This window comes from Silene latifolia, chromosome 1 (genome assembly GCF_048544455.1).
Source record: "Silene latifolia isolate original U9 population chromosome 1, ASM4854445v1, whole genome shotgun sequence".
In the NCBI taxonomy this organism is placed as follows: Eukaryota; Viridiplantae; Streptophyta; class Magnoliopsida; order Caryophyllales; family Caryophyllaceae; genus Silene; species Silene latifolia.
Genome location: NC_133526.1, coordinates 50,791,065 through 50,863,153, shown reverse-complemented (window position 1 = coordinate 50,863,153; position 72,089 = coordinate 50,791,065). Strand labels below are relative to the sequence as shown.

General features: G+C 39.8%; 4 protein-coding genes across 4 annotated transcripts; 2 read left to right on the top strand and 2 right to left on the bottom strand.

The window, feature by feature from the left end:
- Positions 1-18,427: 18,427 nt before the first annotated feature.
- LOC141646549 (uncharacterized) lies at positions 18,428-28,078 on the bottom strand. Its single transcript, XM_074454420.1, has 2 exons — positions 27,693-28,078; positions 18,428-19,364 (listed from the first exon to the last, which is right to left on the bottom strand). Exons 1-2 carry the CDS (start codon positions 28,076-28,078, stop codon positions 18,428-18,430), a joined length of 1,323 nt encoding a protein of 440 aa, XP_074310521.1.
- Positions 28,079-37,341: 9,263 nt separating this feature from the next.
- Positions 37,342-39,483, top strand: LOC141646542 (uncharacterized). The gene is made up of 2 exons (XM_074454415.1): positions 37,342-38,419; positions 38,555-39,483. Exons 1-2 carry the CDS (start codon positions 37,342-37,344, stop codon positions 39,481-39,483), a joined length of 2,007 nt encoding a protein of 668 aa, XP_074310516.1.
- Positions 39,484-58,892: 19,409 nt separating this feature from the next.
- Positions 58,893-60,053, top strand: LOC141646531 (uncharacterized). Its single transcript, XM_074454404.1, has 2 exons — positions 58,893-59,260; positions 59,399-60,053. Exons 1-2 carry the CDS (start codon positions 58,893-58,895, stop codon positions 60,051-60,053), a joined length of 1,023 nt encoding a protein of 340 aa, XP_074310505.1.
- A 1,395-nt stretch (positions 60,054-61,448) lies between these two features.
- LOC141646526 (protein FAR-RED IMPAIRED RESPONSE 1-like) lies at positions 61,449-62,246 on the bottom strand. Its single transcript, XM_074454398.1, has 3 exons — positions 61,910-62,246; positions 61,647-61,847; positions 61,449-61,543 (listed from the first exon to the last, which is right to left on the bottom strand). Exons 1-3 carry the CDS (start codon positions 62,244-62,246, stop codon positions 61,449-61,451), a joined length of 633 nt encoding a protein of 210 aa, XP_074310499.1.
- Between the last annotated feature and the right edge of the window lie 9,843 nt (positions 62,247-72,089).

Here is a 72,089-nt window from a genome sequence, read left to right as displayed (position 1 = left end):
GTACTATGCCGCTTCGGAGGCAGCAAAGGAAGCGATATGGATGCGTCAATTCTTACAAGGGCTTTCGGTAGTTCCTAGTTCGAATGACCCGATCACCATCTATTGTGACAATAGAGGTGCCATCTTCCAGGCTAAGGAGCCAAAGTCTAGCAACAAATCTAGACATGTACTACGGAAGGCTCACCTAGTCCGTGATTACGTGGAGCAAGAAGAGATAGTGATTGACAAGATTGCGACGGATGATAACATCGCAGATCCTCTCACGAAACCGTTGAATTATGATAAGCATGTAGGGCATGTTAATTCCATGGGAATTAAACATATTCCTAAGTTGTAGTACTTGATTATGGATTTGATACAATATCTTTTTCATATATTATTTATAACTTCATCGTTTTAGATATATAATATTTTGTTTTTCATGTGGATTGTACTGACAACATTGAACGCCACAAAGTGAACTGAATTACATTATATTTGTTTTTGTCTGTAATCGCTAATGTGAGCTGATAACTCCGGCTATTATATTGTGCAGTCGATTGATGGTGGGTTCAACGAGCCATAAGTTAAACGGTTGACTAATCGATCACAGATACGAGATTATGACGATACCTCGTAGGACAATTTTTATTTTGTGACAACGTAATGGAGACCTAAATGTTCTATAACATTCAGTGCCAGGTCGTGGATAGGACATCTATTGTGTACCTAGAGTCGATTCTTTTGACTATCAACTGTCTCTTGAGATTAAGGCAGTTTTTGGGTGACTGTGGTTTCTTTCTCACGGTCTACCGTGAATCGGGGCTAAGTAGATTTTTTTCGGGTCATTTCATACCGTGCTTACATCGCAAGATTTGAGTTGAGGAAAATATCCATCCCTTATCGGGTATAGTTATTTCTCAGGGCCACTCGAGGAGTTGTAAATGAAATGCATGGCCATGCTCGAATGTTGATTCGTTTATCGGTTAAGTTACTCTCTAGTCGGGAAAACCACTCTTGATATCGATCACTTGTAAAATACGACCTTTGTGAATTCGGATTTGCAAATTGTTTTACATTGAGTGGGAGAAATTTTAAAGGATATGAGAATCGGTTATCGCACATACACTTGTGAGGACAAGTGGGAGTTTGTTGGAGCTGGTGTCCTCCACAAATTTGTGTGATAACATTTGTAAATCTCTTACAGGTTCACAAGGGTATACTTCGTATATTTAATCAGTTGATTAACGTTTACCTAATAATGGTTGGCTTGCTAGAAAGTTTGACGTTATTATCATACAGATGGCGGTGATCAACTGGTCCCTAAAGGTCACACCTATAGGACGTATTTGAGAAATGTGGTTATAGAAATATAATTACATTGATGCCCAAAATGACTAAAAAGTTAGTCAATGTGTTGATGAGATAATTATTTAATGAAAATTAAATAATATTAAGTTGAGACGAATTAACTGTCAATTCGTAAATTAAATATAATAAGTTATATTTAATTATATATATATATATATAAGGTTAGTTTGAAAGAATTAATCTGTTAATTCGTTATTAAATATAATCAGTTGTATTTAATATCAACAAGTTGAATGTGTCATAGTGGTAATAGTGAGGGTACACATACCAAGAGGTCATGGGTTCGATCCTCACTAGATGACAATTTAACACACTTTATATATTTTAGGAAAGACCAAAAATAAGGAAATTTAATTTTTTATTTTCGGTTCAGTTGGCCGAAATTAGGGAGGTTTCCCTTTTCTTAATTAATTTGGTAATTCGGTCTATATAAGAGAAAGGTAGAGAATTATTTCTAACCTAATTCTTTTTCTGACCTAGCCTCCTCTTTCTCATCACAAAAAAACACAAAGACAATAAAATTTTACAGAAAATTTTAGATTGATTTCTAGCATAATCAAAGGTATATCTTAGATCGTTTTGGGTGCAACTAATAGGCGAATATAAATTTTGATATTGTTCTTAGGCCAATTTTGCAAGGAGCCGAGGTTAATTCTAAATCTTTTTACTTATGCTTATGTATTTTATTTTATGACCATAGATCATCTTTATTATATCGTTATAATCCTTCATGTTAGAGGGAAGTCTACAGATTATTTCCCACACTACGACCATTTATCGTAAAACGTACTGAATCTAGAATTGGGGGACCAGTCAGCTTTACGTTGGGTGGATCTTCGTTACGTAGTTCTTCTTCCATACTAAGTTTGGACAGTAACGACTGCACTTCTTCCTTAGCCTTCACACACGGCTTCTCAAAAACAATTCTTGCCTCAACCACATTGTGGCATTTAGTGATAAGGTGGTTTGTAGTAGAGCTGATCGTTTGCGGCCTTGGGCCGGACACGGGCCGAGCTAACCTGAATTAAAAGTGTCCGGTGAGCCTATTTTTCTTGTCTGTGTCCATTATAACATGCTTATTAAAGTTGTCCATACCCGTCCGATATCAGTTAGAGGGCCTGCCCATGGGCCGCCGCGCTTTAAAATATAGAAGACACGGACTAAAAATGATGTATTAACGTGCCAAAAATTGAACAATATACTACGTCTTTGTGCTACATATTACGTCCTCATACCGACATTAGTTGTTTTGAGGCATAATAAATTGCCCAAATTGATGATACAACAATTTGAGCGCTATTTTTCTTTCTTAATTTAATCGAGTGTTGGATTGTTACATGGACCTTGGTTAATTATTTAGTTTGGTAAATCATTTTAAGGAAGTAAAAATACATTATAAGCTATTAGCGGGTCTAACGGGCTGTCCACGAACATTTTTATTTAGTCCATACCCGCCCATTAATTTAGCGGGCCGAGTTTTCCATGCCGATTAACCATTAATTTAAAAAAAATTCGTGACCAAGCCCACTACTAAGTAGCGGGCCGGACGGGCCGAGCTAGGCGGGCCCGTCCGGATATGATCAAGTCTAGTTTGTAGCTATCAACATTGAACGACGCCAGTTGATGGCGTCATTAGCAGCGCTTCTTCGAATGTCGCTTGGGAGGAGCCTCTCCCACACATCTGTTTTTGAAAATTTAGTCCATATGCGTAATATATACCTGGACGGTATCTCCTCCACGCAATGCATGTGGAGGACGCGGATGATGTGACTTGCAAAACATACCCATAACTTGGAACTTTTGGAAAGTATATTCAATTAACTGATTAGAGCAATCATACGTAACATGATGTGGCCCTTCCTCAGAAACAGCAGGTTGGACGCGGTACACCAAGAGAGGATCATCGACTTGTAAGATAGTGGCCTGAGTTCCCATGGCAAGAGTGAATTCTCTATCAAATATGCGAAAGAGCTCGACAGTATACACTTGAGATGCATGCAGCAACAAATCAGCCAGTGGGTACACGGAGGTTGGGGTAGATCTTATACCGTTGAGTTCTTTCCGCTCCTCCTCACTTCTCCATCATTTCACCGTGGTTTCAAATATCCCAAAGAAAGCGGTGACTGAAGTGGTCTTTGAAGCTTGGAAACCCATAGCATGGTTTGTGCTCTCGCTCCTTTGAGACGATAATATCCCGGCTGAAAAGTATTCATTGTTCAATGCAGTGCTCCATTTCACTCTATGTTTATATAATCTCTTAAACCATGAATGGCCCTCAAACCCATAGTCTTTCAACATTTTCCGCCAAGTTTTCTTCAAATTCAGGCTCATTGTAACAACCTTTTAAGACATTTGTTTAATAAGTTCTGGAACGGCCAATCACCATTTAATTTCCCAAAGTGAGATATTGCGTTTTGTTGAATGTGCCACTAGCATAACCTATGTTTTGATGTGGGATACATCTGTGGACATGTCACCATTATTATATGTGATTACCAAAATATACATTAAGATGGTTACATCTGCTTTGTTCATGGTTTAGTGCATAAATGTAACCATTTTAATTGGCAGTTATGTGTCCACTTTCGAGTGTGTACAATATAACAATTGTAAAAATGGTAACATGTTAATTATAAATTTAAATGATGATAGGTTAGACAATATTGTAAAGAGTATACAAAATTATTTATATGAAGTGTCAAGATCTTATACCACAACATTTATAAATGAACAAGGTGACATTTGATAAATTTGTTGCAATGTTAGTGTCAAAGTTGTTAAAATGTAACCACTTTTCAGATTGATAACAGGAGGAACATATATCAGGTCAAATGGCAACATGTTAATAAGAAATAGAAAATGTTGGTAGTTTAGACAGTAATGTAAGGAGTCAAAACAAATATTTTTATGAAGTGTCAAAAACTTATACTAGTAACATTTATAAATGAAAATGGTGTAATTTGTTAAAAGGAGGTACATATACGGCCTCAGATGGTGACATGGTAATTACAATAAGAAATGTTGGTTGCTTAGACAACAATGTAAGCAGTATCAAAAAATTTATATATTGATAACATTTCTAAATGAAAATAGTGTCATCTGATAAATGTGTTACAATGTTACTGTCACAGGGTTTAAACGTCACCACTTTTCATATTGATAGTAGGAGGAACATATATCAGGTCATATAGCAACATGTAAATTAGAAATAGAAATGTTGGTAGCTTAGACAGTAATGTAAGCAGTATAAAAGATTATTTATATAACGTGTTAAAATCTTATACAAGTAACATTTATAAAGCAAAATGGTGTAATTTAATAAAAGAAGGGACATATATCAGCTCAGGTGGTGACATGGTAAATACAATTAGAAATGTTGGTTGCTTAGAAAGTAATGTATGCAGTATCAAAAATTATTTATATGAAGTGGCAAAATCTTATACTTAGAACATTTAGTCTGAAAATAGTGTCATCTGTTAAATGTGTTACAATGTTACAGTCATAGTGGTTTAGATGCTATCACTTTTAAGATTGGTAGCAGGAGGAACATATATCAGCTCAGGTGGTGACATGGTAATTATAATTAGAAATGTTGATAACTTAGACAGTAATGTAAGGTGAACTTGATAACATATATATGCAAAGACGTCTGACATGGTCTGTTTATACGTAATGTTGTCAGCTCTAATGAGATAATGTCAAACCTCTTTGATGGCATTTGTTATTGCTTTGTCTTGGTCTGTCGGATTTCATCGCCCGTGGATTCATTGAAGACTTTGAAAAGCCATTCAAATGATTCTTGATTCTCGTTGGACAAAAAATCACACCCAAACATAACATTCGACCAATGATTGTTGATACCAACAAAGGCGCCACAAATAAGATTGTGCCTATTCGTACGATAGGTAGTATCAAATGTGATAACGTCTCAGTACATCAAATAGTCCTCTCTCATCATCGAGTCCCGCCAAAATATGTTACTTAATCTTCCTTCTTCATTAAATGGAACACGGAAGAAGAAACCCGGCTCCTCCGCTGGCCTACTTGTTAACAGGTTGATCTCTGTTGCTGCATCACCTCCTTCAATTTTTTTCATCCTTAGTCTGTTAACATAGTTAACATGATCTCGCTTTGTGTGCCTAACGAACTCATCACCACCACCAGCAGCCGCAGCAACTTTGAACTGCACAGAAGGGGGCACATGCGCTTCAGTCATTGCCTTTATTAACTCGCCCTCCACTTCTGAAATTTTACGCTCAGACCTATGGTGATGCTGCCACTCGGGGGGGGGGGGGTGTTAATGGGTGACTATGTTCGATCTCATGCTGCAGTACCTCCCATAATCCTTCCTCATTTACTTGCGTCCAGACACAAGCCTTGCACTCACAACGAGTAATTGAAACATTCCTCAAATTGCTGTTGAAAATTTGAGCGCCACTATTTATACCACCTTTACTCTTGTTCCCGTGTATCCCTTTACAAGAGCATCGAAAGTATCGCTCAATGAACGATCGATCTTTTCTTGTTAGCCCTACGAGATGTCGATTTCTTGATACTGAATCCAATCTGTTCCGAATGTTTGATATAGATTGCTTAAATATGCTCCCATTTCGCAGCTTTGATACCAAGAAGAGACCCAGAAAGGTCAGTACATGCGACAAGAAATACCAAATTAAAAACGTCCTTTTAGAACAGTAGCCGAAAACCCTATTCTGCTCAAAACAACAAAACAACATACAGTGGATTATAAATTGTAAAACAAAATTGACAGAAAAATCACAGTAAATTAACGACAACAAGATGAATATATAAACTGTTGTTCTTGTTTGCAAGATTTCGAAAATCATGTTCATTAACAACAACAAAGCGATGAAAAGATTTTGATATAAGATACAGTAAATTACAATCTTAAGAGTATTATCATCATCGTCCCATATTCATCATCCTCCGAAATCCATTAACGACAAAGCTTTATCAGCCACATAAAAAATTAACAAGTTATAATATTATGTAGAACACAAAAAAATGAAGAACACACAAAATCTTGACCTAGATTGAGCTATAATGCCCTAAATATCATAAACAAACACAACAAAAGTATTTACCATCATTAAAAGGGACAAAAACGAACCTTTATTTATCATCATCGTCACAAATTCATCGTTAGTAACGACTTGCACCACACTATCATCGTTATCAATAACACCCATATGATCTTCTAAAACCGTCTCTAAAACCAAGCAAACATCTTCCTCTGCCATTTTTTATAGTGAATAATATTTGTAGAATAAATTGTTATTTTGGGTGATGATTTACATAATTTTACAGAGAAATTATGGATGAAAGAAAGAAGTTCACAGAAGATGAAGATTGCTTAGGATTTTTTTTTTGAAAAGTTGATTTGAGTGTGACTAACGTCAACACAAAGGGTGATGAGTTGGGATTAGTGTATGGTTGGGTTGTTAATAGCATAATATGTGTTGCACAAAAACCAAGAGTCTTTCACAATATAATAATAAGCCCACTAGCAATGCACCCGCCCATTTCAGCCGAATATGCAATTATTTGACTCGTCTTTCTCTTGTGACGGATATAGGCCGTCTTCAATGAGAATTTGTGTTATCTATATTTGCTGATCTCTTCTAATAATACAATCTTCAAATGAAAACTAGTAATATATCTACAATTTAAAGTGTCTGAACTTTATTTGCAATAATCCGAGGCAAAACAATCATTACGGGACCGTCTTATTTAATAAATTATGTTATTTAAATTAATACTTTGTTAACAAGTTTAATATAAATAATCTAATACTCCAGTCTAATCGCTATTTTTTTTTCCATAATTCCTTTTTTCGGATTATTCAAGTTTCTTCCCTATTTTCTTTTCTAGAAGATTTGCTTGGTCAAAATTTAATTGTACGTAGGATAGTGTGTTTGGTTTTCGCGAAAATGGTAATTAGCCTCCATAACTTTAGCCAATTGTGAGATTAAAGCTCATAACTTACAAATGTAATAATTAGGCCTCATAACTTTGACAAAAAGTGAAATCTAACTCAATTTCTCTTTTAAACTTAAATAATATCATCAAATCATTTTATATATAAGTTCATTGTACACTAAATAATTATTAACATCTTAATAGAATTTATTTAATTTATTAACATAATTTTTAGAATATTTTTAATATTTCATACTAGTTTTTTTTATAATTCACATACATATGACGGTACGTTTACAAGTTTTCAATTTTATTTAATTCATTCAAATATTTGTTTCCAATAATGTGTAATAAATTGCATACATAATTTTATATTTTTAATAAGTTTTATTGTGTACTTATAAATTGTATTGATGAATGAAATTGAATTTTTTGGTGTAATTTTGGTTGAAAATAAAAACCCGAGTTGAATATCACTTTTAATCAAAGTTATGGGGTCTAATTACTACATTTGTAAGTTATGGGGCTTAATCTCTGTGGACATGGGCCACCCGCGCGTTGGTTTTTAGGCGGCGACATTTCTCCCACGGAACCTTGGTTTGCCAAAGCACGTCATGGGCCGTTACCGATTTGTGAGACATTGAAACCGGTGAAAGGTTGAATAAGCCTGCATATGTGGAGTCGCCACCAATTTATTGTGGAAAAATTGGAAACCGTTCGAATACCTCGCATCATGTCAAGACACAAAGTAATGACATGAACACTAAGAACTCGTTACTCTTAGCATTCTATGTCTAGAATGATTCTCGAGATGCCAATGGACACGGATGTCCAGAGATAACTGGAGTAAGGAGTGAGGGTACGTATTAGAAAGCTCTTTAATCGAACACCTCGCCCGCCTCGATAGCGGCCTCTACTAATGATTAGGGAAATTGTTCATATTTGATATGTCGTTGATGTAATGCATGCAATGCAACAAACATAGATTAATCCTGGCATGTGAATTTAGACTATGTCGGTTAACACGTGTTTTAGCAAACAATTGGGTCAAAGTTGGAAATTAGATTAAATTACATATGGAAGCCAAGTAAATAAATCATACATAATAAATAAAATTACAATAATTAAAATTAAAATAATTACAAAGGATTACTTGATCTACGTCAAAAGCACGCTCAAAACCGAGATTTTGAAGAAGAAAATAAAAGAAAATAAAATTAGAAATCATAGTATGAAAATACGGCAGATTAGTTGCGGTAATACGGATAGTAGTTGATTTAAACCGTAATTAGAAGTTACGTCAAAGAGATAAAGAGTTCAGGGACAGAAGCCAAACCAGAACAGGCGTCTGCTGCGTCCTCTGGAAGAGGTGCATCACTTCCTGTGTCTGTTCTTGAGTTGGGTTCTGGCTATGAAGTCAGAATCACGGATTGTTTATGTTCATTGGTAGATTTAAGATCGATTGTTGACTTTAGACTCAAGTAAAAGTGTTTTAATTGATTACATGCATCTGGAACCGTCATAAAATTAATAAAAAAGAGAATTTACAGTGATTTACGTATTTATAATAAACTCGTGTCGGAAACACAAAAGAACAAAACTTTGAACTTGAAAGCGAAATTAAATTGGATAAACTGAAATCAAATAAAGAAAACTACGTACAAAAGATGAATTCTAGAGAATTGATATGAGAAAATCGAGCCTTTAAAATCCGGGTTTGAATAGATGACGAAAACCCGCAAATATTGAATTATAAAGGATTTATGTCGATTTATGCGTTATATTTAGAAAGGATTAGTTAAAAGCGTGTTTATATGCTTTAACAAACAAAAAAAACGAAAGAATAAAAGAAAAGGGGGAAATGCAGAAGGTCGAGGAAGAAGAAGAAGAGCAGCAGCAGCAGCAGCCTCTGGAAGAGGCGCAGCATATGCTGCGATTCTTCAAAGAGGCGCAGCTGCTGCTGCGTTTCTTCTCGAGGTCAGTCCTTCGCTGTTTTGTTAAAACGGTTTTAAAAGATGGTTTTTTAATACGGTTTTGAACGTGCTTTTGATATAGATTTTACATTAGACGATACAAAATAAAAGTACAATAAATAAAATGGCATTTTACACTCTCAGGCTTACATGTTTGACGAAACGAGATTGACTAAAGTTAACGTTTAGTGATTGTTCGACTCGAATATGCGTGAAAAGTGCCCTTGTTAAAGGATTTAAAAGATTGATTAGATTGATTAAGTGGAGTTGGTCAAATTGGTCGGTCTATGCAACGTGACTCGGACTCAGAATGATCTGAGCTTACGTGGTCGATTGATCAAGCACGTAGGCGTCAAAAGCAATAGCGTAGTCTAGAATGCAAAGAGAGAAGAGAAGGGCGGACACTCGCGTGCCAAATATGGAGACCGAAGGTCTCTATTTATACTAAACACATGAAGGAGTTTAGGAATGACACGGATACGGAAAAAAATCAAGGAAATATTCTGGAAATCATGGAAAGAGGGCTGGGGAAGAGGCGCAGTAGCCACTGCGACCCTTGGAAGAGGCGCATCACCTGCTGCGTCATTTTCTCCTCAGCAAGAAAGATTTCCGCGTTTTATTATGGAATTTCAGTAGATCTATATTTCCTTATTCCATAAAACACAATATACGGAAGATATTTCCTTAAAAATATTAAATTAATTAGGAATAAATATCCAGAGAATTCTAGAACACTCCGGAATATTCTGACTCGGAATTTAAACGGTGTTTAGAAAATGAAGTGGTTTTTGACCCGGACTCCAAATAAACTCTAATTACTGTCAAAATGACCGTATCGGCGCGTAGATGACGACCATGAGGTTGACTCGAGTATTTGAGCTATCACTTGTCGATGAACTTACGAATTGTCATAAAATCGTTCCGCGTATCAAACATGCAGCTTAATCATCACTGGGTGGTTGGCGGGATGTATAGAAATTAGGTATCTACAGAGCCCCTAGTTTGACTAAGGCTTGGACAAGGCAAAAGTCAGCCATCAGATCAATCGAAGATTACAACCTGACGACGTGAGCGGCTCAATGGGTCTGAATTAAGGACCTGTCGTCGGGAACATTTTAGAGTCTGTCGACTATCGGGGAGGGTCGTTTAAAGTCCATTAGACTATGTACGGAAGCTCGCCAGCCATAAGAAGAAACCATACCTGAGGAAAATAAAGGTCCGACACGCCCATTGTGTCGCTGAGGAAAATAAATAAAGGTTCGACACGCCCTTTGCATGCTGAGGAAAATAAATAAAGGTTCGACACGCCCTTTGACTCGTTGAAGAAGAAAAATATAGGTTTGACACGCCCTTTGCCTTGCTGAGGAGAAAATAAAGGTTCAACACGCCCTTTGCCTTGCAGAGGAGAAAATCCGCTCGGGTAGTCAAAAACAAAATTCCGATAAGGAGGATAAGCTCATGAACGGTATTTGGTGACCATGAACTCTCGCTGGGAAATAAAATGTCCTGGTTATCTGTAGTCTGTTTGAGGAGAAAATGTCGATTCGGACAAAGAGAACGCCCAAAAGGAGCCATATGTTGAGGAAGAGGCGCATGAAGCCTGGGCCCATAAATAACGAACTTATAACGAATTTCAACGAAATTTGAGGAAATTTGTTAAAGAAAAGGCGCAGCAAAAGATGCAACCTTTGGAAGCGACGCAGCAAGTACTGCGTCCTTTCCCGAGCTTATCCCTGTCTAGGTAAAATCCCGACTTAAGTCGTGTTTTGTTTTTATTTAAAAATACAAACATTTCGTTTCTTCATAAAAACTCAACAAAATTCCGCCAAGAACTTAATCAAATCGCGCTGTTAACCATGACTAATCAAGGTATGTGTCTTGTTCTTGCTTTAATTTTCATTTGAGCTAGATTTTTGGGTCGAAAATTAGGGTTTATACACCCATTTTTGTCGAAAATTTGGGGTTTTCGTCCCAAATGAATTTACCTCATGAAATTGACATTAGAAATGAGTAATTGGCCATGTTAGGAGTACAGCCATATATCACTTTCGAACTTTCATCAAGTATGAAAGATTTGGGGCGAATGTGACGATTTCTCTACTAAACCGTAAAACCCTTCGAAAATGGTCCTATGCTAGTCCATTTATGAAACTTGGTGATTTGGAACCCTTGAGTAATGGGTAAACTTGCTATCATGCTGGATTTTTTATTTGTGACAGCTCCTCCGGGACACTTTTATGTGGCATAATTGCTATTATAGCGAAATGTGTTGGAGTAGTGTCCTCCACAATAAGTACGTTTACATATTAAATCTCCTTAAAAGAATATCAGGGGATTATTTATTTATTTGTCAGCTGGTCATCGTTAATCGGTAATGATTGGCTGACTAGAGTTTGACATTACTGTCGTATGACGGCGGTGATCAGCTGATCCCTTTAGGTCACACCTATAGGATGGTGCTCAAATGGAAAAACTAATTATTTGTATGAGATACAAATTAATTAAATCCGTGTATTAATTGACTTTTAATAAGTTAAGTGAATGTATTATTTGATGACGAGTTATGAACTTGGGCCAAGGAGATCTATTATTTAATTATTCGATAATTAATTAATAAATGTTAATTGAAAGTTAATAATTAATAGTTAATTAATTAAATTTATACGTTGTGTATATAAGTTTTGAGGTAAAGGTTATTAGCTGTTTAAATTTACAAGAGGTTGTAAAATTAGCTAATAAGGGTTCATATGATACATTTTATATTGATAAAATGGTCCAATTACTACATAATAGTTAAGTAATCATTAGTTGTTAATTTGTATTATTTAAGTGTTAAATAATCATATTAATATTTAATTATGTCAGATAATTAAATATAAGAGTAATAAGCATTTGTGGGACAAATGTCGAAAATCGAAATGGACCCAAATGGATCCACGTGGACCGATTTTTATAAGGTTCAACATGACCTCCACATGTCATGTGTATTTGACAAAAACACATGTGATGTTCCTCTCAATTGTATACATTTGAGAGATCTATAAATACCCCTCATTACACATTAGCATGGGTTGATTTTGAAGACCAAAAATCCTCTAAAAACTAAGACTTGGCCGGTTCATAGAAGAAGGAAAAGAAGTCCATTTTTCTTCATTTTTTCTCATCAAAGCTTGATCAATTTGTTGATCATAAAACCAAAATATAATTCACAAATAATAATACACATTATATAATTATTATTAGTGTAATAATATTACATATTACAAGGTTATTACTACTATTACCTAGTTAGTAATTTTAGTAGTCATTTGGGTTAATCTTGGGTGCTAATCTAAGGAGGTACTCTACTTTGGGTACTAGTGTTTGGAGGATCATCCTTGACATATTTAGCACAAGAACTACAAAGGATAGGAGACCTTTGTAGTGCCCAAAATTTTCCTTATTCCAATGTAAGGAAATTCTCTCTTAAGATGGTTTTATACCATCTTCTTGTTATTTGTCTATGCATACATGTAGATTTAGACCACTACAAAATTAGTATGTAATTTTTTTTTTGATATCATAAGATGAGTCATATTTGGTATAAATAACTAACAAGTGGTATCAGAGCATTGTTATATACATGCATGTAGTCTTAAGACGATTTTAGTAATTTATGAGATAAATTAATAAAATTTGATATTATGTAGTTAAAATTAGTTTTATCACATAATTTGGTCTTGCATGTAAATAATCTGGTCTTAAAATGATATGGGATGAAAACTTGATTTTTGTAATATTTATTCACTTTTTATGACTTAAATTGGCATAAAATTGATTAAAAATGTAATAAAATTGATTAAGAGTTAACTAAATTATGTTACATATTAATTTTATGAATATTAATTTAGAAATAACTGTATGCATGTTCTATTTATGAGAAAAATAGAAATTTTAAATTACTGTGATTAATTTAGGTAGTTTATTAATTTTTATTTGATAAAAATTGGTAAATAATGGTTATTTTGCAAATAAATATTGATTTAATTTATGGGCTCAAAATTTTTGAATTTTTAGTTCCTGGAAATTTTTCCAAAATGTACAAAATTTTATTTTGAAGTTGTTTCAATTTTTATGGTTTGATTTAGAATTAAATCGTAAAAATTGCCGTTTTACCGAGTAAATTGTGAAATTGTTTTAAATAAATTTCAAAACCAAAAATTTTCACATGCATGTCATTTTTGGTGTAAGACCAGAATATACACAATTTTAAAATTTATTTTTCCATAAATATTTTAATCAAATGGAATTTTACCATAATAATTGTGAATTATTATGTCTTTTTGTCATAATTTATGTTTTAGTCCCATATAAATTCAAGATAATTAGTGAGAATAATTATTTTGATATTAGATCAGATTAGTATGATTAGTTAATCTTAAAATTATTTTAAGAATTGATTATGGAATTTTAATGGTAAGAATTCCGTCGAAACAAGCTCAAAAGATCGTTGTTGGTAAGTTAGACGATTTGGCATGACATATTTACATAATGCATTTTTATTATTCATTTGGATGAATAGTTTTTAGTATATTAATTATGTAATTTTTCCTAATATGACCATAGGTAGAAGTTCGTATTTCCCGTAATGTAAGGGAATATTGACTTGTTTTGTAATTAATTGCGATTTCGTATCGCCCAATTTGTAATTAATTAATAGTGTATTTTAATTTTATTACAAATTGTATAATAGGAAATTGTTATGTAATTTAATTATTAGTAGTTAGATGAAGCATCTAAAGACGGAGTTTTCACGAATCCCTTCTTCATTAGAGGTAGGTTCAGATCACCGAGGTACACTCTTTTTACGTTGGGTATGTAGGGTAATAAAAGTTATTACGAGTGAAAATTGGTTGGACTCAACGGAATAAATATGGGTTTAATCGGTCCACCATGCCTATATTTATTTCTGGGGCTAAAAGATAGATTTTAAGAAAATCCGTCGACCAAGAGTTCTAGTAGTAGAATCAGTCAAAGTTGTAGACTCACCAAATTTATATAAATATGGGTTGAATCGGTTCACCGTGCCCGTGTTTATATAAAATTTTGGATCTTGGAATAATTTATATAATTCAGTGGGAGATCATTTTATAAATGGGAACTTGTTAAATAGTTTCACAAGTTAAAATTTTTAGACGATAAATGTTATCTTTCCTTTCATTTCCTTTGTAGTAATCACGATGGCTTCTACTAGTGAAACCATCACTATAGCTAGAGATTCATGGCTACATTCTTTTATGGACAAATGTGTTTTAAAAGCCGACGGTAGTAATTTTAAAGATTGGGAGGAACAACTTCGATTAGCTGCCGCATGTGATGGCAAATTACGCTACCTTGTCGATCCCTCTCCCCTTCGCCTAGTTCTAGGGCCACTGCCAATGTAAGGGAGGCTTATTCTAATTATCAAAAGGAATCCGCTGGAATTAAAAATGTTTTGATTTTTTCAATGGATCCTGCTTTACAAAGGCAATGTGTCAAGTTTCGCGATGCACATGAAGTATTCTCGAGGCTTTCCACTATGTTTTCTCAAGCCCCAAGGATAATTCACTATAACACCGCAGTTCGTTTCTTTGAGGCTAACCTCAAAGATGGTCAACCTGTAAGTTCACACGTAATTAAAATGATTGAGTACGTGGAAACTTTAGAGGGGTTGGGATGTAAGATCCCCGATGAACTTGTGGTGGACCGAGTGCTCCACTCTCTCTCTCACGTCAAAGGATTTACCCAATTTAGGTTAAATTATAATATGACGAACATGAGAAAAAGTTTACATGAGCTCCATTCTTTGCTTGTGCAAGTAGAGAAGGATATGGGACTGAATGGGAGTAAGAGGATGGATGTACTTGCGATTAAAGTGAAGAAGGAAGAAGCAGTTTAAGAGGAACACAGGTAAGAAGCCCGTTCAGGTGGAGGGCAAAGGTAAAGCAATTGCGAATTGCTCTACCAAGCCTAAACCTATAAAGGGTAATCCTCTTAAAGATACTTGTAATTACTGTAATAACAAGGGACATTGGAGGCGTAATTGCACGAAATACTTGGATGACATCAAAGCTGGCATTGTGAAGCCAACATGTAATTTCTCAACTGAATCTTTTATGATAGACATAAATTATACTTCAAATACAACTTGGGTATTAGATACTGGTTGTGGTTCTTACTTGTGCAAACATTTGCAGGGCCTAAAAAGCATAAGAAAGCTAAACAAGGGTGATGTTGATCTCCGAATGGGTAACGGGTCTAAAGTAATCGCCGTCTCAGTAGGAACTTATATACTTAACTTAGCTTCAGGGTTGCAGTTATTTCTTAATAATTACTATTTTGTACCGACATTTTCTAGGAATATAATTTCAGTATCTGTGTTAGACACAAAAAGTTTTTCTTTTGTAATTAAAGACAAACGTTGTACTTTTTCCCTTAATGGGATTGTATATAGCGAAACTATTTCAATCAATGGTGTTTATATTCTAGATACTTGCAAAGATGTTTATCATTTAGATAATAAAAGATTCAAAACAGGTGATCCCGATCAATCTTTTTTATGGCATTGTCGATTAGGACACATTAACGAGAAACGCATTAAAAGACTAGTGTCGACTTGTATAATTAAACCTTTTGATTTCGAATCATTTGGTACATGTGAATCTTGTCTTCTTGGCAAGATGACTCGTTCACCTTTTCTAGGAAGAGGATCTCGAGCTAGTTAGTTGTTGGGTTTAATACACACCGATGTATGTGGTCCAATAACAGTCACTGCTAGAGGTAATTATGACTATTTCATTACTTTTACCGATGACATGAGTAGATATGGGTATATCTACTTAATGAGGTATAAAAGTGAAGCTTTTGATAAGTTCAAAGTGTTTCAGAATGAAGTAGAAAACCAATTAAATAAGAAGATTAAAGCATTACGATCAGATCGTGGTGGGGAGTATTTAAGCAATGACTTTAGAGATCACCTTAAGGACGGTGGTATTGTATCCCAGTTAACTCCTCCTGGCACACCACAGTTAAATGGTGTGGCTGAAAGGAGGAATCGAACTTTATTAGATATGGTCCGATCAATGATGAGTCAAACTGAGTTACCTAAGTCATTTTGGGATTTTGCCATTTCATCTGCTACACGCTCACTTAATCAAAGTCCCACTAAAACAACTGACAAAACTCCATATGAGATATGGAAAGGTAAAGTCCCGAATTTGCGATACATGAAAGTATGGGGTTGTGATGCTTATGTCAAGAGCAAGTCTGACGATAAGCTTGCACCTCATTCTGAAAAATGTATTTTTGTAAGCTACCCTAAGGAAACTTGTGGATATTACTTCTACAATAGTAGTGAGAACAAAGTATTTGTGGCTCGTGAAGATGTCTTTCTAGAAAAAGAGTTTATTTCTAGAAGACAGAGTGGGAGAAAATTTGAACTTGATGAAGTTCAAGAGCCACAAACTGATGTGACAGTAGAGGAAGATGTTCCTTCTACGTTTGAATCAGTTACTGTTCATTCTGAACCTAGGAGGTCAGAGAGGGTTAGTCGCCAGCCTGATAGATAGCTTGGTGTTATCGAGGAAGATGGTGAGTATGAGGTTTTACCTTTGGAAAGTGATGAACCTAAGACCTACAAAGCAGCTATTACGAGTTCTAACTCTAAGCTATGGCTCGAGGCCCTACAATCTGAGATGGATTCCATGTACGAAAATCAGGTATGGGACCTGGTTGACTTACCTAAAAATGTTCGAGCTCTTCACTGTAAGTGGATATTTAAGATTAAAATCGGCATGGATGGACATAAAGATGTCTACAAAGCTAGATTGGTGGCAAAAGGTTTCACCCAGGTTCATGGTTTACACTATGATGAAACTTTTGCACCAATTGCTATGCTTAGATCTGTTCGGATAATGTTAGCGATTGCTGCATTTCATGATTATGAGATATGGCAAATGGATGTCAAAACCGCTTTCCTGAACGGGTTTCTAGAAGAGGAAGTGTTCATGACACAATCTGAAGGTTTTGTGGATCCTAAAAATCCTAACAAAGTATGCAAACTTAAGAGATCCATTTATGGTCTTAAGCAAGCGTCAAGGAGTTGGATCATCGTTTTGATCATGTTATTAAACAGAATGGTTTTTCACGAAGTGTTGAGGAACCATGTTTATACATGAAGTTTAGTGGGAGTAAAGTTGTTTTCTTACTTCTTTATGTGGACGACATATTACTCATTGGGAATGATGTAGATATGCTTGCTTCTGTCAAGAAGTGGTTAGAAAATCACTTCCAAATGAAAGATTTGGGAGAAGCCCAGTGCATCTTGGGTATTCGGATCTATAGGGATAGATCCAAAAGGATATTAGCTTTGACTCAAGAAGCCTATATCGATAAGATTCTTGACCGATTCGATATGAAAAACTCCAAGAGAGGTTTTCTACCTATAAGCAGTGGGATTACTTTGAGTAAGTCACAGTGTCCTACTGAGCCTAAGGATATTGAACGCATGAAATCGATTCCCTATGCTTCCGTTGTTGGATCGATCATGTATGCTATGATGTGTTCTCGTCCAGACGTCTCGTATGCTTTGGTATGACGAGTCGTTTTCAGAAAACTCCAGGTGAGAGTCACTGGATAGCCGTCAAGAATATTCTGAAGTACTTGAGAAGAACTAAGGATTCATTCTTAGTGTTTGGAGGAGAATCTGAATTACGTATAAGAGGTTATACGGATGCCAGTTTCCAAACCGACAGGAATGATTTGAAATCCCAAGCTGGTTTTGTCTTTTTGTTGAACGGAGGGGCGGTTTGCTGGAGAAATTTTAAGGAGTATGTGACTGCTGATTCTACAACCCAAGCTGAGTACATTACAGCCTCTGAAGCTGCAAAGGAAGCTGTTTGGATTAGGCAATTCTTAGAGGGAATGAAAGTAGATTCGACGGCCAAGGATCCTATCACTTTATATTGTGATAACAGTGTGGCAATTTTTCAAGCAAAAGAGCCCAAGTCTAGTAACAAGTCTAGACACGTACTTAGGAAATTTTATGTAATTAGAGATTTAATTGAAAAGAAGGAAATTACAGTCTGTAAGGTTAGGCCAGCTGACAACATCGCTGATCCTTTAACCAAGCCATTGTCTCAAGCACGTCATGGGCCGTTACCGATTCTGCCTTTGAGTGTCTCTAACATGATCAAGTTGACGGAGCTTCCGGTATCCACCAAGATCTTTCTCAGCTCGCAATTTTCTATGGGGAGCGTGATGATTAGAGCATCGTGGTGCTGTTCTAGAGCGGACCCTGCATCTGTTTCGTCAAAGGTAACTGATGGCAGATTCTGGCGGTTGATCCTGCAGGAATTTTCTGGTATGTCTCGCTTAGTTCTGGTTGCGTGCCTCTTTGCTGCTGAATATGTCAGTCCGCACAGCTCCGATCCACCTGTAATAACATTCACAGTTCTAGTGCATTGAGGAGGAGGAGATGGCAGAACCTGATCTGCTGAGTTCACTCTGGTTATGCCTCTGGGTAGGAGGTGATCCAGGTTTCCTTGATTATAATGGAACTTGACTTCCTTTCTGAGGGAATGGCATTCGTCGGTGTCATGGGTGTTGCTGTCGTGGAACTCACACTTCTTGCCTGTTTCCTTTCTGATGTTGAAGTATCCTTCTGCTGGAGGTTTTGGCCATCTGAATCTGCGTCCCAACTCCTTCAAGGCTTTAAATAACCCTGCAAGATTAGTGGTAAAACAATACTCACTTACTTTCGGAGGCAAATCTGCTTCCCTCTTTCCTTCAGAACTTCCAGAAACTTTGTTTACACTCCTGTTGTAGGGTTTGGGTCTTTCACTCCTCTTCTCTACTGGATCTTTTCTGGATACTGGATCTGAATCATAGACGCCTCTAATGGGTGTAGAGTCTTCCTCTAGCCTTATGACAGCAATTGCCTTTGACTGTACTTCCTCAAAGGTGGTGCAAGGGTGCTTCGTCAGGTCCTTGTAAAGATCTGAATCTTGGTGCAGTCCTCGGCGGAAGGCTTGTATAGCGGTTGCTATATCACATCTCGGGATAGCCACCTTCTCTTTGTTGAACCTGTTCAAGTAATCACGGGTGGACTCTTCAAACCCTTGCACTATCCGGTAGAGGACACTTGTAACACCCCCATACTCCAAGTGCCTTACCAGGACCACTCAGGTATGAAGATATCACCATCTCGGTCGCCCGAGGTATGATAATCAAATAGACAAAACAGAAACAACGTTTATTATAAATAGTTTAATGAATAAATACAATCCTCAAAACCAAACCAAAGTACGATACAATATTCTCAAATGACTGTTCTAACTGAAACGTAAATAAACTAAGGCTACAGCGGAAGACTCCTATCATTTGTCGTGGCATCCCAGCTATCCCAGTACTCATCTCAATACCCGCTCAATATCTGCTCACCATCCCCGAATGGATCACCGCAGTTTACAAAACAACACCGGGGTCAGTACTAATCACACAATCAATATAGATAACAATAATAAGATAAACAGACAGCTGAACTGTCACACACACACACACACCACCAACTCCCATCATCTCAATACTGACTGTCCACTGGACCAGCCCTACCAGTGGGGGACCGCAGCCGTTCCCACCTAAGCCCCGCTCATCGTACGAGCGATAACCCTGTCCCATTAATGTGCACATCCCCTCCCGTGGCGGGTTCCACGGAGGGCGAAACTAGGGCGTGAAGTCACTCCCACAAGTGACCCCACTCAGCCGAGAACGCATCTCGAGAACCATAGACAACCAATCACAATCACAATTCACAATCATCATATCAAACAACTAACTACAGCACATCACCAATATCCCATTATGGGACTAATACTGAGTAGGAAATCCTACCTGGAAAGCACAACAAGCAGACGGTATCTACAGCTGTATCAAAACGCCTCTTCTACGAATCCTCCTCCTAACACATCACACATAAAGACTACACATCAGATACTACTCATAAAAACCCCCAAACCCTAAATTAGGGTTTAACCAAACTTAGCAAAACATTATAAAAATTACGTTAAAAGCTTACCCTCGACGCAAGGAACTCAACGATACGAACTATGACACGAACTGACCGTCTGAACTCCGGGAATTGCTAAGAATGCGATTAGGAAGATGAAGTGGCTGCTTTCTCTCTTAAACAGGGTTTTAGGTTTTGTAAAAGTGATTTAAAACAATGACGATTATGTTTAAATACCTTAATCGCATAATTAACAAAACCCGAGAAAAACTCCCCGTAAACCGGACACTCGATCGAGTACCCAAGGTACTCGATCGAGTACCCCCTTACTCGATCGAGTACCCCAGCTACTCGATCGAGTACCCAACAGGTCAGAAACTATTTTATTTCGCAACTTACCCTTACTCGACAGAGTAAGGGCTACTCGATAGAGTACCCCAAGACTTATAAATACGGAGTATTACAGTCTTCCCTCCTTAAAAGGAACTTCGTCCCCGAAGTTCAAACCACTACCAAACAAAGGTACTTCCACAACATTCCCGACTCAAAAGCCAAACAAAATTTTAACATAACATAAAACATGACACTAACCCAACTCATCCCGACAAACATACCGACACTACATATGAAAGGTGTACAAAACTCTTAAAAGCGCTCGCGATCATCTCCTACCCCCTAAAAGAAACAAGGTTACGTCCCCGTAACCATACATACCTGATCAAAAAGGAAAGGGTAACGCTCTTTCATGATATCCTCTGCCTCCCATGTAGCTTCCTCGGTCTCGTGGTTAGACCAAAGGATCTTAAGCAAAACTGTCTCACCACTCCTGGTCTTTCTAACCTTTCGGTCTAGAATCTGTTTAGGCACCTCCGGATATGATAAGGACTCATCTAGCTCTAAGCTCTCTGCCTCCAACACATGTGACGGGTCACTCACATACTTCGCAAATTGCGATACATGAAACACATTATGCACTCTCTCCAACGCATCTGGTAAAGCCAAACGATAAGCAACTTCCCCAACTCGCTCTAAGATCTCATAAGGCCCTATAAACTTCTGACTTAGCTTGCCTTTCTTCCCAAATCTCATAACTCCACGCATCGGAGACACTTTCAAAAGAACCTTGTCCCCAACTTGAAACTCTATGTCCCGACGATGTAGATCTGCATAACTCTTTTGTCGGTGGCCCCGGGTCGCTCTCATCCGTTCCCCGATCATCTTAACTGTTCCACCATCTCATGCACCATCTCTGGTCCTAAAACCCTTTGCCTCAAAGACTATCGTCCCAACAGATTGGACTCCTACACCTCCTCCCATACAAAGCCTCAAACGGTGCCATACCTATACTTGTGTGATAGCTGTTGTTGTAAGAAAATTCTATCGGTCCAACCTCTCGCTCCCAGCCTACCACCAAAATCCATTACACAAGCTGCGCAACATATCCTCAAGAGTCTTGATTGTTCTCTCGTCGCCCATCTGTCGCAGGATGAAATGTCGTACTCATCTTCAAAGTCGTTCCCAACGATTCCCGCAACTCCTTCCAAAATCTCGATATAAACCTCGCATCTCTCGTCGACATCGTGTCCTTAGGGACTCCATGTAACTTAAGCACGTTCTTTCGATAGGCCATAGCCGATTGTGCCTTAGTCCATGTATCTTTCATTGGAACAAAGTGAGCCGACTTGGTCGACGACGATCCACTATCACTCAAATCATGTTGTTACCTTGTTGACTCTTAGGCAAACCCACAATGAAATCCATGGAAATGGATTCCCACTTCCACTCAGGCACCTCTAAAGACTGAATCTTATCTTGTGGTCTTCTCTGTTCCCCTTTAACTCTTTGGCATGTCAAACAACGGGACACAAACTCAGCTGTGTCTTTCTTCATCCCAGGCCACCAAAACGTTTTCTTCAAGTCCTTGTATAGCTTGTCTCCACCTGGATGAACTGAATATGGTGTGCAATGCGTTTCTGTCATGATCGTCTTTTTCAACTCCTCATCATTAGGAACACACCACCGACCATCAAACCTCAAACTACCATCTGTATGAATAGAAAACCGGGACACTGTCCCTTTCTCTACTCCAGCTCTCCACTCAACTATCTTAGGATCTAAAGCCTGCTTATCCCGAATGTCATCATAAAACTCCAGATGTACTGTCATATCACCCATGGCATCTCCTTTCTGCATCATATGTATTCCAAAGCTCGCTACCTCATCCCTCAGCCTCATCAAAGATAGAGTTGTACACAAGGAATGTACACTCTTTCTACTCAAAGCATCAGCAACAACATTGGCCTTCCCTTCATGGTAAATAATTTCCATGTCGTAGTCGCCAATCAACTCCATCCACCTCCTCTGTATCATGTTCAACTCCTTCTGCGTGAAGATGTACTTAAGACTCTTGTGATCAGAAAATACCTTAAAGATTGCTCCATAAAGGTAATGTCTCCAAATCTTGAGAGCAAACACCACTGCACCCAACTCCAGATCATGAGTAGGGTAGTTCTCCTCATAAGGCTTCAACTGCCTAGAAGCATAGGCAATCACTTTACCATTCTGCATCAACACACATCCCAGCCCATTATTCGAGGCATCTGTATAAACCTCGAAATTCTCGCTCCCTTCAGGCGATGCGAGGACAGGAGCTGTGGTCAAACGCTCCTTTAATGTTTGGAACGCCGTCTCACAACTCTCATCCCAACGAAACCTGTTCTCTTTCCTCATCAACGCTGTCATCGGTCTAGCTACCTTGGAGAAATCTTTCACGAACCGTCTGTAGTATCCAGCTAAACCCAAGAAACTTCTAACCTCAGCAACATTCTTCGATGCTTCCCACTTTGTCACTGCCTCAATCTTCGCCGGATCCACAGCTACCCCATCTTTAGAGATTACATGCCCCAGAAAAGCAACTTTCTCTAACCAGAACTCACACTTGGACAGCTTAGCATACAACTCATGATCCCTCAAAGTCTGCAACACGATCCTCAGATGCTCCTCATGCTCCTCCTTAGTCTTAGAGTAGACTAAGATGTCATCGATAAACACCACCACAAACTGGTCCAAGAACTGTCTGAAGATTCTATTCATCAAATCCATAAACACCGCCGGCGCATTAGACAACCCAAACGGCATCACCACATACTCATATTGGCCATACCTTGACGTGAAAGCTGTCTTTGGTATGTCCACCTCTCTAATCTTCACCTGATGGTACCCCGACCTCAAATCAATCTTAGAAAAGATCATTTGCACCGCTCACCGATCAAACAGGTCATCTATCCTTGGCAAAGGATACTTGTTCTTTATTGTCACACGGTTCAGCTCCCTGTAATCTATGCATAGCCTCAAACTCCCATCTTTCTTCTTCACGAAAAGAACGGGTGCTCCCCAAGGCGATACACTTGGTCTAATGTATCCCTTCTCTATCAAATCATCCAACTGCTTCCTAAGTTCCTCCATCTCCTTAGGACCCATACGGTACGGTGCCTTACAGATTGGCCTCGTCCCTGGCTTCAACTCTACGGTGAAATCTATCTCCCTCTTCGGTGGCAACCCCGGAATCTCCTCTGGAAAAACATCTGCAAACTCTCCCACCACTGGTATCTCATCAACTGTCGGACTCTCTATCCGGTCATCTCTCACATGACACAAGATCAACGGACATCCCTTCCTCAGATAAGACTTCAAGGTGACAGCTGCAATCAACTTAACTTTGGGTTTGACTAGAAACCCACGATAAGACACACTAACACCCTTTGGACCTCTTAAGGACACTTTCTTTTGATGACAGTCTATCTTAGCTTTATACTTTCCTAACCAATCCATCCCAACTATCATCTCAAAACCATTAAAAGGAAACTCTAGCAAGTCTACAGGGAAATCAACTTGCCCAACTATCAAAGATACATCTCTAAACAACCTCCCACACGATACAGACTCACCCGAAGGTATGAAAACTTGCTCACTAACAGACTCATATACTCTCAAACCCAACTGTTTTACATGACTCAAGACACAAAACCGAGAAGCCCCCGAATCAAACAAAACAAACGTAGGAATACCATTAACAAGGAATTTACCGGTGATAACGTGCGCATCTTCCTCAGTTGCCTTCTTCTCCATCATGAACAACTTGCCATCGGTCTTCCGCCCACCTCCTGGGACAAGATCTTGGCCGACGCGGGTCGGCTTAGCACCCGACCCTTGATTGTTGTTGTTGTTCGTCGGTGTCTTCTGATAAGAATTACCGCCGTTGCGGTTGCCTCCACTCGGTAGCTCGACTTCCCGGTTTGGCCATGTTCCAGCCTTGGTCCGTTGCTCGCGAAGCTCGTGCGGAGTCTCTCGAAAAGATCCGGTGCGCTCGTGCACTCATGTCTCTTGTGGCCCACACCACCACAACCAAAGCAGGTCACTCCCCAACTATTACTCACACTCCCACGGCCACGCCCAAAGGAAGCCCCAAACACTAAACCCGGACCAGCAGAAAATCCCTTAGATCGATTGTGGTTGCCTTTCTTGTGATTCGATCGGCCACCACCCTCGCTCTCAGACTTCCTCTTCTCACCACCTGACCTCTCCTGAGCCATCTCCACCAACCTCTCAGCTCTCCCAGCCCTCTCATAAGCTTCCTTAACATCGGTAAGGATCCCCACGGGTAACTTATCCATAATCGTGGTAGTCAACCCTCTCTCAAACCTCAATGCCAGGTTCTCCTCACTCAAACCCATATCCAAAGATACCTGGACTTCTCATTGAACCGTCTCGTAGTACTCGGCTACGGACATCTCGCCGGTCATCTTAAACTTATCAAACTCTTCCCTCAACTTACTCCTCACGTGCTCCGGCACGAACTCCTTCCTCACAACCCTACGAAACTCCTCCCAAGGTATAGCAGGTAAGCCTTGGTTGGTGTATATCTCCTTAGCACTCACCTTCACCGAATCCACCACCACTTGCCCGCCGCCTCCCTCGATAGAACGCACTGTTCCACTCTCATCTCATCGGGCAATGAACCAAGTCTAAGATGTTCTCCATCTCTCTCACCCAACTATCGCTGATTGGGTTCCCCAACCCCTTGTATTCTTTCGGGTTAAACCTCGCAATGTAGAGGCTGATTTTAGAATGATCAACCTCCTTCTCCTTACTCTTATCCTTGTCCTCATTCACTCTCTTCAGGGTCTCAGTAAGAGCATCCTGGTGCTCTAACATCTTAACGATGTCATCCGTGGTCATAAGCTCAGCTCTTGCGTACAAAGCAGTTCTCTTGGGCGGCATCTTGAAGCTATATAAGAAAGGGGTAAACGTAAACACACGTACTAAACCTCAAAACACGGACACACGATGCCCAGAACCCACTCGATCGAGTTCCCAAACACACTCGATCGAGTAACGGGCTACTCGATCGAGTGCCCCCCGTACTCGATCGAGTACCCAAACTCCAGAACCAAACAGACCTTCTGATCTCTTACCTACTCGATCGAGTATCTAGGCTACTCGATCGAGTGACCCCCTACTCGATCGAGTACCCCTAGTTACTCGATCGAGTGCCCCAAAACTCGATTCTGGACTCAAAATCGCCAAAAACCCACCCGATCGAGTCAGTCTCACTCGATCGAGTACCACTAATACGTAAGAGCTACCCGCCTATTACGTCATATACTAACATGCTAAACTTTATAAAACCACATGATATCATAATAAATATGCTACGCATCTATTCTACTATCAACAAGATCAATTCATCATGCTATTAAAGCCACATTGTAAACATCCAACAGGTTATTCCAACATCAAGTCTACACATATATTACTTTTCTTTCACATTCTCAACTTCTCCTTCAACATCCAACAATCACACACTTCATCACATTGTTAACAAGTTAACAAAGCACACATATGACTCGACAAACACTTTCCCATGTGACCGGTTCAAAGTTGTAGGGCGACCCCCGCGACTTTAGGACGTCTCCCAAGCCTTTGCACTAGCTCCTACAACTTTTACCCCGGGTTCATTTTAATTGACTCCCTATGTTCATTAAGTTCATTGGTTACAGGTTTCAGGATCGTCGCTCTGATACCATTTGCAACACCCCCATAATCCAAGTGCCTTACCAGGACCACTCAGGTATGAAGATATCACCATCTCGGTCGCCCGAGGTATGACAATCAAATAGACAAAACAGAAACAACGTTTATTATAAATAGTTTAATGAATAAATACAATCCTCAAAACCAAACCAAAGTACGATACATTTTCTCAAATGACTGTTCTAACTGAAACGTAAATAAACTAAGGCTACAGCGGAAGACTCCTATCATCTGTCGTGGCATCCCAGCTATCCCAGTACTCATCTCAATACCCGCTCAATATCTGCTCACCATCCCCGAATGGATCACCGCAGGTTTACAAAACAACACCGGGGTCAGTACTAATCACACAATCAATATAGATAACAATAATAAGATAAACAGACAATTTGAACTGTCACACACACACACACACCACCAACTCCCATCATCTCAATATCGACTGTCCGGTGGACTGACCCCGCGCAGTGGGGGACCGCAGCCGTTCCCACCTAAGCCCCGCTCATCGTACGAGCGATAACCCTGTCCCATTAATGTGCACATCCCCTCCCGTGGCGGGTTCCACGGAGGGCGAAACTAGGGCGTGAAGTCACTCCCGCAAGTGACCCCACTCAGCCGAGAACGCATCTCGAGAACCATAGACAACCAATCACAATCACAATCACAATCACAATCATCATATCAAACAACTAACTACAGCACATCACCAATATCCCATTATGGGACTAATACTGAGTAGGAAATCCTACCTGGAAAGCACAACAAGCGAGACGGTATCTGGTGTATCAAAACGCCTCTTCTACGAATCCTCCTCCTAACACATCACACATAAAGACTACGCATCACATACTACTCATAAAAACCCCCAAACCCTAAATTAGGGTTTAACCAAACTTAGCAAAACATTATAAAAATTACGTTAAAAGCTTACCCTCGACGCAAGGAACTCAACGATACGAACTATGACACGAACTGACCGTCGAACTCCGGAATTGCTAAGAATGCGATTAGGAAGATGAAGTGGTGCTTTCTCTCTTAAACAGGGTTTTAGGTTTTGTAAAAGTGATTTAAAACAATGACGATTATGTTTAAATACCTTAATCGCATAATTAACAAAAACCGAGAAAAACTCCCCGTAAACCGGACACTCGATCGAGTACCCAAGGTACTCGATCGAGTACCCCCTTACTCGATCGAGTACCCCAGCTACTCGATCGAGTACCCAACAGGTCAGAAACTATTTTATTTCGCAACTTACCCTTACTCGACAGAGTAAGGGCTACTCGATAGAGTACCCCAAGACTTATAAATACGGAGTATTACAGTTGGTCTGCTTCTCCGGCTTTCTGCTGCTGGCAAACTGCTGGTTGAATGCATTGACTAGATCGGCGAAGTTGGCTATGCTCTTGTTGAGCAGGCCGACGAACCACTGCAGAGCTGCTCCAGACAAGGTTGACCCGAATCCTTTACACATACAAGCTTCCTTTAAGGATCCAGTTGCGGTTATCACCATCATTTTCTGCTTGTAGTGGTTGATATGATCGAGCGGGTCCGTGGTTCCGTAGTAGAGCATCATGGCCGGCGACACACATCCCTTAGGAACACCGACTAGGGCTATGTCGTCCACGAAAGGTGAGTCTGCGTAGCTGTCTCGGGCTGCTTTCTTCAACGGACGGGCTACGCCTGGTATCTTGTACATCAACTCCCTCAGCTCCTGGTACTGCTGCTCCAGCGAGTTACCTGCTCCTGCAAGAGGGTTAGAAACAGGCTGGAAGGAACCAGCAGGTGTACCTCCTAGCCAGGGCACTCCAGAAAATTGGCATGATGCTGAGTGACTGGTTACTAGGGTGGCACTGATTATGGATCCAGGCTGCCATCCTGGTGTCTACTGTAGTCCTCCGATCCAGGCTCCACTGGTGAACTGGCCGCAAGATGGGGCTGCTGCATTGATGACAAGTCTTGATTCCCATCCTAATGTCTGGTGTGCGGGGGTACCTGAAAAAGGTGGAAGATCAGATCCTGACGGGGTGTTAAACAAAGCATTACCTGATGTCTGCTGCAGGCTGGATGGGTTGTCAAATGACGGACATCCCAATCCTCTAGGCTCAATTGGTTCATTGGGTGTTACTCCTGCAAGGTCTAGTCCGGTGACTAGTTCTGACGGAATTGATCGACTCGATCCTCCACCGCTGGTTCGGGTCGGAGCCTCTGGCACTGATGTTGGCTTGGTCTGGACTACTGTTACGATCTGAGCAATCAGGTTCTAGTTGTCCTTCCTCAGATCCTCAACGGCCTGACGCAGAGTGTCCATCCCATGAATCATCACCTGCATCGGATCAAGCGTTGGGAGCCCTCTACTTCTGAAAACCTCTGCGCCCGATCCTTCCTGGGTCGGAGCTCTGGACACAGCTTCACCTCTGCTGGGGCTGCTTTGCCTGCTGGATCTGGAGTGACTGTGTGGGCCTGCTGCCTTGGGTATCTGCGGTGGCTTCTGAGGCTGGGGTATGGCTATGGTCGACATGCTAACGGGGATCATCTGACTGGACGCTGGGGATGCACTGACTGATCCTGCGGATGCAGAAGTAGGTCTTGCTCCAGAAGACAGGGCTAACATGCTCTAGGTGTTGGAAGGATTCTGGCTGGTTCCAGACATGGTGACGGCTGGTTCGGTTTTGCGAGATTTGGCTATAGAAAATGATCACTATGCCCCACGGTGGGTGCCAAATTGTTTTGGTAAAAATTTACCGGTTACGAATTAATTATGTGAGTGATAGTGATTAATCTAGTGCCAATTACGGTTTAGATGCAACAATGACAATGAACGAAGAAAAGACGAAATGAAAGAAAATGACACGGAGGATTTTTGGTGACGCGGAAAACCCGGTGTGGGAACAACCGCGGGGGGAATCGGAATCCCACCAACTTTGCACTATAATTGAGGGTCAATATGCAACTAAGAAAATACAATGATTATTTTAGCTAATTAATTATTGCCAAGTATAGACGGGATTTTTGAGGAATGACGAGTTGCTTGAGATGATTTTCGAATGCCCCTGAGTGTTGCTCTTCTCTTGCTTTTATACTGCTCAAGTCAGACTCAGAGTAAGAAAACCTCCATCCTATTTCTGCTCGTATATCCTTGGTCAACCCATAAGAATAGGGGGTTGTTGATGGACTTAGTTGTTAGCTTTCCTTCTGCACGCGTGTTTTCTTATTTGCCAACTTGTGTTTATTTGCTTTTTGATCTTGCGGCTCTCCTTGCGCCACGTCAGTGATCCCTTCCCCTTTCCATCTACCAATGATCCTTTGCCACGTCAACCATACAAATAAGTGATATTTTATCCCTAACACGTATCACCTGATTTTTAATCGCATTTTCTACCATACGCCTGAGTTTATGAGTAAATACCTTTCCCTGCATATATATTAGGCCGTAGATTTCACAAAATCACATGGAACATCTAGTGATACATCGATTTTAGTTGTGCCAATCAATATGGCAAAAACAACAAATATACAAACTACATATACTTAAGACGCGACATGTTAATTGGTATTTTAGGTAGATTACCATATTTGGTTAAAAATTGACCGAGATTGATCCATAATCACTTTAACAATTCGTATCATTTTACTTAAAATGAACATAACTGTTGGGTCAAATACTATTAGATGGTGCTAATAAAGAAAAACTTTTGGCATTTTTTAGGCAACGTGTCATGTGATTTGGTACATATTTGTTTCATTTTAAGCTTAAGACATATAGTACCGGTTTTAAATGAGTAATTGTGAAATTAAAAAGGTGACAACCATTTGCTAACACGATGGAAGTGAAAATAAAAGTTGACATTATAAAGTTGTAAGAAATTATAATAGGTTAAAAGAATAAAGCGTAACTGGAATAGAGGATGAGTTTTGTTTGTAGCTAAACTCTCCTTCACCGTTGTTCATGCGAATTTCCATTGCAAATTACTTCCTTGATGATTTGATAAGTTGATGGGATCCTCCTACTACAAGTTGTAGCCTTCCAGAATATAGGACATAGAACATATCCATTTATACATTTGAAACATACATCTCTTATGTTAATAGTTGACTTTTTATAATATCCAATTTTTCTTATTGCAATTATATTAGTACAAACATCTCAATCGCGTCAAAATAATTGGTCAAAAGCTTTGTTTAAACAATAGGTCTTGGTATAGACGGGTGGGGCGAACAGACGGGTAAAGACCTCTAATAAAATGGGTAGGGGGGCAAGGTGGGGCACCCCCCATGTGCTTCCCACTTTATGGCAAATGGGTATTTTATGAGGGGAAGTGGTATCCGTCTATACATATAGACGGATAGTGTCCGTCTATAATGAGAATTTGTGTTGTTTAAATCAGTCGGAGCTAACAACATATGACAAGTTCATATACTCTCTATTTTTTATATATATGACTTTCTCTTTCTTCAATAGTTCTTAAAATATAAACTAATTAAATATTGTATTATGAATTATGATAGGTATACTTATATGCATGAGCTTTTCGTATGAACCAGTTTTAAACCCGTGCATAATTGCACGTGATTGGATATCCAATAATTTGACAAAATGAATAAATATAAAAAATAAATTGCACATAATTATAATTTAAAATAAGAATAATTATATCTAAGTAATCAATATAAAAATGGACTTATAAATTAATATAGGTATATATGTTTAAAACGATAATCCCAACAATGATTTTCCAATTTTAAAACCAGTTGGAAGGTACAACTATAATAGTCATCCATATTTCAAATAATATATAATTTCGAAAACATAGATAAAGAATATAGCAATCAAAGATAACTAAACCCTATGCACCCTTCGTGTACACCCCACCCCCAAGTCCCGAACCCACATCTGTAAATTTAAATGATCTACCTCCTACTCTCTACAAACTCGAAACTTAACTTCAGCACTTAACACACATGAGAGATTATATTTTGTTTTTCGATTGTTTAAATTTATATAGCTAATGTTCTAAGTTCACCGCTTCCTTAGATTTTATGTTCTTTTTTGTATGGTATATATACAGTCTGAAATAAAACTGTGATGAATAAAACTGAATACTATAACATATCCTTGTGGTATATATACAGTCTGAAATCTGACCACTTTAGTGTAGAGTAAATATCTGAGCATGGTAACATAACAGAGTAGAGATATTGTGACATGAGCTTAACATCATAAAATTTATACTTATACATAGTGACATATTTTGCTTAACACTGTGACATATGTGTTGTTGTTTAAAAAGTGACCACCATAGTTTAAAAATGTATGCATGTGTTGAGTTTTTTAAACATTGTGATGAAATGTGACCACTTTATTATACAATAAATATCTTAACATGGTTACATAATAGAGTGAAGATGTGACATGAACTTAACAACATAATATATCTACATAACACATAGTGACATATTATAAAATGTTTATTATGTGACCACTTTTTGTTAGAAAATGTAGTTTTGTCTGAGTTTTCATAAATCTTAACATGTTGACATATATTGCTTAACAGTGTGACATATGTGTTGTTGTTTAAAAACTGACCACCATAGTTTAAAAATGTACGTATGTGTTGAGTTTTCTAAACATTGTGATCAAATGTGACCACTTTAGTGTACAGTAAATATCTTAACATGGTTATATAATATAGTGAAGATATTGTGACATGAGCTTAATAGCATAACATATCTACATAACACATAGTGACATATTATAAACTCTTTATTATGTGACCAATTTTATTAGAAAATAAACTTTTGTCTGAGATTTCCTTATATGTTAACATGGTCTCATTTATTACTTAACACTGTGACATATGTGTTATTGTTGAAATAGTGGCCACCATAGCTTAGCTTAATCTGGTGACATCTATGAAAAACATAGTGCCATATTTATTAGTAGTGGAAATGTGACCATGTTAATTATGGTGACATATTCGTTAGTGTTAACATGTGACCATCTTGCATTATAGAAGTCATTGTAAAATGGTTACAATGTTATTCTTAGAATGGTAACATCAGTTATATGTCTGTTTAGGGTTATTAGGTGACCATCTTACATCTAATATGTCTGTTTGTTTTAGTGAGATTAAGATTCTAAAATGGTAACATCTGTGACATACTTTGATTCTAACATGGTGACATCTGTGATTGTAACTTGTACACATATTCTTTGACCATCAATCCTTTTTATGTGCAAGCAGGGGCTCTCAAAGTGGCAGCTGTTGGGCAAACCCCGAAGGAGGTGAAGGTTGGCCAAGACTCAAAAAGAAAGTTAACATATGGGCCAGTGCCTGGGAAAAAAACGACAGAGAAAGAAAGGAACGTATGTTTACAATCCTTTAAACTCTGTTACCATTTGATTGAGATTGCTTTGACTATTCCTCTTCATGCAACCATGTTAACTGTTTTCTTTAACGACTAATTGATTGTGTCCGGATATAGGAAATTGAAGGGAGTGGAGGGACATGGGTCACCAGCTTTCCTACACTATGTCATCGAGCACTTATCGACAGCTCAGAGGAAGGACGTTGAAGATATTGGGTTCAGAGGGCTTCTTGAGTTGAAGGAATCTAAGTTTATTCATACCATGGTAGATTTGTTGTTGGAGCGTTATGATACGCATACTAGGCTGATGTTGTTTAATAGGTTTGTCCACTTCGCAATCAGTAAACACGATGTTTATGATGTGTTCATATTGCCGTATGCGGGGGAGGATGTGCTGCTGGTTAAAGACGATAAAGAGTTAGTGCAGTCTTGGAGAGAGAGGTTCAGTGCTTTGCCGAAGAAAGACATACAATTGGACAAGGTTAGAGGTGAGATGCTGCAATTGGTAGAAGGTGGAACAAATTTTAAGAAAATATTTGTGTTGTTTGCAATGGGATCGTTCCTGTCCCCAACCGTTCACAATCGAGTTGACACAAGGTTAATTAGCGTGGTGGAGGATGTAGCTGCCATTCCGAAGATGGACTGTTGCTCTTATGTTCTGGATCGTTTAGACCATTCAGTGGAGTCATGGAAGGACAACGAATCCAAAAGCATTGGCGGATGCATAATGTTCTTTCAGTTACTCTACTTTCACCGACTGACTTGGATGGGTGAACCTGCACTGAGTACACTACCCTTGATACAACATTGGACATATGATGAACTGAAGAAGCGAGTTAAAGAGGAATATAAAACTTACACTGTCCACAAGGGGGTTTGGTATAGGGGTGTGGGATCTGAAGATATACCCAATCTCCATTAATCTAGAAAAGTCATTCTACCAACAGACGGTTAAAAGGGTGGTTCCTGAAGTTAAAGCTACCATGCAGGAAGCAGCTCGTCCGGCCCAGAACAGTGCAACTGCAGATGATAAAGGATGTAGGACTGTGTCTTTACCACTACCAGATAACCTCCCTACCGACGAGGATCTCCGCCGTCTGTATAACGACGTAAGTACCAACACTTGTCTAGCCTTCATAATCAATTTATACTGTATGATATATGAAGACGACCCTTAATCAGCATGTAATGTGTTGAAAACTGAAAATGATGACATTTTTACTAAAGTTAGTTACATTTTGATTGAATCTTTAAATTTGACCATCATAGTATGAAATGTGACGGCATGTTATGTGTCATTTTAAAACTTAAAATGTTGACATTCTGGGTTAGGATGGTTACATTATGATTTATTTTTTAAATGTGACCATAGTTGTTGTGATATGTAGTTGTTTTAGTATGAAATGTGACACCATATTCTGTGTGTTTAAAACTCTAAAGATGGTTAAAATCTTATGAACTGCTAAAATGGTGACACTGGGACTTAAGATGGTTACATTAGGAACACATTACTCTAAAGATGGTTACAGTCTTTTGGGTGTGTGGAACACTTAATATGGTGAAATTGGGACTTCAGATGGTTACATTGTGATTTATAAGGTGACCCTGGTTTAGTATAAAATGTGACCCTGTGTGTTTAAAACTCTCAATGTCACCATTTTGATAAACAATGGATATATTCTCGCGGACTGTTAACATGTGACCATCATAGCTGGGATATGTAGGTGTTGTAGTATTAATTGTAACAGCAAGTGGTGTGTGTGTATAACTTAAAATGGCGACATTCTGAAATAAGATGGTTATATAATGATCTAATGTTAGAATGTGGCAATGGTAGTGGTGATATGTAGATCTTTTAGTATGGAATGTATCAGCATGTTCTCTGTGTATAAAACTAAAAAAGATGGTGACATATTGACTAAAGATGGTTACATTCTTATAGACTATTGACATGTGACCATCGTAGCTGTGATATGTAGGTGCTTGTTGAGAACTTAAAATGGTGACATTCTAACTAAATGTTGTTACATGTCAAAAGGCGAGCTTCATAGCTGTGATATGTAGTTTTGTTTAAATGTGACATTATATGTATGTGTGTTGAACATTATTTTAGTGTATTCAAGTTAGTTAAATATGCTCATAATCAATATTGGTGAATGTGTAGGCGCGTGTACTGAAATGGTACCAGTCCAAAAGGTACCAGCAGTTGGTATCACGCTTACATCGTGAAATGGTAGTGGAAATGACGGTGGATCCTCCCATGTCTCAGCAGGCGCGGCAACAGCAACCCGCAGATGTTGAAGAGATGGGAGAAGTAACAGAGACGTTGAAGCAGAAATTGGATAACGACCCCGTATTCTATGCTGACTTCATTGCCATGTTTGATCAGGTGGACCAGGATTTGGAGAACGTGGTTCTCTCACCCTCGTTTGACTTGGGGATAGATGACATTGGCAGACAACCACCCTCGTACGAGCTCAGGTACACGCGTGCTAGAGACCGTGCACCAGGAGCTCCTGTTTATAATTGCCCTAATGATGTAACCCGTGCCCCGAGCTGTCCAGTAACAAAGCCCGCCGGTAAGAAGAAGTGAAGTAGGGGCACATAACTGTCGTTTTCTGATAATGATGTAGTATTTTGGGACATCACTTTTGGTCCTTCGTGCTGTGAAGCGATTGTTCAATAGTCCTCGTTTTGTTAACAACTTATGATCTACCAATGTGTAGACTAATTTGGTATTAGTATTCCCAGTACTGTAGTAACATTTTGAAGTTGTTTGGCACTCCTCCTCTTGTAACAAATTTATGATGTACGAATATTGTGACATATGTGAACAAACATGGTCACATTGTTGTGTAAAGTATTAACATATTGATGTTGACCATAAATGTCAGCAAGTTATAAACCACGGTTGTTATCATGACCATAAATGCCAGCAGGTTATAAAGCTCGCCTTTTAACATGTAACAACATAGAAACATGTCTCTGCTAGGGTGGTCAAATTTTTAACAATGACATACATGTCACCATGATTAGTCACTGATGTTCCCATGTTAACAGTTAAGTCACAATGTTAACTTTAGTATGCAACCAAATGTTAATAAAAGTTTGTTAAACAATGGTATCATCCACAGCTAAATTTCCCTCATATTGATCAACAAACAACCACTTTTGAAAGGTGGCAAAGGAACTTCAATAAAATTAGTTTATGACAAAAAATGGTAACATTTGAGTATAACTAATAATGTCACCTCGGATTTGCAAAGGGGATGAGAGATAATCTAGAGAGAGAAACTCCTCTCTAATTCTGAGTGTTTTCTTTTACTGCAAGCAATGGCTCGTAACAGAAAAACAACCAAAAATCCTCAGATTAGCGTCGTTTCTAAGCAAAAAAACAACAAAAATAATCAAAATAATGGACAATCTAGTGTTCAAACAAAGAATAAAGACAATTCTCATCATCGTCAGCTGGAATTCTCTTCGCAGGAGTTTGAGGGTGATTTGGAATCAATCCTGGAAGAGGAGGAACCTGACCATGAGGAACCTGAGCAGATAAGGACGGCACCGGTGGTTACCACGCCGACAATTCAGCTTACGCATGAAGATGTGGATGGTGAGCTACAATTCTGGTCCTCTTCTGTCTTTTGTTACGTTCTTGGAGCAAACCCTCCCAGTTCTGTTTTTACTGGTTTTGTCAAAAGTGTGTGGCAGGCTCAGGGGATTGATATGATCTCTTTTATGCCGAATGGGATCTTCTTAGTCCGTTTTAAAACGAAAGAACAACAACAATTTGTCCTTAATAATGGTCATCTACTCTTTGATAATAAGCCTGTAATTGTTAATGAGTGGAAGCCTGATACGGAGTTAGTTAAGCATGATGTGAAGCGTATCCCTATTTGGATGAAATTGTATGATTTGGATGTGAAGTTTTGGGGTCTGACAAGCCTGGAAAAATTGAGTAGTGCAGTGGGCAAATTCATTCGCTGTGAAGAGAATACACTGCATAAAAATTTTTTAGGTTTTGCCAGGATCATGATAGAGGTTGAAATTGGCCAGCAATTTCCTGATCAGATCTTGTTTTTGGATGAGAATGGAAAAACCAGAGAGCAAGAGTGCAGTATGATTGGTTACCTTTGTCATGTTCCAAATGTAAAGGATTGGGTCATTTGGCTGCAAACTGTAGGAAAGATGAGTCAAAACCTGTGACAAAAAAGGTCTGGAAACCTAGGAAGGTGGATAACAAGCCTGTGCAGAAAGTTCAACCTCCACCAAAAGTAGTAGCTGTGAAACCTAGGCAACCAGTTGTCCCTTCCACACCTTTGAATGTTCTGACAATCAAAACTCCTGTGATTGTTCCTAACACTCCAGTGGTGGAGAGCACTATGCCCATAAGATTGCTTACTCGTTTGATCAGGCATGGCACTGGGGAAAAGAGAACTTTTACTCCTGGTGGCTTGTGTTTCATGGAGTCCTTAACTCAATCTATTCAGAAAACTAGGTTGGGAATTATGGAGACTAGAGCTGTGGACAAAGGGGAGACTAGTAAGGGTAGTGCTCAATATGGGTAGTATTGGTCTATGGAATGTAAGGGGCATGAATAAACCTAATAAGGAAAAAGAAATAAAACGCTTGTTAGGAAGGAATAATGTAGGTTTATGTGGTTTGTTTGAAACAAAAATAAAAGCAAATAATGGGAATAATGTAAGGAATGTGTTATGTGATAGTTGGTCAATCTGTACTAACTCTAGCCTTCATCGTGGGGGTAGGATTTGGTTGTTATGGGACCCTATTCTGTATGCTGTTACTGTGCTTGACATCCAAGTCCAGTGTATTCATTCAGAAGTCTTTGATAAAGCAAGAAGGAATAGGTTTTGGTTTACTGTAGTGTATGGGCTGAATAAGCTTGCTGAAAGGGAGCCTTTATGGGATAGTCTTCGTTCTTACTATGCTATAATCACTGGTCCATGGATGGTGGGAGGTGATTTTAATGCTATTATGGCCTCTAATGAACGAGTTGGAGGGGCTCCTATCACTAATGCTGAGATGAGACCTCTTCTTCAGGTTACTCAGGATTGTCAATTGTATGATTTGGGTGCAAAGGGTGCTTTTTACACCTGGACAAACAAACATGAAGTTGGGTCTAAATTTTGCAGCAGGTTGGATAGAGTCCTCATCAATGATGAGTGGCTTGCTGATTTCCCTGATAGTTACACTCATTTCTTGCCTGAAGGTGTCTTTGATCATTGTCCTGCCATCATTAGGCTTGAAATGGAGAGGCAGAGGACTGGATACTCGTTTAAATATTTTAATATGTGGGCTTCTGCACCTGACTATAAGGAGATTGTGAGTAATGGGTGGAACCAACAGGTGTTTGGCTCTCCTATGTATAAGGTGATTTGGAAACTGAAGGCTCTAAAGGGTGGTTTCAGGAAACTGAATAGAGAGCAGTTTGGGGATATTGAAAATCTCACCCATTTAGCTGAGATTGCCTTGGCTCAATGTCAAGAATGTCTTAGTAAGGATCCTCTTAATGTGGAGTTGAATCAGGCTAAGAAAATTTATGCTAAGGAGGTGGAGAATTTGCAAAAGGCTAGAGACCGATTTTTGAGACAGAAAGCAAAGGTAGACTGGATGCAATTGGGTGACCATAATACTGCCTTTTTCCATGCCAGTATAAAGAGTAGGAGGTCTAAAAATAGGGTGTTCCAAGTCAAAGATATGAATGGCTAGATATGTAGTAGTCCTGAGAAGATTCAAGGTGCTTTTGAGGAGTATTATATATCTTTATTGGGTACATCACATGCAGTTAGACCTATAAACAGGAAGATTGTGCAGCATGGTAAATGTCTCACTACTGCTTATTGTACTTTACTGACTGCCCCTGTCACTGGTTTTGAAATTAAGGAGGCCATGTTCTCCATCCCTGGGAACAAGGCTCCTGGCCCAGATGGCTACAGTAGGCAGTTTTTTAAAGACAATTGGGAGATAGTTGGGAGAGATATCATTAATGCTGTCCAAAATGTGTTCGGGGCTGGAAAACTTTTAAAACAATGCAGTAATACTATTCTCACTTTAATTCCAAAAGTTGCTATGCCTGATTCTGTATTGCAATTTAGGCCCATTGCCTGTTGTAATACAGTTTATAAGTGTGTTTCAAAGGTGCTTTGTGGTAGACTTGGAAAAGTGCTGCCTGATATTATTAGTCAATCTCAAGGAGCCTTTCTTAAAAATATAGATATTGTGGGAAACATTCTAATTTGTCAGGATTTGATTAAGTTGTATAAGAGGAAGAGTTGTTCTCCAAGAGCTATGATGATGATTGATCTTCAAAAAGCCTATGATTCAGTGGAGTGGGCTTTTGTTGGGGAAATGTTAAATGCTCTGGGATTCCCTTTACATATTTGTAATATTATGAAAGAATGCATCTCAACTACTTCTTACTCTATTTCCCTAAATGGGGAGATTTTTGGATTTTTCAAAGGCAAGAGGGGGCTTAGGCAAGGGGATCCCCTCTTCCCTTTGCTGTTCACAATTTGCCTTGAGTATCTGAGTAGAGTTCTCATGGTGGTTCAGAAGCATCATTTGTTTAGATTCCACCCTTTATGCAACAGGATTCAGCTTTCTCACCTATGCTTTGCTGATGATCTCATCTTGTTTTGTAAAGGGGATAGTGGTTCCATTGATTTGATGATGAAAGCTTTTAATATGTTCTCTAAAGCTACTGGGCTTGTGTAACACCCCCATACTCCAAGTGCCTTACCAGGACCACTCAGGTATGAAGACATTACCATCTCGGTTGCCCGAGGTATGATAATCAAATAAACAATGGAGAAACAACGTTTAATTATAAATACTTAGCGAAGAAGTACAATCCTCAAAACCAAACTGAAAGTACAATGCATGTTCTCAAACTGACTGTTCTAACAGAAATGTAAATAACTAATAAGCTACAGCGGAAGACTCCTATCATCATGTCGTGGCCATCCCAGCTATCCCAGTACTCATCTCAATACCTGCTCAATATCTGCTCACCATCCCCGAATGGATCACCGCGGGTTTACAAAACAACACCGGGGTCAGTACTAATCACACAATTCAATATATATACTAACAATAAGGTAAACAGACAGCTTAACTGTCACGCACACACAATCACGCCAAATCCAATCATCTCAATCACTGACTGTCCACTGGACCAGCCCTGCCAGTGGGGGACCGCAGCCGTACCCACCAAATCCCCGCTCCACACAGTGAGCGATAACCCTGTCCATTAATGTGCACATCCCTTCTATGGCGGGTTCTACATAAGGCGAAACTAGGGCGTGAAGCCACTCCCGCAAGTGACCCCACTCAGCCGAGGCCACGCCTCGCGAACCATCAACAACGATCACAACCACAATCACAATACAATTACTATATCAAACAACCAAACACAATACATCAACCAATATCCCATTATGGGACTAATACTGAGTAGGAAATCCTACCTGGTAAGCACACAATCAGACGGTCTCTACTGCTGAATCAAAAAGCCTCCTCTATGAACCCTCCTCCCTCGACGCAAGGAACTCAACGGTATGAACAACGATAAGAACTGACCCTCCAAACTCCGGGGATTGCTAATAATGCGATTAAGAAGATGAACTTGCTTGCTTTCTCTCTTAAACAGTAATTTAGGTTTTGCAAAAGTGATTTAGAATAACGACGACAAAGCTTATATACCTTAATCGCATATTTAACAAAACCCGAGAAAATTCCCCGTAAAACCGGCTACTCGATCGAGTACCCAAGATACTCGATCGAGTACCCCCCTACTCGATCGAGTACCCCAGCTACTCGATCGAGTACCCAACAGGTCAGAAACTTTTCCAAAACACAACTTACCCTTACTCGACAGAGTAAGGCCTACTCGATAGAGTACCCCAAGAATTATAAATACGGAGTATTACAGTCTTCCCTCCTTAAAAGGAACTTCGTCCCCGAAGTTCAAACCACTACTAAACAAAGGTACTCCCACAACATTCCCGACTCAACAATCAAACAAAATTCAACATAAAACATGATACTAACCCAACTCATCCCGACAAACATACCGACACAACATATAAAAGGGGTATAAAACTCTTAAAAACTATTCGCGATCATCTCCTACCCCCCTAAAAGAAACAAGGTTACGTCCCCGGAACCATACATACCTGATCAAAAAGGAAAGGGTAACGCTCTTTCATAGCTTCCTCTGGCTCCCATGTAGCTTCCTCGGTCTCGTGGTTAGACCAAAGGATCTTAAGCAAAACTTTCTCACCACTCCTAGTCTTTCTAACCTTACGGTCTAGAATCTGCTTAGGCACCTCAAGATATGATAAGGACTCATCTACCTCTAAGCTCTCTGCCTCTAACACATGTGACGGGTCACTCACATACTTCCGCAGCTGCGATACGTGAAACACATTGTGTACTCTCTCTAACGCAGCAGGTAAAGCCAAACGATAAGCAACCTCTCCCACTCGCTCTAAGATCACATAAGGACCGATGAACTTCTGACTCAGCTTACCTTTCTTCCCAAATCTCATAACCCCACGCATAGGAGACACTTTCAGAAGAACCTTATCCCCAACCTGAAACTCTATATCCCGGCGATGTAGATCTGCATAACTCTTTTGTCGATCCCGAGCCGCTCTCATCCTTTCCCTGATCATTTTAATCTGTTCCACCATCTCATGCACCATCTCTGGTCCCAAAACCACTGCTTCAGCACTATCGTCCCAACAGATTGGACTCCTACATCTTCTCTCATACAAAGCCTCAAACGGTGCCATACCAATACTCGTGTGATAGCTGTTATTGTAAGAAAATTCTATCAAGTCCAACCTCTGCTCCCAGCTACCACCAAAATCCATCACACAAGCTCGCAACATATCCTCAAGAGTCTTGATTGTTCTCTCAGTCTGCCCGTCTGTCGCAGGATGAAATGATGTACTCATCTTCAAAGTTGTTCCCAACGATTCCTGCAACTCCTTCCAAAACCACGATATAAACCTCGCATCTCTGTCAGACACTATGTCCTTAGGGACTCCATGTAACTTAAGCACGTTCTTTCGATAGGCCATAGCCAATTGTGCCTTAGTCCATGTATCTTTCATTGGAACAAAGTGAGCTGACTTGGTCAGTCAATCCACTATTACCCAAATCATGTTGTTACCTTGTTGACTCTTTGGTAAACCCACAATGAAGTCCATGGAAATGGATTCCCACTTCCACTCAGGTACCTCTAAAGACTGAATCTTACCTTGTGGTCGTCGCTGTTCCCCTTTAACTCTCTGGCATGTCAAACAACGGGACACAAACTCCGCTGTCTCTTTCTTCATCCTGTGCCACCAAAACGTTTTCTTCAAATCCTTGTATAGCTTGTCTCCACCTGGATGAACTGAATATGGTGTGCAATGCGCCTCTGTCATGATAGTCTTTTTCAACTCCTCATCATTAGGAACACACCACCTACCATCAAACCGCAAACTACCATCTGTATGAATAGAAAAGCGGGACACTGTCCATTTCTCTACTCCAGCTCTCCACTCAACTATCTTAGGATCCAAAGCCTGCTTACCTCGAATATCATCATAAAACTCAAGTTGTACTGTCATATCACCCATGGCATCTCCTTTCTGCATCATATGTATCCCAAAGCTCGCTACCTCATCCTCGGCCTCATCAAGGATAGAGGCGTACACGAGAGAATGTACACTCTTCCGACTCAAAGCATCAGCAACAACATTGGCCTTCCCTTCATGGTAGATGATTTCCATGTCGTAATCGCCAATCAGCTCCATCCACCTCCTCTGTCTCATGTTCAACTCCTTATGTGTGAAGATGTACTTGAGACTCTTGTGATCAGAAAATACCTTAAAGATTGCTCCATAAAGGTAATGTCTCCAAATCTTGAGAGCAAACACCACTGCACCCAACTCCAGATCATGAGTAGGGTAGTTCTCCTCATAAGGCTTCAATTGCCTAGAAGCATAGGCAATCACTTTACCATTCTGCATCAACACACATCCCAGCCCATTCTTTGAGGCATCTGTATAAACCTCAAAGTTCTCGGTCCCTTCAGGCAATGCTAAGACAGGAGCTGTGGTCAAACGCTCCTTTAATGTTTGAAACACCGTCTCACAACTCTCATCCCAACGAAACCTGTTCTCTTTCCTCATCAACGCTGTCATAGGTCTAGCTATCTTGGAGAAATCCTTCACGAACCGTCTGTAGTATCCAGCTAAACCTAAGAAACTCCTAACCTCAGCAACATTCTTCGGTGCTTCCCACTTTGTCACTGCCTCAATCTTCGCCGGATCCACAGCTACCCCATCTTTAGAGATTACATGCCCCAGAAAAGCAACTTTCTCTAACCAAAACTCACACTTGGATAGCTTAGCATACAACTCATGATCCCTCAAAGTTTGCAACACGATCCTCAGATACTCCTCATGCTCCTCCTTAGTCTTAGAGTAGACTAAGATGTCATCGATAAATACCACTACAAACTGGTCCAAGAACTGTCTGAAGATTCTATTCATCAAATCCATAAACACTGCTGGCGCATTAGAAAACCCAAACGGCATCACCACATACTCATAATGGCCATACCTCGACGTGAAAGCTGTCTTTGGTATGTCCAACTCTCTAATCTTCACCTGATGGTACCCGACCTCAAATCAATCTTAGAAAAGACTGATGCACCACTCAACTGATCAAACAGGTCATCTATCCTTGGCAAAGGATACTTGTTCTTTATCGTCACTCGGTTCAGCTCCCTGTAATCTATGCATAACCTCAAACTCCCATCTTTCTTCTTCACGAAAAGAACTGGTGCTCCCCACGGCGATACACTTGGTCTAATGTATCCCTTCTCTATCAAATCATCCAGCTGCTTCCTAAGCTCCTCCATCTCCTTAGGACCCATACGGTACGGTGCCTTAGAGATCGGCCCCGTCCCTGGCTTCAACTCAACGGTGAAATCTATCTCCCTCTTCGGTGGCAACCTCGGAATCTCCTCTGGAAAAACATCTGCAAACTCTCCCACCACTGGTATCTCATCAACTGTCGGACTCTCTACTCGTTCATCTCTCACATGGCACAAGATCAAAGGACATCCCTTCCTCAGATAAGACTTCAAGGTGACAGCTGCAATCAACTTAACTTTGGGTTTGACTAGAAACCCACGATAAGACACACTAACACCCTTAGGACCTCTTAAAGACACTTTCTGTAACACTACGGATTTCCTTTGGAGCCTACTCGACCGAGTAGAGCCTACTCGGCCGAGTAGTGCTCTTTGCGTGAGTTATTTCGGTTCTGCCGAGGAACACTCGGCCGAGTGTAGTGAACACTCGACCGAGTGTAGGCCACTCGGCCGAGTGCCGTCACACTCGACCGAGTGTCCGGTTTGGCGAGGTTATATTTCGACGGTTTGATTAGGGAATGATTAGGTTATTTTATATTTTCGCGTCGTTTTCTAATATCGTTTTCAAGCGTTATCACTTCTACGTTACCCTAATCACATCCAAATCATTCCCTAATCCTTCCCTTGAGCATTTCATAGCATCTTTGTGTGGATTCTAGCGGTGATTATTCCGTATAACTCTTGTTGCACTGTTGGTAAGTTTTATCTTTGTAATTATTGTATATTTTGGGTTACTGTACATTTATATGGGAAGGGAATGTCGGGAATGGTACAAAGTGTAATTGTATTGTGTGATCATTGTATAGGAGAAGACTTCGTAGAGGAGCCTTTTTGATTGACCGTGCTTGCATACTGCTGTGATTGCTAAGGTAGGGTTTCCTACTCGGTTGATGTGCTTTACATGACATATTGTTGTATTTATCGTTGTCTATTGATCATCGTTATATGGAGATTGTTGTGACAGTGTTGGTGTGAGGGGATTGAGATGACGGTAATGTCATGTGTTTGGAATTGTGGTGGAGTCACTTGCGGGAGTGGCTTCACACCCTAGTTCGCCCTCCGTGGAACCCGCCACGGGAGGGGATGTGCACATTAAGGGACAGGGATTTTTGTCGCTCGTTGAGGAGCTGGACTAGGTGGGATCGGCTGCGGTCACCCACTGGCGGCGAGGATTACCTGTTGCGATGGGTAATCTGGCAGGGCTACACGCTTTAGTGTGTAGTCAGTTACTGTGTGAGGCAGGGTGATTGGGAGTTGCCGATGATCGGACGTGTATTGCATTTGTTTGTCTTGTTGTTGCATAATACTGACCCCGTTGTTGTTTGTGTAATCTGCGGTGATCCATTCGGGGATGGTGAGCAGGCTTGACAGGTTGTTGCTAGTGAGAGCTTGGGGATTTCACTGGGAGCATTATCACCACGAGTCATAGCATCACCGTCTAAGTCTTAGCGAGTTTCCTTTTATTGTTAAGACTTTGAAGTTGTACTCGTTAGGCAATATTTGGATTTGGATATTGTAAACTTTACATTCTACATTACTTTAATAAATGTGCTCAGTTCAGACGCTTGTGATATGTACTAACCTCGGGCAACCGAGATGGTAACAGTCTTTCATACTTGGGTGGTCCTGGTAAGGTACCTTGGTATGAGGGGGTGTTACAAAGTGGTATCAGAGCCGAAGATTCCGGCACCTAAACAAAATGAATTAATGAACCTAGGGAGTCTAAATAAAATGAACCCGGGGAGAGTTGTCTGGAGCCACCGCAAAGACTCGGGAGACGTCCCGGAGTCGCAACTTGGCCCTCACGAACTCAAACCGGTAACATGGGGAAAAGTGGTGAGAGTAGGTTTTGTATGTACATGTATGTGATGATGAAAGCTAGTAAAAGTTGATAGTTGAATGTGTATATGTGTTAAAGTTGTGAAGGTGATGAAGGGAGAAATGATAGAAGAGATGGATGGTAGATAAGCACGAATAGTATGCTGATATGTTTACAATGTGGCATTAAAGATTTTGATATGTGCATTGCATGTTGATATGTTTATAACATGGCTTTTGAGTTTTACGCAATTGTTATGAGAATACTGACATGTTAGAGGATCGTACAGTGTAAACCTGCAAATGGTGTTACTCGGCCGAGCATGATAGGCACTCGACCGAGTATTGATTACTCGGCCGAGTATACGGGAACTCGACCGAGTGTTGGTTGGGGGAAAGTAGCAATCGCTACTGTTTATAGTAACTCGACCGAGCATGGGGGTACACTCGACCGAGTATGGTCCACTCGGCCGAGTGTTGCTCCACTCGACCGAGTGCTGCTGTTTGTGTTTTTATGTTTGTCTCTGGAGTCGATACTCGACCGAGTATCTGGGAGGATACTCGACCGAGTGTTCTATACTCGACCGAGTATGATGTATACTCGGCCGAGTGTTCTTATGGCGGAAGAGTATTACATTTTGAGCATGTGTTTACGTTTCTTTCATTCTTATCAGCTCAAAATGCCGCCCAAAAGAACTCCCGCGCAGATCCAAGCTTCGGAGATGTCTGTTGACGAGGTTGCTCGCATGATTGAGCAACAAGAGGCTCTCCTTGAAGCTCTCAAAAATGTGGGAAAAGGAAACGAGAAGAGGATGGATGCAACCCAGCTTAGCATCAACATTGCTCGTTTCCACCCTCCCACATATGACGGGGTAGGTGAACCAAAGCTGCTCGAGAAGTGGCACCGTGAGATTGAAGCTCTCATGGAAATGGTTAAGTGCCCCGAGGATATGATTGTTGAACAGGTTGTCTACTACCTAAGAGGAGAAGCTGCAGTTTGGTGGCAGAACGTCAAGGATGATGCTAGAGCTTACTACCAGGAGGAAGGGGCTATTCCGTGGTCTGGGTTGAAGAGTGCTATGAGAGAGCAGTTCGTGCCAGAGCATATCCGACACAAGATGAGATCCGACTTTGAATCTTTCACTATGTCCGAGGAGATGACGATCATGATTACTATCATCGATTTGTGGAGCTATCTCGTTATGTGGAAGATTTGCAGCTCGGACAGAAAGGTTTGGCCCTCCGATTTGAGAGGGGCTTGTCTGCTAAGATTGTGAGTCGTATGCGGTCGGGGTTGCTACGACCTCAAGGAAGTGTATCGAGAGCGGGTCAAGTGAGAGGATGGTGGATCTCTCAAGGGAGATTGAGGAGAGGATCGCTGCTACGAAAAAGAGGAAGGGCGATAGTGGGAACAACAATCACCAACCAAAGAAGAAAGGGAATTTCAATCATGCCAAAGCTTTCTCTAGTGGAGCTGGTTTCTCGGGAGGTTCTCGTGGTTGGGGAAAGAACGGAGGTCGGGCTGTGAGTGACAACACCAATCTTACGTGTTTCAACTGTGGTGGTATAGGTCACAAAAGGCGGGAATGCACGAGCTACAAGCCCGGCAATGGTTCGGGGAGCTCGATCGGAAATTTCTCTCGGGGCCGACTCGAGTTTTGCTAGTAGCCGACCGGGAGGTGCATGGGGCAACAGGGGTGGACGGGGGTAACCGGGCGGTTACAACCGCGGTAGTGGTGGATCTTATCGGCGCTGAATAACGGTGTCACCCAGGATTCGGCAGCTAAGCCAAGTACCTCCAATGCTTGATTCGGGGTGGAGGACGGAAGAATAGTGGGAAGCTCTTCATGATGGATAAGCGGGAAGCACAGGATGATGCTCATGTAGTTACCGGGTACCTTTCTTGTTAATAATGTACCGTCTTTTGTTTTGTTTGATTCCGGGGCTACACATTCGTTTGTGTCTAAGAGTCATGCAGTGTCTATGGGCTTGGGCAAGTTTGAGGTTGTAAAAGATGATGTGTTCATACCTTCAGGGGAGTCCGTGTCGTGTCTCAAGTTATATAAGGGTATATCCATGGTGATTGGAGGGGTAGATTTACCAGTTAACCTGTTAGAGTTTCCTAAGGATGGGTTTGAGGTGATTGTCGGGATGGATTGGCTGGGTAGGTATGATGCCAGGATAGATTGTAGACAGAAAAGAGTGTCTTTAAAGAGTCCCAAGGGTGTTAAAGTGTCCTATAGAGGGTTCGTGGTAAAGCCTAAGTGTAGGTTTATAGCAGTTATGACTTTAAAGTCATGTTTAAGGAAGAAGTGTCCCTTAATCCTTTGTCATGTGAGAGATCATCGAGTGGAGCCACCGACCACTTCTGAGATTTCCGTGGTGAAGGAATTTGAAGATGTATTTCCCGAGGAGATACCGAGTTTGCCTCCCAAGAGGGATGTCGATTTCAGCGTGGAGCTTAAGCCGGGAACGGGTCCTATATCTAAAGCACCATATCGGATGGCACCTAAAGAGTTGGCTGAGTTGAAGAAGCAGTTACATGAGTTGCTAGACAAGGGTTATATCAGGCCTAGCGTGTCACCGTGGGGAGCTCCAGTCCTTTTTGTAAAGAAGAAAGATGGGAGTATGAGATTGTGCATTGACTACAGAGAGCTCAATCGGGTTACAGTAAAGAACAAGTATCCGTTGCCAAGGATTGATGATTTGTTCGATCAGCTTAGTGGAGCTGGTGTGTTCTCCAAGATCGATTTGAGGTCGGGGTATCATCAGCTGAGGATAGCAGACGAAGATATTCCTAAAACAGCGTTCCGATCTCGCTATGGTCACTACGAGTATGTAGTGATGCCTTTTGGGTTGACCAATGCGCCAGCAGCTTTTATGGATTTGATGAACCGGATCTTCACACCGTTTTTGGACAAGTTTGTGGTTGTTTTCATCGATGATATCCTGGTTTATTCCAAGACTAAAGAAGAGCACGAAGAGCACTTGAGGATAGTTTTGCAGACCTTGAGAGTAAATCAGCTCTATGCCAAGTTATCCAAGTGTGAGTTCTGGTTAGAGGAAGTGGCTTTTCTAGGCCATGTAATATCCAAGAAAGGGGTATCTGTGGATCCTAGTAAGATTGAGGCCGTTACCAAGTGGGAATCGCCGAAGAATGTTGCTGAGATTCGGAGTTTCTTAGGCCTTGCCGGTTACTACAGGAGATTTGTGAAAGATTTCTCTACTATAGCACGGCCTATGACATCCTTGATGAGGAAAGAAGTCAGATTTGTTTGGGATGAGAGTTGTGAAAAGGCGTTTCAGACCCTAAAAGAACGCTTGACCACAGCTCCTATCCTAGCCTTGCCAGAGGGTTGTGAGAACTTTGAGGTGTATACCGACGCTTCAAAGAACGGTCTTGGTTGTGTTTTGATGCAGGGAGGGAGAGTTATAGCTTATGCTTCGAGACAGCTGAAGCAATATGAGGAGAACTACCCTACTCATGATTTGGAGCTGGGTGCAGTTGTGTTCGCTCTTAAGATTTGGAGGCACTATCTGTATGGCGCAACTTTTAAGGTGTTCTCTGATCATAAGAGTCTAAAGTATATCCACACTCAGAAGGAGCTTAACATGCGACAGAGGCGGTGGATGGAGTTGATTGGAGATTATGATATGGAGATCATCTATCACGAGGGTAAAGCTAATGCTGTCGCAGATGCTTTGAGTAGGAAGAGCGTTCATTCGCTATGTACAGCTATGTCCTTGCTGAAGTTGAGAGATGAGATGTCTAGGTTGGGAATCTTTATGATTCGAGAGGGGAATACCATCGGGGATTTGACGATCGAGCCAGAGCTGTATGAAAACATCAAAGGGAAGCAAGAGCTTGATCCTAAAATCCAGGAGTGGAAGTCAACGGTAGAGAGCGGAGCAGCTTCTAGGTTCTCTATACATCCAGATGGGAGTGTTCGTTTTGATGGGAGATGGTGTGTTCTGACGATGCGAGTTAAGGAGGATGATCTTGTCGAGGCTCATTGTACTCCTTATTCAGTTCACCCGGTGGTGACAAGCTTTACGAGAGACCTTAAGAAGACTTTTTGGTGGCCGAACATGAAGAGGGATGTAGCTGAGTTTGTGGCTAGGTGCTTGACTTGCCAAAGGGTCAAAGGTGAACAGAGGAGACCTCAAGGTAAGATTCGGTCTTTGTCGTGCCCGAGTGGAAGTGGGAGTCGATCTCTATGGACTTTATTGTGGGGTTACCTAGGTCACAACAAGGTAACAACATGATTTGGGTGATTGTTGACCGGCTAACCAAGTCAGCCCATTTTGTTCCAATGAAAGATACTTGGTCTAAGATGCGGTGGCTTTGGGCTACGAGAAAACACGTGGTTCGGTTACATGGAATTCGAAAGATATTGTTTCCGATCGTGATGCGAGGTTCATATCAAAGTTTTGGCAAGAACTGCAAGAGTTGATGGGTACAACGCTGAAGATGAGTACAGCTTTTCATCCGGCAACCGATGGTCAAACAGAACGGACCATCAAGACCTTAGAAGACATGCTAAGGGCATGTGTTATGGACTTTGGAGGTAGTTGGGAAGACAGACTTGATTTGATCGAGTTTTCATATAATAATAGTTATCACACAAGCATTGGGATGGCACCTTTTGAAGCTTTGTATGGCCGGAAGTGTCGGAGTCCAGTTTGTTGGGATGATAGTTCTGAGGCAGTGGTTTTAGGACCACAGCTGGTTCAAGATATGGTTGAGCAAATCCAGTTGATTCGACAAAAGATGAGAGCACTCAAGATCGTCGGAAGAGCTACGGCGACTTACACCGCAGGACATTGAGTTCGCGCATTGGCGACAAGGTGCTTTTGAAAGTGTCACCTATGCGAGGTGTTATGAGGTTTGGGAAAAAGGGTAAGTTGAGCCAAAAGTTTATAGGCCCTTATGAAATTTTGGACCGTGTTGGCGAGGTAGCTTACAGGTTAGCTCTACCACCAGCTTTGGATAGAGTGCACAATGTTTTTCATGTGTCTCAACTCCGGAAATATGTAAGTGATCCGTCGCACATCCTTGAGATAGAGAACATCGAGCTTGATGAATCCTTATCCTATGCCGAGATTCCTAAGGAGATTCTTGATCGCAAGGTTCGTAAGACCCGGAATGGCGAAACGGTCTTACTCAAAGTCCTATGGTCTAATCATAATGTGGAGGAAGCAACATGGGAAACCGAGGAAGCTATGCGAGACCGCTTCCCTAACCTTTTTGATCAGGTATGTTTGGTTACGGGGACGTAACCGTTGTCTTTTTAGGGGGGTAGGAGATGGTCGCGATAGTGTTTTGCGTTTTCTTTGCTTTGGTTGTTTCGTGTCGGGAGAGGTGTTTGGGGTAATTTGTAGTGATGCTCGTGTAGTTCCTTGGAATTGTCTCATGTGTTTGTTAGAGTCTTGTGTCGTGGTGTTGTGTTTGTGTATAGTTGAGTGTGAACTTCGGGACGAAGTTCTTTTAAGGGGGAAAGATTGTAACACTACGGATTTCCTTTGGAGCCTACTCGACCGAGTAGAGCCTACTCGGCCGAGTAGTGCTCTTTGCGTGAGTTATTTCGGTTCTGCCGAGGAACACTCGGCCGAGTGTAGTGAACACTCGACCGAGTGTAGGCCACTCGGCCGAGTGCCGTCACACTCGACCGAGTGTCCGGTTTGGCGAGGTTATATTTCGACGGTTTGATTAGGGAATGATTAGGTTATTTTATATTTTCCGCGTCAGTTTTCTAATATCAGTTTTCAAGCGTTATCACTTCTACGTTACCCTAATCACATCCAAATCATTCCCTAATCCTTCCCTTGAGCATTTCATAGCATCTTTGTGTGGATTCTAGCGGTGATTATTCCGTATAACTCTTGTTGCACTGTTGGTAAGTTTTATCTTTGTAATTATTGTATATTTTGGGTTACTGTACATTTATATGGGAAGGGAATGTCGGGAATGGTACAAAGTGTAATTGTATTGTGTGATCATTGTATAGGAGAAGACTTCGTAGAGGAGCCTTTTTGATTGACCGTGCTTGCATACTGCTGTGATTGCTAAGGTAGGGTTTCCCTACTCAGTTGATGTGCTTTACATGACATATTGTTGTATTTATCGTTGTCTATTGATCATCGTTATATGGAGATTGTTGTGACAGTGTTGGTGTGAGGGGATTGAGATGACGGTAATGTCATGTGTTTGGAATTGTGGTGGAGTCACTTGCGGGAGTGGCTTCACACCCTAGTTCGCCCTCCGTGGAACCCGCCACGGGAGGGGATGTGCACATTAAGGGACAGGGATTTTTGTCGCTCGTTGAGGAGCTGGACTAGGTGGGATCGGCTGCGGTCACCCACTGGCGGCGAGGATTACCTGTTGCGATGGGTAATCTGGCAGGGCTACACGCTTTAGTGTGTAGTCAGTTACTGTGTGAGGCAGGGTGATTGGGAGTTGCCGATGATCGGACGTGTATTGCATTTGTTTGTCTTGTTGTTGCATAATACTGACCCCGTTGTTGTTTGTGTAATCTGCGGTGATCCATTCGGGGATGGTGAGCAGGCTTGACAGGTTGTTGCTAGTGAGAGCTTGGGGATTTCACTGGGAGCATTATCACCACGAGTCATAGCATCACCGTCTAAGTCTTAGCGAGTTTCCTTTTATTGTTAAGACTTTGAAGTTGTACTCGTTAGGCAATATTTGGATTTGGATATTGTAAACTTTACATTCTACATTACTTTAATAAATGTGCTCAGTTCAGACGCTTGTGATATGTACTAACCTCGGGCAACCGAGATGGTAACAGTCTTTCATACTTGGGTGGTCCTGGTAAGGTACCTTGGTATGAGGGGGTGTTACACTTTCTTTTGATGACAGTCTATCTTAGCTTTTTTTTTTGGTGAAAGGTTAGCTTTCCATTAAAACCATGAACAAACTATTACAAACTACCCACAAGTGGTACAATTTTAAGGAGAATACAATACAATTAGGAGCTAATTGTAAGTATCCATGCCTTATCTCTATCTACCATTACATTTTGAAGCCAATAAATAGAACGAATTCTTATCATGCTACATATTTCCTGGAACACTCTCTCAGGCCGTGCAAGTGCTCCATTGACTCGAACCAAGTTCCTCTGTCTCCAAACTAGATAATATGAAGCCTGTATCCACGCATTAGTAACCCTTTTCTTGATTTTTGACCAAGGTTTAACCTGCAGCCAGGCCAAGACATTGACTGCAGGAAGAATGATATGCAATCTGGTACTGATCAGTTTCAGAATTTTTCTGATATACACGCACTGTTGAAAAACATACAGGTGTGTTTCAGTGCCTATATCACACAGCAGGCAAGATTGATCAGAGCAAATCCCTAAGTGGAATAAATGATCCCTTAGCAGAAGAGCCTCCCTTGCAATTAGCCAATTAATAAAAGTGTGTTTTGGGACACACCAAGAATTCCAAATACTCTTATACCAAGTAACAATAGGATACTTCTGCCTAATCCAATGATGTGATGTGAGATAACCGTAGCCTGAACAGTCCATTGGCCAGCAGAAAAACCCAAGGCAAATTGATCTTTGATTTTACAGATCTTCTTCCAACTCCAAGAAGCATCTGAATTGGGAGAGTAAGAAGACCAGTCAGCTCCTTTGATGTAGACATGGTTAATCCACCTAACCCACAAGCTATCAGGTTTAGAATGGATCCACCAAGCTAATTTGGCAATAGCAGCAGCATTCCAATAGTAGCTATCTCTTATACCTAATCCCCCTTCATTTTTTGGGGCACAAACTTTCCCCCAACTAACTAAAGGTGACTTAACATAATCAGCAGAGCTATCCCATAGATAGTTCCTACAAATAGCATCAATCCTCCTTAAGACACCCTTAGGAATAACAAAAATAGTGGCCCAATAACTATACATACTAGTCAGCACAGATTTCACCAAGACAAGTCTGCCACTATAGGATAATTTCCTTGAACCAAAACTCCGATTTTTCAAAGTGATATTGTCAATCAAAAACGCACAATGCTTAAGAGAGAGTCTGCTTTCAACAATAGGTACTCCCAAATATTTGAAAGGGGTAGTACCTTCAACAAAACCAGAAACTTGAAGGATATCTGCTTTCACTGAATGAGAAACTCCATTAAAGTAAATATTGGATTTCATAGAGTTCATGCTTAATCCAGTAGCAGCTGAAAAAGTGGCAAAAGCTCTCAATAGAATCATCATAGATTTGATATCCCCTTTGGAAAACATAAGCAAATCATCAGCAAATAGCAAGTGGGATAAGCTAAGATGTCCACACAAAGGATGAAACTTGAAAGGCATTGTAGAGGTGACATAGTTCAGAATTCGAGTAAGATACTCCATGGTGATGGTAAATAAAAGAGGAGATATGGGATCCCCTTGTCTTAGCCCTTGAGCTCCTTTGAAATACCCAAAGTTCAGGCCATTAAGGACTAAGGAATAAGAAGCAGTGGAGACACAAGTCATAACCATGTGAGTAAAATGATCAGGAAAATTTAAAGCCTTCAGCATCTGTTCAAGAAAGGACCAATTCACTGAGTCATAGGCCTTCCTTAAATCAATTTTCATGAGACACCGAGGAGAAACTGATTTTCTATTGTAAAGCTTTACAATGTCCTGGCAAATTAGAATGTTCTCAATGATGGTTCTACCTTTGACAAAACCCCCTTGGTTAGGGCTAATAATGTCAGGTAAAATAGCTGATAATCTGGTGCAAAGAATTTTTGATATGGCCTTTGTAGAGAACATTACAAAGCAAGCTATAGGTCGATATTGAGTGACATTTTGGGGCAAATCAACTTTAGGAAGGAGAGTGACAAAGGTATGGTTAACCTGTTGAAGCAACTTCCCAGTAGTAAAGAAATCAAGCACTGCAAAGACATACATCATCCCCCACAATGGACCAAGAATCTTTGAAAAATGCACTGGAGTAACCATCTGGGCCAGGAGCCTTATGGTTAGGAATGGAAAAAATGGCATCTTTAACTTCAGCTTTTGTAACTGGCCTCAGAAGAATAGAATAGTGTTCTGAAGTACAAATCTTCCCTTGCTGTACCACAGAAGCACTGACCTTCGTTGTTGATCCAGTAGTACCCAGCAATTTCTGATAGTAAGATAAAAAGGCATGTTGAATTTGATTGCCATCAGTGAAAATATTTCCATCAGTATCAGAAATTCTGAAGACTTTGGCTTTGGTAGCCCTACTCTTTAAAATGCTATGGAAATACTTAGTGTTGTCATCAGCATTATTAACCCATGTAACTTTAGATTTCTGCAACAGGTAGCTGTCACGAGCTAATTGAAGGTCCCTGTAGATTTTGGCAGCTTCCTTTTCTTTAGTGATGAGCAAGGAGTCATTAGGATTCTGCTGCAGATCACTCTGAATTTGATCAAGTACTTTCCAAGCATGAACAGTACTATTTTCAATGTCAGCAAACAAACTCTTGTTCAAATCTTTTAGAGGTTGCTTTAAACTCTTGAGTTTCATAACAAGCTTGAACATCTTAGTGCCTTGCCATCTAATCTCCCATTTCTGCTGAATGCAAGGCAAAAACTCCTCAGTATGACTCCACATGTTAAAATATTTAAAGCTCCTCCTGCCATTAAGATTAGACATTGCATCTTGCAGGATACAGGGGGAGTGATAAAAAATTCCTTCATTATAGAAATTTGCATAAGCTCCAGATCTAGCCTGAAGCCATTCAGAGTTGACCAGTACTCTATCAAGCCTAGAGTAAACCCTAGTAGATGGATCCTGCTTGTTATTCCGACTATCTTAGCTTTATACTTTCCTAACCAATCCATCCCGACTATCATCTCAAAGCCGTCAAAAGGAAACTCTAGCAAGTCCACAGGTAGATCAACTTGCCCCACTATCATAGATACATCTCTAAACAATCTCCCACAAGATACAGACTCACCCGAAGGTATGAAAACTTGCTCACTAACAGACTCATATACTCTCAAACCCAACTGTTTAACATGACTCGAAGACACAAACGACTTAGAAGCCCCCGAATCAAACAAAACAAAGGTAGGAATACCATTAACAAGGAATGTACCGGTGATAACGTGCGCATCTTCCTCAGCTGCTTTCTTCTCCATCATGAATAACTTGCCACTGGTCTTCTGCCCACCTCCCTGGACAGTACTGGCTGATGTGGTCGGCTTAGCACCCGACCCTTGATTGTTGTTGTTGTTCGTTGGTGGTTTCTGATAAGAATTACCGCCGTTGCGGTTGCCTCCACTCTGGTAACTCTGACCTCCCCGGTTTGGCCATGATCCAGCCAGTCTGTTGCTCGCGAAGCTCTGTGCAGGTCTCTGGAAAGATCCCGGTGCACTTGTGCACTCATAACTCTTGTGGCCTATACCACCACAGCTATAGCAGGTCACTCCCCAACTATTACTCACACTTCCACGGCCACGCCCAAAGGAAGCCCCAAAGATCGAACCTGCACCCGTAAGAAAATCCCTTAGACTGATTGTGGTTGCCTTTCTTGTGATTAGATTGGCCACCACCCTCGCTCTCAGACTTCCTCTTCTCACCACCTAACCTCTCCTGAGCCATCTCCACCAACCTCTCAGCTCTCCCAGCCTTCTCATAAGCTTCCTTAACATCAGTAAGGACTTCCACGGGTAACTTGTCCATAATCTTAGAGGTCAACCCTCTCTCAAACCTCAACGCCAGGTTCTCCTCACTCAAACCCATATCCTCAGCATACCTAGACTTCTCATTGAACTGTCCGTCGTAGTACTCGGCCACAGACATCTCGTGATCATCTTAAAACTGTCAAACTCTTCCTTCAACTTACTCCTCACATGTTCCGGTACAAACTCCTTCCTCACAGCCCTACGAAACTCCTCCCAAGGTATAGCAGATAACCCTTGTTTTGTATATATCTCCTTGGCACTCACTTTCACTGTATCCCACCACTTGCCACCGCCTCTCTCGGATAGAACGCACTGTTCCACTCTCATCTCATCAGGACAGTGAACCAAGTCTAATATGTTCTCCATCTCTCTCAGCCAACTATCAAGAAGATTAGGCTCCCCAACTCCCTTATATTCTTTCGGGTTAAACCTCGCTATATAGAGGCTGATTTTAGAGTGATCAACCTCCTTCTCCTTATCTTTATTCTTATCCACATTCACTTTCTTTAGGGTCTCAGTAAGAGAATCCTGGTGCTCTAACATCTTAACGATGTCATCCATGGTCATAAGCTCAGCTCTCGCATACAAAGCAGTCTTCTTGGGCGGCATCTTGAAACTATACATATATAAGAAAGGGTAGATATGAACACACGTACTAAACTTCAAAACACGAAAACACGCCACCTAGAACCTACTCGATCGAGTGCCCAAACATACTCGATCGAGTAACGGGCTACTCGATCGAGTGCCCAACATACTCGATCGAGTACCCAAACATCAGACCCCTTACAGACCTTCTGATCTCTAACTTACTCGACCGAGTAGATCGAGTGACCCCCTACTCGATCGAGTACCCCTAGTTACTCGATCGAGTGCCCCAAAACTCGATTCTGAACTCAAAATTATCAAAAACCCACCCGATCTAGTCAGTCCCATCGATCGAGTCATGCTAATTCAGAATCGCTACCCGCATGCTATATCATATGCTAACATGCTAAACTTTATAAAACCACATTACATCATAACTAACATGCTACGCATCTTTTCATACGATCTACGAGTTCATTTCATCATGTTATTAAACGCCACATTGTAGAACATCCAACATGTTATCATTCCAACAACAAATCTATATATTTCATTAACCTTCCTTTCACATTCTCAACCTTCCACTTCAAACATCCAACAATTAACACATTTTATCACATTCTTACACAAATTAACCAAACACACATACGACTCGACAAACATTCCCCCCCATGTGACTGGTTCAAAATTGTAGGGCGACTTCGCGACTTTAGGACGTCTACCAAGCCTTTGCATTAGCTCCTACAACTTTTACCCCGGGTTCATTTTAGTTGACTCCCTATGTTCATTAGGTTCATTGGTTATAGGTTTCAGGATCGTCGCTCTGATACCATTTGTAACACCCCCATACTCCAAGTGCCTTACCAGGACCACTCAAGTATGAAGACATTACCATCTCGGTTGCCCGAGGTATGATAATCAAATAAACAATGGAGAAACAACGTTTAATTATAAATACTTAGCGAAGAAGTACAATCCTCAAAACCAAACTGAAAGTACAATGCATGTTCTCAAACTGACTGTTCTAACTGAAATGTAAATAACTAATAAGCTACAGCGGAAGACTCCTATCATCATGTCGTGGCCATCCCAGCTATCCCAGTACTCATCTCAATACCTTCTCAATATCTGCTCACCATCCTCGAATGGATCACCGCAGGTTTACAAAACCACACCGGGGTCAGTACTAATCACACAATTCAATATATATACTAACAATAAGGTAAACAGACAGCTTAACTGTCACGCACACACAATCACGCCAAATCCAATCATCTCAATCACTGACTGTCCACTGGACCAGCCCTGCCAGTGGGGGACCGCAGCCGTACCCACCAAATCCCCGCTCCACACAGTGAGCGATAACCCTGTCCATTAATGTGCACATCTCTTCTGTGGCGGGTTCCACAGAAGGCGAAACTAGGGCGTGAAGCCACTCCCGCAAGTGACCCCACTCAGCCGAGGCCACGCCTCGCGAACCATCAACAACGATCACAACCACAATCACAATACAATTACTATATCAAACAATCAAACACAATACATCAACCAATATCCCATTATGGGACTAATACTGAGTAGGAAATCCTACCTGGTAAGCACACAATCAGACGGTCTCTACTGCTGAATCAAAAAGCCTCCTCTATGAACCCTCCTCCCTCGACGCAAGAAACTCAACGGTATGAACAACGATAAGAACCGACCCTCCAAACTCCGGGGATTGCTAATAATGCGATTAAGAAGATGAACTTGCTTGCTTTCTCTCTTAAACAGTAATTTAGGTTTTGCAAAAGTGATTTAGAATAATGACGACAAAGCTTATATACCTTAGTCGCATATTTAACAAAACCCGAGAAAATTCCCCGTAAAACCGGCTACTCGATCGAGTACCCAAGATACTCGATCGAGTACCCCCCTACTCGATCGAGTACCCCAGCTACTCGATCGAGTACCCAACAGGTCAGAAACTTTTCCAAAACGCAACTTACCCTTACTCGACAGAGTAAGGCCTACTCGATAGAGTACCCCAAGACTTATAAATACGGAGTATTACAGCTTGCAATGAACAAAAGCAAATCTAGCTTGTATTGTAATGGAATGGAGGAGCATACTATCAGAGGTGTGGAAATGATCACCGGAATGAAAAGAGAGACAGTGCCCTTCACTTATCTAGGGGTCACTGTGTCTCCAAAAAGGCTCTCTGTTCAGGATTGTCAATGCTTGATTGATAAAGTGGTGGATAGAATTAGAGGGATGGGATCCAGAAAGCTCTCTTATGCTGGAAGACTGGTGCTTATTAAAGCTATTCTAAGCACCCTTCATTGCTATTGGGCTAGGATCTTCATTCTTCCAAAAATTGTGATCTCAAAGATTGAATCTATTTGCAGGAAGTATTTGTGGCATGGTGCGGATCATAAGGAGAGCCCAGCTCTTGTTTCCTGGGACCAAATTTGTCAACCAAGGAAGTAAGGGGGATTGAGTTTGAGGGATTTTCATGTTTGGAATCTGGCCACGGTGGGAAAGTATGCCTGGTGGGTGACAAACAAGGAAGATCATTTGTGGGTGAGATGGGTGCAAGCAGTGTACATCAAATCTTCATCCAGGTGGGAGTATATTCCTGGGTCTGGGTGTAGCTGGGCTTGGCGAAAAATTTGCCAGGTCAAGCAATTATTGAATCCTTATCTATCTAATTTATCTAGTGAGGAGCATTATACTATAAAAGCGGGATATCAATGGCTTAAACCTACTGCAGGAAAAGTTTCCTGGTATCCTTGGATGCTGAATGAATGGTTGATTTCAAGGCAACAGTTTCTGTGTTGGCTGTTAGCACATAGAAGGCTTCTAACCCAAGACAGACTACTGAGAATGGGAATCATACAGAGTAACACTTGCTTTCTGTGTGGGCTGCAGGAGGAAAGTATGAATCATCTTTTCTTTGAATGTCCTTTTAGCAGACAGTGCAGGGATCTGGTCAGTGACTGGTGCAGAGTTCTTCTTCCATTACAGAACTGCATCAACTGGTGGATTGAGCTTAGACAGGCAGTTGCTTGCAAGAAAAAAGTGATTGCTGTCATTTTATCAGGATTATTGTATCATGTTTGGCACTGTAGAAATAAGTGTCGTGTTGAAGAGTCTGTTGTCAGGCCTACAGTGGTCTTAGCAAATGTTAAAAATGATGTGAAACTGCGTCTAGGTCAGTGTGATATTAGAGGTAAGAATGCTCTTGTCCTGGAGTGGGTAGAGTATCTTAAGACTTAGATGTGTGACAAACTGATGTTGGGAGTATGGTTCCAATAGGTTGTATTGTATGGGATATTATTGATTTTTAATGAAAACTTACATTTTCCCAAAAATAATAATGTCACCTCTTTCTTTTAGAAATGTGATCAGGGTAACCCATATTTTCAACAGAAACACAAATATTGAAGATCGCAAGTTATCCAAAATAAACAGCCATACACTAAACTTCAAGTCAAAATACTTAGTTTATGACTAAAAATGGTGACATTGGAGTATAAGTAATAATGTGACCACCTTGTTATACAAATGTGACCAGTTGTAGCATCATAATATGGTAACGTGTATGAACGCAAATATATCAATTTGATTTCATATATGTTACAACATATATGAGTACAGTGTCAACACAAAATTACCTGGTCTAACAAGCAGTTCATCTTCAGCCAAAAAACTTCCCAAAATGTTTCACCTATTTCATGTGGAACCGTGTATTTCAAATCAGGCGCGGAACAGGGGTGTACATGGTACTGCCTTCTTCAGTCGCTTTCTTAGCCTTCTTCTTTGGCCCCAAATTCTTTTTTTTTACGTGCACTACGACCCTTTGTCGTAAAACGTACCGAATCTAGAATTGGGGGACCAGTCAGCTCTACGTTGGGTGGATCTTCGTTACGTAGTTCTTCTTCCATACTAAGTTTGGACAGTAACGACTGCACTTCTTCCTTAGCCTTCACACACGGCTTCTCAAAAACAATTCTTGGCTCAACCACATTTTGGCATTTAGTGATAAGGTGGTTTGTAGTAGAGCTGATCGTTTGCGGGCTTGGGCCGGACACGGGCCGAGCTAACCTGAATTAAAAATGTCCGGTGAGCCTATTTTTCTTATCTGTGTCCATTATAACATGCTTATTAAAGTTGTCCATACCCGTCCGATATAAGTTAGAGGGCCTGCCCATGGGCCGCCGCGCTTTAAAATATAGAAGACACGGACTAAAAATGATGTATTAACGTGCCAAAAATTGAACAATATACTACGTCTTTGTGCTACATATTACGTCCTCATACCGACATTAGTTGTTTTGAGGCATAATAAATTGCCCAAATTGATGATACAACAATTTGAGCGCTATTTTTCTTTCTTAATTTAATCGAGTGTTGGATTGTTACATGGACCTTGGTTAATTATTTAGTTTGGTAAATCATTTGAAGGAAGTAAAAATACATTATAAGCTATTAGCGGGTCTAACGGGCTGTCCACGAACATTTTTATTTAGTCCATACCCGCCCATTAATTTAGCGGGCCGAGTTTTCCATGTCGATTAACCATTAATTTTAAAAAATTCTGTGACCAAGCCCACTAATAAGTAGCGGGCCGGACGGGCCGAGCTAGGCGGGCCCGTCCGGATATGATCAACTCTAGTTTGTAGCTATCAACATTGAACGACGCCAGTTGATGGCGTCATTAGCAGCGCTTCTTCGAATGTCGCTTGGGAGGAGCCTCTCCCACACATCTGTTTTTGAAAATTTAGTCCATATGCGTAATATATACCTGGACGGTATCTCCCCCACAGAATGCATGTGGAGGACGCGGATGATGTGACTTGCAAAACATACCCATAACTTGGAACTTTCGGCAAGTACATTCAATTAACTGATTAGAGCAATCATACGTAACATGATGTGGCCCTTCCTCAGAAACAGCAGGTTGGACGCGGTACACCAAGAGAGGATCATCGACTGGTAAGATAGTGGCCGGAGTTCCCATGGCAAGAGTGAATTCTCTATCAAATATGCGAAAGAGCTCGACAGTATACACTTGAGATGCATGCAGAAACAATCAGCCAGTGGGTACACGGAGGTTGGGGTAGATCTTATACCGTTGAGTTCTTTCCGCTCCTCCTCACTTCTCCATCTTTTCACCGTGGTTTCAAATATCCCAAAGAAAGCGGTGACTGAAGTGGTCTTTGAAGCTTGGAAACCCATAGCATGGTTTGTGCTCTCGCTCCTCTGAGACGATAATATCCCGGCTGAAAAGTATTCATTGTTCAATGCAGTGCTCCATTTCACTCTATGTTTATATAATCTCTTAAACCATGAATGGCCCTCAAACCCATAGTCTTTCAACATTTTCCGCCAAGTTTTCTTCAAATTCAGGCTCATTGTAACAACCGTTAAGACATTTGTTGAATAAGTTCTGGAACGGCCAATCACCATTTAATTTCCCAAAGTGAGATATTGCGTTTTGTTGAATGTGCCACTAGCATAACCTATGTCTTGATGTGGGATACATCTGTGGACATGTCACCATTATTATATGTGATTACCAAAATATACATTAAGATGGTTACATCTGCTTTGTTCATGGTTTAGTGCATAAATGTAACCATTTTAATTAGCAGTAATGTGTCCACTTTCGAGTGTGTACAATATAACAATTGTAAAAATGGTAACATGTTAATTATAAATTTAAATGTTGATAGGTTAGACAATATTGTAAAGAGTATAAAAAATTATTTATATGATGTGTCAAGATCTTATACCACAACATTTATAAATGAACAAGGTGACATTTGATAAATTTGGTGCAATGTTAGTGTCAAAGTGGTTAAAATGTAACCACTTTTCAGATTGATAACATGAGGAACATATATCAGGTCATATGGCAACATGTTAATTAGAAATGAAAATGTTGGTAGTTTGGACAGTAATGTAAGGAGTCAAAACAAATATTTTTATGAAGTGTCAAAAACTTATACTAGTAACATTTATAAATGAAAATGGTGTAATTTGTTAAAAGGAGGTACATATACGGCCTCAGATGGTGACATGGTAATTACAATAAGAAATGTTGGTTGCTTAGACAAGAATGTAAGCAATATCAAAAAAAATTTATATTGATAACATTTCTAAATGAAAATAGTGCCATCTGATAAATGTGTTACAATGTTACTGTCACAGGGTTTAAACGTCACCACTTTTCATATTGATAGTAGAAGGTGTTGGAATATGTGTCCTCCGACAATAATGCGATCACAACTGTCGATCATGATGATCACATGTTTAAATCTCATTTTAAGAATACATGTGGGGAAGTAATATTTTACTGTCAACTGGTCCACACATATCGGTAATGATTTGCTGACTAGAGTTTGACATTACTGTCGTGCGACGGTGGTGACCAGTTGATCCCCTTAGATCATACCTAAAGGGTGACACTCTTAATTGTTTATTTAATTGATCGTATGTCGATACGAGTTAATTAAATTGCTTAAAATTGACGGATGATTTTGGAAGTAATATTTACGTGTCTTATTGTAATTTGATTATAATAAGATACGGTCTAAGTAATCGAATTGTTTTATTACTTAGATGAAATTATTGTTTACGGAAACAACTAGAACTGAATGAATAATTTATTAAAAATACAAGACGTTGTGATTTATAATTGATAAACCATTTTGGTACAAGTAATTATGAATTACTAAGTCGATTTTGTACATGACTTAATTTTATTAATACGTTGATTTTTAATATGTTAAAAATACATGACAATTTCACATGACTAATAACATGTGACAATTGACAAATGACAAATATAAAATGGACTTTCCATTTTATATAAGTGCCGAAATGGAGGGAGTATTAGGATAAAAATTGTGTTGATTATTTTTAAGTGGAAAACATGATCATTAAACTTAATATGTAGCAATGCACACCTAGTTGCTTTTGTGAAGAGTATCTTAATTTTATGACTAAATTAAATTGTAACATATATGAATATGTCAAATAATGAGATTATTAATTCTAACAAGTGGTATCAGAGCCTTAGGTTATTTGCATGCAAATCGGTTATTGTTTTTCCGAGTTATAAGATTAACAAACAAAACTTATAAATTTGTGTTTATTATGACATATCACGAAATTTATTTGCATGTTAAAGTTTCTGGTTCTAAAATGCTTTTAGGATATTTTGGGTTATTTATGGATTTTATTGTTCATTTTATATAATAATGGCATTAAAATGTGATTTCTTATGATAAAAATGTCATTTTTGGACTAAAAATAGCTATACTTCGATTTTTTCAGTGGTGTTTGGATATGTTTTCACATATATTATCTACTGATGGCCTGTAAATTTTCATGATAAAATGAGTTGTTATGCTCGAAATATGGATTTTTTAAGTTAAAATCGTATTTAAATGATTAAATAGGTTAATATGAGTTATATTTTGAATCTGGTCATAAATATTTAGTATGTTGTCCCATGAAATTTTACAAGATGTGTATAAAATATTTGGCTATAATAAAGTCTTTATGCATGATTTATGAATTTTTGATGAAAAATCACATAAATAGTGACTTTAATTAGCAAAAATGCTAAAACATACTTCATGACTAAGGAAAAACGTCACATGTTGCATTTTATCATATTTTTCAGATCTAAAAGTGAAAAGTTGATAAAAATAATTTTTCTCATATTTTTATGGTAATAATTGATAAAACCGATAAACCGCAACATTGTTTTTCTCGATAAATTTTCGAAATTTTTAACCTAAGTTTTTGAACATTATGAGTGTCATGGTATTTTTTTCCAGAATGTTCATGTGTTTAAATTTCAAATTTTGAATTTATTTGAAATTTTTATGATTTATTTGAAGTTTATGAAATAATTTTTGTATTTTAGGTCCATTTATGAACAATATTAAGAAATCTAGGTTAATTATTGTCAAATGTTAGCGGAGACTAATTTTGAGTCCTAAGATGGTTAGGGTAATTAACTTGTACATTAATATGATTTTATGTAATTATTGTGATTTTAAAAGGTTAAATCACGCAAATCCGTAAAAACCGATTAATATACGATATTGGCTCCTTAACAGCGATTTAGCATAATATTGGGCATGTTCATATATATTATAATGCTGCATTTTATTTATGATTGTCATATTTTAATTTTATGTAATTTTTGAATTATGTAATTTTACTTAGTATGGCCTTAGTTTTTAATTGATATTACCCGAAATGTATGGGAATATCGATTCGGTTGTAATTTATTGTGATCTCGTATCACCGTTTTGTAATTTAATAGATTTATTTTATTTTAATTACAAATGTATAATAGGAAATTATGTAATTTATTATGTAATTCATTTATTCCGGAGTTCCTTGAAGACGGTGCCACTCGAGAAGGCGATTCAACAAAGAAAAAGTTACCTTGAAATGCGTGCCAAAACCGAAGTTCAAGGGACCAAAGGAGTTGGTTTCCGAATTTGTAATAGTTTATTAGATTTACTATTTTAGAAAGGCCATACTAGGATTTTATTTATGCTTTGCATTTTATTTATATGTTGCATGCATCGCTAAATCGCCATAACTAAAACATGCATTATCATTAAATCGAGTATATCGACCGTGTCAATTACAATTATCGTAGTTCACCGCTTTAGTTCACTTAAAACGTGATAGATAATAAATTGACATGACCTCTTGCTTAAATAAACAATTGAGACTTAGCCTTACCAAAAAGTAGAAACCATGAAAACCTATTTCGTGAGGGAGTGCACTCGGCCTTACCGGGGTACAAACCTTGCTACGTAGGGGAAGTGGGTGATAAATGTCTATCCACCGAATTTATGTTAATGAAGGGTATTTCGGCACACCGTGCCCTAAGTTGATATGAATTTGGATCATGGACACATTTATTCGAAATTTGGGTTGAACTCAACGAAAGTATTCACGACGATTTCCGGATGTGTTTCGGGCTAGAGATAAATATTAGTGTAATTTTATCGACCAAGAGTTCTAAAAGTAGAATCGATTAAAGAGTTAATCCACCAAGTTATGTTAATAAAGGGTATTTCGGCACACCGTGCCCCAAGTTAATATGAATTTGGATCTTGGAATCATTTATTATAGTTGGGTAGAGGTCACTATATAAATGTTCATATCTTGTTAAATTATTTACAAGTATGATTAAAAATGACAAATGTTAATATTTCCTTTTCGTCCATACTTGTAGTTCATTACAATGAATCCATCAAACGCTACTACACCGATAACTATTGAGTTTTGCCACAATGTTTTTGACGACGTTTGCTTCAACAATGATTTCAACACTACTAGAGAACTTCATTTTCGGATAGGTTCGGATGGAAACATAAACTTTATCACTTCTTCTAAACCTCCTACTACTACAAGATCTCTTGCGAGCCGGTCTCAGGAAGACCGCCTCATAAAATCTATAGGATCTTTGTCTTTGGAAGAGAAAGATGACAAAACTAGTGGGAGCTCAAGCAATCAAGTTCTTGCTTCCAAGGGCAAAAAGTTTAAGAAGAAGGGAAAGAAAGGGAAAAACTTCAAGCAAGTTGAGGATGAGTGCCATTATTGCTATGGCATGGGACATTGGCTTAGGAATTGTCCCGTATATTTGCGAAATATAAGGGAAGGAATCATCGTTCCAAAAGGTAAAATTCCTAAGGAAATTTATGTTATTGATGTAAATTATACTTCCACTACGACATGGGTACTGGATACCGGTTGTGGTTCTCACCTTTGTAATCATTTACAGGGGTTAAGAGACGTGAAGAGGCTTAGCAAAGGAGATGTGGATCTACGCCTTGGAAATGGAGCTCGAGTAGCGGCCGAATCCAAGGGAACTTATGTATTAGCTTTGCCTAATGGATTCAAGTTGTATTTACATAATTTTTTTTATGTGCCTACACTTTCTAAAAACATTATTTCTATCGCTATGTTAGACATGGACGGTTTTTGTTTTGTCATTAAGAACAATCGTTGTACTATTTCAAGGAATGACTTGGTTATAGGCCAAGCTCCTTCCATTAATGGCATTTACATTTTAGAAACCTTGAATCCGACTAATAACATCTACAACATTCAATCAAAGAAACTCAAATCAAGTGATCCAAATGAATCGTTCATTTGGCATTGTCGATTAGGTCACATAAACGAGAATCGCATCAAAAGATTAATTTCGACTAATGTGATTACACCATTTGACTATCAATCATATGGAACATGCGAATATTGCCTTCTTGGCAAAATGACTCGAAATCCTTTTAGTGGTAAAGGGACACGAGCAAGTGAACTATTGGGACTCATACATACCGATGTATGTGGACCAATGAGTATCACCGCTCGAGGAAATTATGACTACTTCATAACCTTCACCGATGACTTGAGTAGATATGGGTATATCTATTTAATGAAGCATAAAAGTGAAGCTTTTGAGAAATTCAAGGAATTTCAAAACGAAGTAGAGAACCAATTGAACAAAAGGATAAAGGCACTACGATCCGATCGTGGTGGAGAATATCTTAGCCTTGAATTCGATTCACACTTGAAAGGTTGTGGTATTATATCACAACTTTCTCCACCCGGAACACAACAACTCAATGGTGTTGCCGAAAGGAGAAATCGAACCCTACTTGATATGGTTCGATCTATGATGAGTCAAACCGAGTTACCGAACTCGTTTTGGGGATTTGCGATTCAAACCGCAATAAAATCTTTGAACGTAAGTCCAACCAAAGCAACTGAAAAGACTCCATATGAGATATGGAAAGGAAAGGTTCCAGTTCTATCCCATATGAAAATTTGGGGTTGTGATGCTTATGTCAAAATTAAAAATGACAATAAGTTGGCACCACGATCCGAAAAATGCATTTTTATAGGATATCCTATGGCCTCCCGAGGCTATTACTTCTATAAGCCTCAAGAAAACAAAGTGTTTGTGTCTCGAGATGCTGTCTTCCTAGAAAGTGACTTTATTTCTAGGGGACAGAGTGGGAGAAATTTTGAACTTGATGATGTTCAAGAGCCACAAACCGAGGTAGAGACGCAAGAAGATGTTCCTTCGTCGTCTAACACGGTTGTCCCTCCTCCACTTAGAAGAACGGGCCGAGTTATTCGCCATCCCGATCGATATGCGGGACTTATCGAAGAAGATGGAACACTCGATGTGTTGCTTTTAGAAATTGACGAGCCCGCCACCTACAAAGCCACAATCTCTAGTCCAAATTCCTCCTTATGGCTTGAAGCCATGAAGTCCGAAATGGATTCTATGCATGAAAACCAAGTTTGGAACTTGGTGGATTTGCCTAAAGGGGCAAGACCTCTTCAATGCAAATGGATTTTCAAAGTCAAGAATGGCATAGAAGGACATGATGATGTCTACAAAGCTAGGCTAGTGGCAAAAGGATTTACCCAAGTCCAAGGTCTCCATTATAATGAAACCTTCGCCCCCGTAGCCATGCTAAGATCCATACGGATTTTGTTAGTGATTGCCGCATTTCATGATTATGAAATATGGCAAATGGATGTCAAAACCGCTTTTCTAAATGGGCATTTAGAAGAGGAGGTGTACATGATACAACCCGAAGGTTTTGTCGATTCTAAAAATCCTAACAAAGTGTGCAAACTTAAGAGATCCATTTATGGTCTTAAGCAAGCATCCAGAAGTTGGAATCATCGATTCGATCATGTGATAAAAGAGAATGGTTTCACTCGAAGTGTTGAGGAACCATGTTTATACATGAAATTTAGTGGGAGCAATGTAGTGTTCCTAATCTTGTATGTTGATGACATACTACTCATTGGAAATGATATTCCGATGTTGTCTTCCGTTAAGAAGTGGTTAGGTAACCACTTCCAAATGAAGGATTTAGGATAGGCACAACGCATATTAGGTATCCGGATCCATAGAGATAGATCCAAGAGGATATTGGCACTAAGTCAAGAATCTTATGTTGATAAGTTTCTTCGACGTTTCAGCATGGACAAATCAAAAAGGGGATTGGTACCTATGGTAACTGGGAGGATATTGAGCAAGTCTCAATCACCCTCCGAACCCCATGATGTTGAACGCATGAAGTTGATCCCTTATGCTTCCGCTGTTGGATCAATCATGTACGCCATGATATGCACACGTCCTGATGTCTCGTATGCCTTGAGCATGACGAGTAGATATCAAGGAAATCCAGGTGAGAGTCACTGGATAGCCGTCAAGAACATCCTTAAGTACTTGAGAAGCACTAAGGATTCTATCTTAGTGTTTGGAGGAGACACCAAGCTCTGTGTTAATGGTTACACGGACTCAAGTTTCCAAATGGATAGAGATGACATGAAATCACAAGCTGGTTTCGTTTTCATGCTCAATGGTGGTGCCGTTAGCTGGAGAAGCTTCAAGGAAGCGAGATCATGGATTCAACAACGGAGGTGAGTACATTGCAAAGATCGAAGTCGCCAAGGAAGTCATTTTGTGCGGATCAGGCAATTCACGGAAGGCTAAGAGTAGTACCTACCGCCAATGATCTCATCACTCTCTATTGTGACAATAGTGGGACAATATTCCAAGCTAAAGAGCCAAAGTCTAGTAATAGATCTAGACATGTACTTAGAAAATATCATGTAATTAGAGATTTTATTGAAAGAAAGGAAATTGCGATATGTAAGGTTGGGACGGATGATAACATAGCTGATCCGCTCACCAAGCCTTTATCGCAGGCTAAGCATGATGGACATGTTGCGTCCATGGGACTTAAACGTGTACCAAGTTTGTGTTAGATTTTGAAATGAAATAAAAGTGTTATTTTGTTCATGTTCATAATCGCATTTGTCTTTTATCTTTTATTTATACATTGTTACATCCAAACGGGTTGTAGTGACAATTGACCCCCGTTAAAGTGAACACGGATTAACATAGTATTCGCCCATAGTCACTTGTATGAGGTGACGTCTTGAAGTGACTAGAGTGTGATGCGATTGATGGTAAGTTCAAGTGCCATGAAGTCATGTGCGATGACTAGTCGATCACATAGGCAGACTGTTAGGAACACTTTGTCGGGCTAATGACCGCTTATAGAGTTCTGGCAAATTTATATGGCCTGGTCGTGGCAAGAGCTGCTATAGTATTCTAATGAGTCGATTCTTTTGACTAAAGACTGTTCGCCTAAGGTGGCACAGTTTCAGATTAACTTTGATTTATGTTACTACGACCTTCGTAAATGGGGTCAAATGGGCATATTTTGGGTTATGATGGATGTGGCTAGTCGAAGGGAATGAGTGCGATAGGAATTGTCCACCCTTTGTCAGGGTTATAACAATATCTCAGGGCCACTCGAGGAGTAATGAACTGGAAATGCGTGGCCACTCTCGGAAGGTATCTATGGTAGATAATTCCGGTCAATCAGTTATTCTCCAGATCGAGGAAACCACTCTCGATATGATCACTTGCAAGTACGACCTGAAAGACACCTTGCATTGAGTGGGAGATAGTAATAGGACAAGAGAATTGGTGACGCGCACTTATCGAGGATAAGTGAGAGATTGTTGGAATATGTGTCCTCCGACAATAATGCGATCACAACTGTCGATCATGATGATCACATGTTTAAATCTCATTTTAAGAATACATGTGGGAAGTAATATTTTACTGTCAACTGGTCCACACATATCGCAAATGATTGGCTGACTAGAGTTTGACATTACTGTCCGTGCGACGGTGGTGACCAGTTGATCTCCTTAGGTCATACCTAAAGGGTGACACTCTTAATTGTTTATTTAATTGATCGTATGTCGATACGAGTTAATTAAATTGCTTAAAATTGACGGATGATTTTGGAAGTAATATTTACGTGTCTTATTGTAATTTGATTATAATAAGATACGGTCTAAGTAATCGAATTGTTTTATTACTTAGATGAAATTAATGTTTACGAAAACAACTGAAACTGAATGAATAATTTATTATAAATACAAGACGTTGTGATTTATAATTGATAAACCGTTTTGGTACAAGTAATTATGAATTACTAAGTCGATTTTGTACATGACGTATTTTTATTAATACGTTGATTTTTAATATGTTAAAAATACATGACAATTTTACATGACTAATAACATATGACAATTGACAAATGACAAATATAAAATGGACTTTTCATTTTATATAAGTGCCGAAATGGAGGGAGTATTAGGATAAAAATTGTGTGGATTATTTTTAAGTGGAAAACATGATCATTAAACTTAATATGTAGCCATGCACACCTAGTTGCTTTTGTGAAGAGTATCTTGGTCATGCATTGGCCCTTGCCACACCCCATACCCGGTTTTCTAAGGGTAATTATAGAGAGTTTTTCTTTCTAATTCATTCATTCACAACTTGAATAATTTTCTAGTGTAAGAAAATATATAATACTCTCTACATCTTATGAATAATTAGAGAGATAAAAATCTCCAAAAATCCTTCCTCTTGGCCGAAATACAAGAGACAAAAATAAATAGTTTTGGGTCAATTTTAGCTAGATTAATATTGTTCTAGTACAAATAATATTAATCTATTAAGAGGTCATCTTGGGTATAATTCTTTGGGAGGGATTCTAAGCTTGAATCCTTGTTCATCCAATATTAGGAAGCTCAAGAACAAGTAAGAAGGAGATCTTACTTGTGCCCAAAAATCCGAAACTTTCATAGTAAGGATAGATGATTTCTTCTCTATTTCTATTTATGTTTGCATGCATAAGATCTAGATTTAATTTTATGACTAAATTAAATTGTAACATATATGAATATGTCAAATAATGAGATTATTAATTCTAACAGGAGGAACATATATCAGGTCATATAGCAACATGTAAATTAGAAATAGAAATGTTGGTAGCTTAGACAGTAATGTAAGCAGTATAAAAGATTACTTATATAACGTGTCAAAATCTTATACAGGTAACATTTATAAAGCAAAATGGTGTAATTTGATAAAAGAAGGGACATATATCAGCTCAGATGGTGACATGGTAAATACAATTAGAAATGTTGGTTGCTTAGAAAGTAATGTATGCAGTATCAAAAATTATTTATATGAAGTGGCAAATCTTATACTTAGAACATTTAGTCTGAAAATAGTGTCATCTGTTAAATGTGTTACAATGTTACAGTCATAGTGGTTTAGATGCTACCACTTTTAAGATTGGTAGCATGAGGAACATATATCAGCTCAGGTGGTGACATGGTAATTACAATTAGAAATGTTGATAACTTAGA

Coding starts and splice junctions, on each gene's coding strand:
- LOC141646549 (XM_074454420.1), bottom strand. CDS start 28,078: ATGTACAAGATACCAGGCGTAGCCCGTCCGTTGAAGAAAGCAGCCCGA. Junction 19,365..27,692: donor CAGACCAACTGTAATACTCC/GTATTTATAAGT, acceptor TTACTTGAACAG/GTTCAACAAAGAGAAGGTGG.
- LOC141646542 (XM_074454415.1), top strand. CDS start 37,342: ATGAATAAACCTAATAAGGAAAAAGAAATAAAACGCTTGTTAGGAAGG. Junction 38,420..38,554: donor TACTGCCTTTTTCCATGCCA/GTATAAAGAGTA, acceptor CATCACATGCAG/TTAGACCTATAAACAGGAAG.
- LOC141646531 (XM_074454404.1), top strand. CDS start 58,893: ATGGAGGAGCATACTATCAGAGGTGTGGAAATGATCACCGGAATGAAA. Junction 59,261..59,398: donor CAAATTTGTCAACCAAGGAA/GTAAGGGGGATT, acceptor ATCTTCATCCAG/GTGGGAGTATATTCCTGGGT.
- LOC141646526 (XM_074454398.1), bottom strand. CDS start 62,246: ATGGTGATTGGCCGTTCCAGAACTTATTCAACAAATGTCTTAACGGTT. Junction 61,848..61,909: donor GGAGCGGAAAGAACTCAACG/GTATAAGATCTA, acceptor ATGCATCTCAAG/TGTATACTGTCGAGCTCTTT. Junction 61,544..61,646: donor CCGAAAGTTCCAAGTTATGG/GTATGTTTTGCA, acceptor TTTCAAAAACAG/ATGTGTGGGAGAGGCTCCTC.